General features: G+C 39.0%; 2 protein-coding genes and 1 pseudogene across 2 annotated transcripts; 1 reads left to right on the forward strand and 2 right to left on the reverse strand.

Moving 5' to 3' along the window:
• Window positions 1–9079: 9079 nt before the first annotated feature.
• Window positions 9080–25370, forward strand: LOC148346890 (catechol O-methyltransferase domain-containing protein 1-like). The gene is made up of 7 exons (XM_088324101.1): window positions 9080–9231; window positions 11684–11802; window positions 11897–12002; window positions 14238–14356; window positions 16925–16979; window positions 23680–23813; window positions 25153–25370. Exons 1-7 carry the CDS (start codon window positions 9150–9152, stop codon window positions 25303–25305), a joined length of 768 nt encoding a protein of 255 aa, XP_088180227.1. The 5' UTR covers window positions 9080–9149; the 3' UTR covers window positions 25306–25370.
• Window positions 25371–28638: 3268 nt separating this feature from the next.
• On the reverse strand, window positions 28639–42757 carry LOC148346891 (non-selective voltage-gated ion channel VDAC2-like). The gene is made up of 9 exons (XM_088324100.1): window positions 42615–42757; window positions 39547–39618; window positions 39423–39472; window positions 34947–35099; window positions 34822–34874; window positions 31162–31389; window positions 29521–29671; window positions 29167–29224; window positions 28639–29092 (listed from the first exon to the last, which is right to left on the reverse strand). The coding sequence occupies exons 2-9, from the start codon at window positions 39611–39613 to the stop codon at window positions 29001–29003; spliced, it is 852 nt and encodes a 283-aa protein (XP_088180226.1). The 5' UTR covers window positions 39614–39618; window positions 42615–42757; the 3' UTR covers window positions 28639–29000.
• Window positions 42758–53798: 11041 nt separating this feature from the next.
• LOC148346892 (U2 spliceosomal RNA) lies at window positions 53799–53930 on the reverse strand (annotated as a pseudogene).
• Window positions 53931–72089: the final 18159 nt, after the last annotated feature.

Below are 72089 nucleotides of genomic sequence, written 5' to 3' on the forward strand. Positions count from 1 at the left end.
TAACTCTCAAAACCTGAGACAAGTAGACATATACGACTGTACCTCAAGAATTTTCACACGATAACAGTTAACAGTTCAACAGTATAAAGTCTGTTAACCACTGCAGTGTAAAATAAATAAATCGAACTCTCCCAACCTTAAACACTGGTCATGTAGAAAAAGGAAACTGCACTTCAAATATTTTGTTCACAACAAAAGTCAACGGTAAAGCAATATAAAGTGGCTATCCAATCCCTTTCTAAATATAATGTTATGGGCTTAATAGATTAATAACTACATTACTCATAATGCCACATTGTTACTGAGCATGCGCGGTGTGTCCCATATCGTTTACAGTTGTATTTTATAGTTTACTTGCGAGTGACACGAACGTAAACACTTCTATACATATAGCAAGATTGGTCTTATTTCCTGTGGTTGATATGTTAGATATTATATGCTTAATTTATTTGACCGAGCTTTTTAAGATTGTGCTGCAAAGATGATAAAACTGTCATGAACCAGAACAGGATCAGGACGCAAAAGCGTGACGTTTCTCACACAAACCTTTTATTTTACGGAAAATGGGGAGTCTTGCACGTTAGGCCAGAGGCAGACGAGATTGATACCAATTGCCCGAGTTGATATCGGACAATTGGTGTCGATACCGGACAGGACGGGACAGACAGGATTGATAATGAAACAAAAAATCGAAATAAACAGGACAAACTAGACGGGAACGAAGACTGGAGAGAATAATAAACAGGACAAAAATAGACGGGAACAAAACTGGAAACCAATATTAAACAGGACAAAAATAAACGGGATCAATACTGGACAGGGAATACCAACAAAAGACAAGGACCGAGTCAAAACCCACGTCTTCGTTGACGGACTGACAAAGAAAGAGTGAAAGCCAATCTGTCAATGAGCCACAGCTGGCGCCACACGGGCAGTGCCAAATGGGCCCCATGGCAACCGTGACAAGTATTTTGAAGTGTTTCCATACTAGCATATTTGTTGTCCTTTTTTTAATATCACTTCAGTTGTATTTTATTTAGTATTTCTGTTGTAATATATCTGTTATAGTATTTTTGTATCGTAGTATTACTGTAGTGGTATTTTTGTAGTATCTATATTGTATTTTTTCTTATCAAAATAAGGACAAAATAACAAATTAGCTCCTTGTTATAATCACTTAATTTGATATCCATAATGTTATATTTTTGTGGTATTTCAGTAGTAGTATTTTTGTTGCAGACACACAAAGGGATAATAGGAACTAAGTTGGCGCCAAGAAAAAAAGTTGTTTTTAATTACAGTGGAATCACGGTTTTCGAAAGCCTCTCAGTTCGAACAAATCGGAGTTCGACCAAAAATTTCGAGAAATTCCTGCTTCGCTGTTGGGTCAAAAAAATCGGAGTACGGAGTGAGCAGCATACGGGTGTTTCAGCCTCTTATTATGCTTCCGAAGAAAGTCAGTGCAAGCAGCAAAGTTGCTACAAGTGAAAAAAGAAAAGTATTGCGTACAACTATTGCATTTAAGAAAGAAATAATAGCCAAATATGAAGGAGGTGTGCGAGCGCCTTCTGCTGACCACCACAAAGGTAAGAAATCCTATTCATAAGATTATGATAACGCGAATGTACGATTAGCCTGAGTTAGCTTTAAGTTTACGTTAAACATTCAGGGTGTTGAAACGGAGCCCAACATTGAGGGTGTTGGAACAGAGCCCCCTTTCCAATGAACCACTCACCACTTGTTGTGGAGACCCGGGTGCTAAATGACTTGTAAACGACCTGATTTTTTTATTTTTACACGTTCATGTTAGTGTTATCTTTCGTACGGAAGATTACGATAACGCGAACGTACGATTAGCCTGGGTTAGCTTTATGTTTACGTTAAACATTCAAGGTAAACATTCGGGGTGTTGGAACTGATTAAAACGATTTACATTATTTTTAACTGGAAAAAATGATTTTGGTGATCGAACAAATCGGTTTTCGAAAAGGGTTCTGGAACGGATTATGGTCGAGAACCGAGGTTCCACTGTATATGTATCTCCATTATATTTTTACAATATTTCTTTGGCGGGCCGGATGATGAAGCAAGCCTGTGTTTAGTGGCCCGTGGGCCATGGTTTTTCCCTACCCCGGGTGCTCAGCAACCCCCCAAAACACTAAACCTTAAATCACCCCTGGACCCTGGTCCTCCATAATATAGTTGACATTTTCTGCGCTCACTGATCAGCACTTTAGGCTATTTCAGATTAGACAACACTGCGCTCTTGCGTTTAAAACCCTACACTACATTATACCTCAAACGCTCTTTCATTACTAGTTGTTTAGGTCATATTTCGGTCTTACGTTTAATAAGCAACACTGAATTTACTGTAAGTGGTAAAAGAACCAAAAGGGATGCTGGAATAATTGAGCTGTTTATTTAGTAGATTAAATATTTTTTTTAATCTGTACTTATCTAATTTATCTTCGTTTTTATTCTATATAATCTCTCTGGCTGTGAGTAAACAGGTGCCACATTGTGTTCACAAGGTTTAATCGGGGGAATTGCAATCATTAAAGGTGGGGTGCGAGGTTTGAGGGTGTCCACAAAAAGTTGAAAGTTATATATATTTTCTATTAAGGATGTGTTAACAATGCCTAACTGAGTTCAAAGAGCCTTTATGTTTTATTTTCCATTGTCCCTATCTGCTTTTATTTTACTTTTTCAGGTCTGTTCGGGGCGGAACAAACCCCCAAAAAGATGAATAAAAGAAAGACCGTGTCTCATAAAAAAGGCAAAACGTGTGTTACTTTGCTGCCATCTCCTGGCTTAAAGGCGTGATGGCAAGTTCAAGTTTTCAAATTATGCACTCCACCTTTAACATTGTAGACGTTCGCACGTCCTTGAAGTATTTCTGCCGTAGTATTTTTTTAACTCTGATTTTTTGCAGTATTTCTGCAGTATGATTTTTGAGGTATTTCTTCAGTATTCTTGTAGTATTTCTGCTGTAGTATTTTGTCAAAGTTTTTTATAGTATGTTTTGTAGTATTTCCGTAGTGAGAAGGTATTTCTGTAGTATTAATACAACATCTGTGGTATTTTTGTATTACTATAGTTTTATTTTTGTACTATTTCTGTAGTAAATTTATAGTATCTTTTTTACTGTTTATCTAGTAGAATGTTTGAAGTATTTCTTTAGTATTAAGAATAGAATAGAATAGAATATACCTTTATTGTCATTGTTACAAAATGGGTTAACATATTGTGACAACGAAATTGGGCATGACACTCCAGTTTTATACATTCACAGTGAGGTATGAGCCAAGAAGATAAAGGAACAGAGAAGATAAGGTTATAAAACAAGGGGGATACGGCTATAGTTATAATTTACATGGTATTTACACAAGAAATGTCGGCATGTGGGATGTTACATACAGTGTTGTCGTGATACCGTTGGTATCGTAAGGGTTGTGCAATATTGCATTTGGTGCAAAGTCATCATAGTGCAAAAAAAAAATAGTCAGCATATGCATTGGTGCAAACATAGACATCATAGTGCAGAAAAAAGGAATTTGTCAGACATTGTGCAAGGTGAGCAGTAAACGTAGTGCAGTCGACATGTGCAAGAACATAGACATGAGTACCATTATATTCGTATGAGGTAGTGTTGGCACGAGTTTTCAGTTTTTTTGTGCGGTGTGTTTTAAGCAGTGAACAAACATAGTGCAGACAGCATGTACGTGAGTACCATTTAACATTCGTGTGAGGTAGTTTTTTGCAACAGTTTACAGTTTTTTTGTGCGGTGTCTGTTTAGGGTGGTAATGGCTGTGGGGAAGAAACTGTCTCTGAGTCTGTTTGTTTTTGCTTTGTGTGACCTGTAGCGCTTGCCGGAAGGCAGCAGGTCGAAGAGGTGGTGGCCGGGGTGAGAAAAGTCCTTGATGATGTTTTCTGCTCTGCTGAGGTAGCGAGAGCAGGCAATGTCCTCCAGACTGGGCAGAGAGCAGCCGACGATTCTCTGGGCTGTTTTGATGATCCTCTGGAGCTTTTTCCTGTCTGCTGCTGTGCACCCAGCATACCACACCGTGATGCAGTATGTTAGGATGCTCTCCACTGTGGCTTTGTAGAAGGACACCTGCAGCTGCTGTTTTAGGTTATTTTTCCTGAGCAATCTCAGGAAGTGCAGTCGCTGCTGGGCCTTCCCTACCACCGCTCTGGTGTTTGCAGACCAGGAGAGGTCGTCGGAGATGTGCACACCCAGAAATTTGAAAGAGTGGACTCTCTCTACACAGTCTCCTTTTATGGTGAGTGGTGCTGGATTCCTGCCATTCCTTCTGAAATCCAGAATCAGTTCTTTTGTTTTTGTGGTGTTCAATATGAGGTGGTTTTCCGAGCAACACGTTGAAAGTGACTCCACCTCATCCCTGTATGCCGCCTCGTCCCCTTCAGAGATGAGGCCGATCAAGGTGGTATCGTCAGCGAACTTAATTATAGTGTTTGTGGGGTGGGTCGGTGAGCAGTCGGAGCTGTAGAGGGTGAAAAGCAGGGGGCACGTGAAGCCGCTGCGTATAGTCGCGCCGCCATGTTATTAATATTTGTGAAGCATTTCTGCAGTAGTGTTTTTGTATTATTTCTGCTGTATGATTTTGAGGTATTTCTGAGGTATTCTTGTAGTATTTCTGCTGTAGTATTTTGTCATAGGTTTTTTTATAGTATGACTTGTAGTATTTCCATCGTGGGTTTTTTTAAGGTATTTCTGTCGTATTTGTGTAATATTTCTGCAGTACTATGCGTGTAGTATTATTGTGGTATTTCTGCAATATATTTTTAGTACAACTGTAGTATTATTTTGTAGTATTTCTTTGATATAATATCTGTAGTATGTCTACACTACTACTGTAGTTTTATTTTTGTAGTATTTCTGCAGTAAGAAATTTGTCGTATTTTTGTACTGTTTATCTAGTAGGATGTTTGAATTATTTCTTTTGTATTTGTGTAGCATTTCTGCAGTAGTGTTTTGTAGTATTTCTACAGTAGGATTTTTGCAGTAGGATTTCTGCAGAATTTCTGTAGTATCATTTTTGTATGAATCTTTTGTTACTTCTGCAGTTGTATTCTTGTAGTATTCTTGTAGTATTTCTGTTGTACTATTGTTGTAGTCAGATTGTTTTTAGTATGTTTTGTAATATTATTTGTACTAAGTATTTCTGTGGTATTCATGCATCATTTCTGTAGTATGATTTTTTTTTTTTTTATTTCTACGGAGTTCTGTAGTACTACTGAATAGTATTTTTTGTCGGAATCTTGTAGTATTTCCCCGGAATTATTGTTGTAGTATGATTTTTGTAGTATATCTGTAGTTGGATTTTTGTTGTTTTTCTGTTGTATTTTTGTATAATTTCTGTGATAGTATTTTGGAGTACTGTATTTCTATAGTAGGATTTTTTTTAGTATTTCTATAGTAGTCTTGTAGTATTTCTACAGTAGTATTTTAGTAATATTCTTGTATTACACTTTAGTATGTTTGTAGTAGGATTTTATATTATTTTTTTAGTATTTCATTGATATGATTTCTCAGTATTTCTGTAGTATTCAGGTAGTATTTATCCAGTAGTATGATTGTAGTATTACTGTAGTTTTATGTTTGTAGTATTCCTGGTTTAGGATTTTTCAGCATTTCTGAAGTATGATTTTTCAATTATTTCCGTAGAGTTCAGTAGTACTGATGCTTAGTATTTTTGTTGGAATCTTGTAGAATTTCCGCAGTAGGATTTTTATAGTAGGATTTTACAGTGTATTTTGTAGTATTTCCATACTAGGATTTTTTTTTCTGTATTTCTGTAGTATTCGTTTAGTACTTCTGCAGGGATATTTTTGTATTATTTTTCTCGTATTTTTGTAGAATTCTGTAGTACTGTTGTAGTATTTTTGTAGTAATCTTGTAGTATTTCTAAAGTGTTATTCCTGTAGTATCCATGTAGTATTTCTGCTGTTGTGTTTTTGTAGTATTATTTTATGGTATATTTTTTGTATTTCCTTAGTAATATTCCTGAGGTATTTCTGTGGAATTTATTCCAGTCGTATGATTGTAGTATTAGTGTAGTTTTATGTTTGTAGTTCATCTGCAGTAGTATTTTATAGTACTTCTGCAGTATTTTGTAGTATTTCCTCAGAATTTCTTTTTTCTTTTTTTCTGTAGTATTATACTTGTAGTACCTCTGCAGTGGTATTTTTGTAGGCTTTTTGTAGTATTTCTGCAGTAGTATTACTGTTTCTGTAGTAAAGAACTAAGAAATATGCTGAAAGAAATGTTTGTGGTATTTACTTGGTCAAATTAAAATGTTTACACAAATCAGTTTTATTTTCTTTGTACACGGTCCTTCTTGCTGTGAGTAAACAAAAGGCGGGAATTGGTTAATTATTATGAATGATTGGAACATTTGCAAATATGTATATCCTAAAAAGCTGTGATATTTTAATTGCAGTGTTGTGCAAGAAGCTTTGAGTGTATGCTTTGGAGTAGTCATGTGACAGAGGCATGATTTCATTTTTTTTTAAGCTTGAGTTCAGGGCAGGAATTCATTCGAATAAGTAGGCGTGCAAAATCGGACACGCCTGTCAAGAGAAAGTCAAGTTTCTCCTGTTTTCCTCATTTGTTTCGTAAGTATGCACTGCTTTACACTTCAACTTGCGTCTGTCAGTGGTCGATTAATGATTTTCCGTTTTTATACTTTGCAAAGGCATCATACTATCGTCCCTTTTTTAATGTGATTTAAAGTTTCAAGTTCAGTGGTCGTTCTCACTTAGCACTGTGTTACATTTGGCCCGCTTTTGTCTGTTTAAATTCAATTTAAATCAAAACAGATTTATCACAGTTACGTCACTCAACCGCGCCCACGGTCTGGAGTAATAGAGCGTCGTTTGTAACAGAAACGGCTATATGAGAGGACTCTTTGTAGCGAACGATCTCTCTCTCTCTTTTCCTTCCCTTTCTCTCTCTCTCTCTCTCTCTCTCTCTCTCTCCCTCAGGTGCTTGTTATTGGTCCATGTGTGTGACATCATCTCTGTCTCTCGAGGAGAAAGCGGTTGGAATATTAATAGAAAATGTAGTGTGTATATACGTATCAAATATTGTACTGCTAAAAAAAGAGAAGAAGCTCTGGTCTAAATAAAAGATTTTTAAACTATTTACTGTACCTCCAAGCAGGTCTTCTATCGCACTCGAACAATATGTTCGTATTTCACAATGATTTCCTTCTTTAACGTCACTGTTGACGCTGTTTTCCAATTTCCTTTCTCCTTCCTCTAACTTTCATGGAGACCTATGTTATGAGCAGAAAAAGGAGCTAAAATAAACTAAATCACAAGAAAATGAAATGTGGTCCCTCTCAAATTCCAATTGACTGAACAAGAATATGAGCATTAGCAGGGAATTTTTCCCATCTGATGTCAGAATCAGAATCCCCTCTATTATCATTTATTGCGACAAAGACATTACAGTTGCACTGTAGGTGGCGAAAAGATACAATATAAAGACTCACACATAAAAACATAAAAAGTGTTGTAATATCAGTGTCTGAAACTCATGACAAAAAGTTTGCAGACACCAGGGCAGACAACTCTGAAAAGTTGCCTGAGAGGTTCGTTGACGGACTGACAAATGAAGAATGAGAGCATTGAGCTTAAATAGACGGAAACCCAATCTGTCAATGAGCCGCAGCTGGTGCCACACGGGCGGGGCCAATTGGGCGCCATGGCAACCGTGACGGTTTATTTGTATAGCCCTTAATCACAAGGAGTCTCAAAGGGCTGTGTGTCAAAGTTCTAACCTATAGAGTTAAAGGTTAACTTAAGAATTAATGAGATTTAAATATTTTACTTAAGAATAAAATGAGCATTAAGTTTTAAGTTAATGTAGCGTTAACAATTTAACTCCTCAAGAGTTAAATGCGTTTTGAAGTCTTAGCCTGTAGAGTTAATGAAACTTCAATTGATTGACTTAAGAATTAAAGATTTAAAGCTTTGACTAAAGTTAAATGAGCATTAGGGTTTTAACCTATACAGTTGCTGCACTTAAAGTAAAGGGGCTGAATAATTTTGCACACCCACTTTTTCGTTTTTTATTTGATAAAAAAACTTTAACAGAGTTAATCCTTTAACTCAAGAGTTAAAGCAGCTTTAAAGCTTTGAGTCATAAATTAAATGAGTTTGGAATTGTGATTTATTTGGGGTTTTTTTTGTTTTCTTGTATGATTTTCTTTTCAACATTACGGGCGGGCCACATTTTATTAATTTTATAAAAAAAACTTGATCACGTGCCATAACTGGCCCTCAGGGCGGACTTTAGATATCATTGGCTTAGTATGAACAACTTGAAAGATTCAATTAGGTCAATGCTCCCAGTCGATTGAAACAAGTCTCTCATCTCATCTCATTAGCTGCACCACTTATCCTCAGTAGGGTTGCGGGGGTGCTGGAGCCCATCCCAGTAATCATCGGGCAGTGGGCAGGGGACACTGAACTGGCTGCGAGCCAATCGCAGGGCACACAAGGACAGACAACTCGCTCGCTCATTCACACCTAGGGACAATTTGGACCGGCCAATCCACCTGAAATGCATGTCTTTAGAATGCGGGAGGAAACCGGAGTACCCGGAGGAAACCCACGCAAGCACGGGGAGAACATACAAACTCCGCACAGTAAGTCCAGTAGCTGGATTTGAACCCACACCGGAGGTTCCCAAGACCATAGATCTGTGCCGCACACGCGCTACCGACTGCGCCGCTGTGCTGCCCAATATTGTAAGTATTAAACTTAATTATTCATTAATTAGATGAATACTTTTTCATTATTCCTGATACTTAATAATAATAATAATAATAATAATAATAATAATAATAAAGAAAGCATTTGAAAAGCTGTTTGGGAGCCAAAATAATCGGTTGTTTTGATTGAGCCTGGCTGAAAGAGCCGGATTTCCCATTACTAGTCTGGGGCGCATGCGTAGTGCATTTTTGCGACGTAATGACGTTGACTGTCATACAACACGACGTCTGGTGTCACTGGCCCTGTGACGTCATTAGAAGGTAGGGTCGTCGGACTGGACACGGCGGTCCGAGTCTGTTGTCATTGGTTGTTGACTCCAAAAACCGGAAGTAGAATTCTAGACATGGCTTTTAAGAACATATCAAGAGAAGCTTTTGTAGGCACGCTCACGTTGGGAGTTTTGTTTGTCGCGGGATACTTCCTCGGTAAGAAAGTTCTTTAGTTACTGATTTGTTATTCGGGGGGCATTTACGTTCAGTCAAGAGTGCACTGTATTACTTGTGATTTAAAAAAGAATTACATTCATTTTGCCATTTTTATAAGATTTGTAGTTTTGTATAGTATTAATTTGTTATTGGGTCATTCCGTTTTGCACAAGAACACATTTTACAACTTGTGATTTAGAAGTGATTGCATTAGTGTGAGTTGTCTTATTTTATGTCGTATTGAATTGTATATTCTCTCTCTAATATATATTATATTATATTACATTAAGTTATATGTATATATATATATATATATATATATATATATATATATATATATCTCCTCATCTCATCAGGTGCACCGCTTATCCTCAGTAGGGTCGCGGGGCTGCTGGAGCCCATCCCAGTAATCAGTGGGCAGGGAACACCCTGAACTTGTTGCCAGCCAATCGCAGGGCACACGGGGACAGACAACTCACTCGCTCAGTCACACCTAGGGACAATTTGGACTGGCCAATTCACCTGAAATGCATGTCTTTGGAATGCGGGAGTAAACCGGAGTGCCCGGAGGAAACCCACGCAAGCACGGGGAGAACATACAAACTCCGCACAGTAAGGCCGGGAGCTGGATTTGAACCCACGCAGGAGGTTCCCACGACCTCAGAACTGTGCCGCACACGCGCTAACCACTACAGTGGCTTGCAAAACTATTTGGCCCCATTGAACTTTTTGACCTTTTGCCACATTTCAGACTTCAAACGTCAAGATATAAAACTGTAATTTCTTGTGAACAATAAGTGGGACACACTTTATCGGATATTTTAAACTTTTTTTTAACAAATAAAAAAACGAAAAAGTGGGTGTGCAAAATTATTCAGCCCCTTTACTCTAAGTGCAGCAAACTTCAGTTCAGTGAGGATCTCTGAATGATTTAATGTTGAACAAAATGACTAACGGTGATAAAAGATGTGTGTAATCAAGTCTGTGTATAAATGCACCTGCACTGTGATGGTATCAGAGGTCTGTTAAAAGTGCAGAGAGCATCATGAAGAACGAGTAACGAAATATGATTGTGCAGAAGTTTAAAGCTGGATTTGGATACAAAAAGATTTCCCAGGCTTTAAACATCCCAAGGAGCACTGTGCAAACAATAAGATTGAAATGGAAGACTGCAAATCTACCAAGATCAGGCCGTCCCCCTAAAAGAGCTCATACAAGGAGAAAACTGATCAGAGATGCAGCCAAGAGGCCCATGATCTCTCTGGAGGAACTGCAGAGGTCTACAGCTGAGGTGAGAGAATCTGTCCAAACGACAACAATCAGTCGTATATTGCACAAACCTGGCCTTTATGGAAGAGTGGCAAGAAGGAAGCCATTCCTTAAAGATATCCATAAAAAGTGTCGTTTAAAGTTTGCCACAAACCACCTGGGAGATACCCCAAACATGTGGAACAAGTTGCTCTGGTCAGATGAGACCAAAATCAAACTTTTTGGCAACAATGCGAGATGTTGTGTTTGGCGTAAAAGCAGCACAGCTCATCACCCTCAATGCACCAACCTCACTGTCAAACATGGTGGTGGCAGCATCATGGTTTGAGCCTGGTTTTCGTCAGCAGGGACAGGGAAGATGGATGGAGCCAAATGTAGGACCATTCTGGAAGAAAACCTGACTGAGTCCGCAAAAGACCTGAGACTGGGACGGAGATTTGTCTTCCAACAAGACAATGATCCAAAACATAAAGCAAAAGCTACTATGGAATGGTTCACCAAAAACATATCAAGGTTTTGGAATGGCCAAGTCAAAGTCCAGACCTCAATCCAATTGAGACTCTGTGGAAAGAACTGAAAACTGCTGTTCACAAACGCTTTCCATCCAACCTCACTGAGCTCGAGCCGTTTTGCAAGGATAATGGGCACAAATATCAGTTTCTCGATGTGCAAAACTGATAGACATACCCCAAGCGACTTGCAGCTGTAATCACAGCAAAAGGTGGCGGTACAAAGTATTACCTCAATGGGGCTGAATAATTTTGCACACCCAGTTTCACGTTTTTCATTTGTTAAAGTTCAAGATATCCAATAAAGTGTGTTCCACTTCATGATTGTGTCCCATTTATTGTTGAGTCTTAACAAGAATTTAGTTTTGGATCTTTGAAGTCTGAAATGTGGCAAAATGACACAAAGTTCAAGGGGCCAAATAGTTTTGCAAGCGACTATATATATATATATATATATATATATATATATATATATACTAAAGTCAAATACATTATCCATATCATGTCACTTATCAATAAACATACATAAATGGTACATATGTGTTTTAATATGGAATATAAAGTTGTGTAACTGCTTCACATGGATACAAAGCTTGTGTGCATAGCCCAATTGAGCAGTGTCACTGCACTAACATAAATTTTTTGTCAACCACTGTCCTTTTTTTTCCTCACAGGAAAACGTAAACATTTCAAAATGAATTTCTCCAAGAGTCATGGCGGTGACAACCCGGTGATGGAGTACGTTTTGCGTCACTCCATGAGGGAGCATCCTGCCTTGGCCAAGCTCCGACTGGTACACTCGGACACTTTTTTTCTATAATTAGTTGGAAAAAACAACTAGGAAAAAGGTCCACATTGTCGTACACATGTTTTTATTTTGTTTTCAGAGGACTTTAGATCATGACGGGAACAGCATGATGGTTTCGTGCGAGCAGTCGCAGTTCATGGCTAATTTGGTGCGGCTCATCAAATCCAAGAAGGCCATTGAGATCGGTAAAACACCAGATGGAGCGCAGGATTGCTTTACCTACCGACTGATACTGACTTATGCCTACTTACACACTATCTATACCTTCTTACATAGCTACCCATACCTACCTATAGAGGTAAGATCAGGCCTAAAAAATCCAGCAAACCCGTCCCGCGTGTATAAAAGTCCAAAGCAGCCCGAGCCTGACGGACTAATTTGATTTGAGGGAGCTATCCATCCATCCATCCATTATCTTCCGCTTATCCGGGGTTGGGTCGCGGGGGCAGCAGCCTTAAAAGGGAAGCCCAGACAGAACTCAATAAGTGCTTTTATCTGAATAATTCCACCAGCAACGAGTTTATATCTTAATAAACTCTGACACCTCATGGCCTGGCTCCAGGAGGGGGGCTTGGTAACCTGCGTCCAGGCGAGGGAGATTGTAGACCAACGTTTTTTATCTTCATAAGGGGTCTTCTGAGGGAGCTAATCATATTTTATTTGTGAGGACTTGGGAGGAGGAACGAATTGTGATTTTGGACAACCACGTACCAAAAAATGCATAATTATAAGTCCCACCGGAATATAAGTTGCACCCCGGCCTAACTATGAAAAAAAAACTGACTTTTAGTCCGGAATATAGGGTACTTAATTATCTCCTTACTTGCTTGCCCACCTAACTATATCTACCTACCTAACTATACTTACCCACTTACCTACCTCTCTATACACACCCACTTACCTACCTCTCTATACACACCCACTTATTTTCATATTCTACCTACCTTCTTACTTTCCTACTAACCTACCTACATACAGCTATCTACTTAACTATATCTATAACTACCCATCTTCTACCTATATTACCCAGTGTCTGAAACTCATGACAAAAGGTTAGCGGACACCAGGAAAGACAACTCTGAAAAGTTGCCTGCCTCATTTTTTACAACATGAAACACAATAAGACAACTAATTGCAAAAAAACGCCATTATTGCAAAGTATTAAGGATTGATAATCAGAATATATGACAGAACAACACTTTAAAATCTAATTTATTATAAATCTACTACTATAACATTCATTGCATGTGTATGACATCGCTGTTTTCCATCTACCATCAGTATGTACCTGTATTTACTCATCTTCATTCATGCAATGTTTGCGTTGCGTCGTCTGCTACAAGCCACGTGAGCTCCTCTTTCCATGATGCTTTTAATGTACATTTATGTTTTGTAGCGTCATAAATTTTGTTAGCTTCATTCGAATATTTCTTTTGGGGCTGAGGTTTTGACTGGATTCCTAACCACTTCTCCATTTTTCTTGTGTTCTCTGTGCGTCTACTTTGGAAAATGGTAGGCAAATGCAGGACCTTATAACGCTTGGGAAAGTCCGGAAGCATGAAGTTATTCGACGCAGGCTTCTGATCGGCTGCAGAGTATGCAAATTGCCAAACGAAATTCCGAAATTTCCAAACCGAACGAAGATTTCGAAATCGGAATAAAGCAGACATTTGATTTGAAAAAAAAAAAACGAAAGATTTTTTCATTTTTAGTTTTTTCTTGAAAAGTTGTCGGCCACCCGGACGGAGACGTTTGTAAGTTTTACGCCCGACGTAAAAGATGCACGCCCCGGGCAGACGTTATTTCAGAGACTGATTTACGTACTTAATCCTCCACTTAATTATCTACTTACCTACCTATACTAACCTTACTTTCGGACTCTCCTATCTACTTATACTTACCTACTCATACAAACTTACTTACCTACTTGCTTACCTACCTTCCTACCTATACTTACTCTCTTATTTAGGTACCCACCTATACTTACCTACTTTTACTTTACGACTTACCTACCTACTTACCTACCAACCTATACTTGCCTTCTTTCTTTCTTACTTAACTACCTAGCGGTACCGGTACTTACCTACTTACTTACCTAACTATATAAGCTCAGTAGGTAGAGCGCTCGTCTTTGGATCAAGAGGTCGCAGGTTCGATTCCCAGCTCCTCCGTGTTGTATGTCAAAGTGTCTTTGGGCAAGGCACTGAATCCCTAATGGCCCCAATAAGCAGGTAGGTGCCTTGCATGGCTGACTCCCTATTGGTGTGTGTGAATGGGTAACTGTGAAGTGACTGTAAAGCGCTTTGGGAAGTCTTCATTGACTTGAAAAGTGTTATATGCAGACCATTTACTTACCAACCTACCTATACCTAAAAACTTACTTTATTAACCTTTGTGTTTTTCGGGTGTGGCGGGAGCAGGCGTGTACACAGGTTACAACACACTAAACATGGCACTGGCATTGCCCGAGGACGGCTTGGTGGTGGCGTGCGACATCAATGAGAAATATGCTGCCCTAGGCAAGCCTTTCTGGAAAGAGGTAAGAGGAAAGCTGACTAAGAGCATTCGAGAAACCTTGACTGCAGGGCAACATACCCCCAAAAAAATAACATCTCAATTTTATCAGCCTAAACTTTTTCTTTTTTTAATAAACTATTATCAACTCACAACTTATTATAAAGGTGCTGTTTAAAAATACTATTTGTGTAATCTGATCAGACAAGATTAACTGATTTTTAAATCTTTTTTCACGTAAATCAGGCCATGATAGCGAGTGCTAAAATTGGTACTCGTAGCTTGTGATTAACTCACTGAAAGGCCAAAATTAACCAAAAGTGTTTAAAAATCAGCATCAGCTTTGCGCAATGTTCCCTCTAATTTTCCACGGGTCTGAGCGTTCACACAAAGTCGGTGAGCAACGCTTGAAAGAACAGTGAGCAACAGCAATCCCAAGTGGGCAACTAAGTATCAAACATGTCCAAAACTTGACATCAAGTTACATTTTGCTGAGTTTCCGGCAATGCAAAATTATTTTTCTCTTTTGAATGAATTGACTCATGTACTATTGCAAAGGTTTTATGGCCTACAAAGGTTGTTTGTTCTTAAAATTCTTTCACAAGATAGCCATTTCTTTTTTTTCCTGCTATATTATGTGGCATAATATTAACATTTTTGGGGGCTTATTTATCGGTTGTAAAATACAGAAGTGTACTTAATCACATTTTTAGTGGAAGTACAAGGTTGGCAACAAGATTCGCTTGATATAATTGACAATTATTTGAATGCAACACAAACTTTTTCTTCTTTTTTCCGTGTTTTTTTCTACTTTTTTTTTTTTAATTCCTTTAAAAAAAATCTCATTGTGTTTATTTTTTCCGAGCTGTTGCTTTTTTCTTTTTGTTCTCTATTTACTTTTTTTCCTACATTTCTTTTTCTTTTTTTTCTGGGTTTTTTCAAAATTTTTCCTTCTCTTCCTTTTGTTTCTTTTTTTTCTCAGCTTTGCACTACTTTTTCATTTTGGTATTTTTTCCTTTGTTGTTCTATTCCCCCTTCCTTTAAGTCATTTTGTGCATAATTTTACATAATATTTGGTCATGTTGGGATTAAAAAAGCAAAAACAACCTGGAGAGCCGTTTAGGACCCGAAAGAAGCCGGTTCTCGACAAACGCTAACTTTACTCAACTTCCTTCTACTTCGAATCGACTTCTAAATACCGCATTTAGGACACAACGTCAGGGGAACCTGTGTAACTTTGACTTAAGTCGCTTCTTAATTAGTAATTTTGAGCCCTCATTTTTGTGCGCTGGCTAGATTTTCTTGTGCGCTGAGAATGTGCGAGCAGTGCGCAATTGCGCGCGCGCAGCTTAGAAGGAACACTGGCTTTGAGTAGTTGTAAATGAACTCTTCAAGTAATACCATACATTTCTCATTTACCCAGATTCATTTACATGTAATGAAGACTTAAAAGAGAAAATATAGGATAAAATAAATGTTGGTATAAAGCGGGAAACATATTCACAAGATATTGCTTGGAGACAAGCAATAGGTTTTCATGGAAAATAGTGCATCGTAAAAATAGTGCAATGAAAAGTAGTGCGATAACGTTTAGCACTAATAAAATCTAATCAAATCTATCTAATCTCTATTTGTCTAATCCATATCTAATTGTTGGTGATAGGAATGAGTGGCATGAGGAATGAGTGGAGAGGTGTTGTATAAGGGTAATGGGATGTTGATGGGTTCTAAGGGATGAGCAGGGCACCTGCATGATGCGGCAGGGGTAAATCAGTGAAAGCTGTCGGGCCCTGCTGTTGAACAGAAGAGTGTGTTGTGTCATTCTGACCCGAGCCACATGGCCGCTTTCTTGTGTCCCGCTTTATCTGGAAGGACGAAAGCATGACCGACTTGGGTGCCGAAGTGCTTAACTTGTTTGGGCATTTGGGTTGGCCATGGTCAAATTTTTTTGTGTTTTTTTTGCTATTTTTTTCCCTTTTTTTTCTTTGTTTTTCTGTGTGTTTGTCTTGCTGTCGGTCACCCCTCTCGAGGGATATGACCAGGATAGATAGATAGATATCTAATGTCCATTTGTATGTGAATTCTAGGCTCCTAAACGGATAAACCGATATTCGTGAAAATGTACACAGTAGTAGTTTAGGCCTCTGGGAGTGTCTTTAGCTAGGTTTTGGGTCACGGCACCCCAACAAAATCGATAAACATCTGCTTTCGTGTACAAGCGGCTCCTGGGTTGCATGCTACCATTCAGCTCTTTGGCACTCCCTAGGGGCTCCCTGGCACTTTTTTGACAAACCACGACCCCAACAACCTCGCCCAAGTAGAATGCCCGGCAACACTATTATGCTTGTTCCCAAATAAGTCGGGAAATAAGATACGAATGCCTATTTTTCAATACAACTGTAAGAATCTACTGTTTGTTTTTCAAAATGTAGAGCGCTTGATGCTAAACACAAGAGAAAATTATTCCCTAGTGTAAAGTAGGCTACTTTTAGTTGTGTATTTCTCAGACTCCTATGCAATGAAATCAACTTTTTAGTTTGTTGTGTCATGTTGTCTGTTATGTTGACAAATGTTTTTGAAAATTTCTTGACAGGCAGGAGTGGAGAAGAAAATTGATCTCCGCATTAAGCCAGCACTGGAAACGCTTGGTAAAGTTACACTGCATCATAGTGTGTGCGTGTGTGTGTGTGTGTCCCTTAACCCTTAGGGTTGTTGGGGCACCATTTCCTGTGGTGTGTCTTGGGCAATTACACCCTGCTGGCGGCCATCCCTCTCCAGGCCAACATATGTTTCTACCCGGTCTCAAACCGGGGACCTTCTGCATGTTAGGCGAATGTGCTAACCACTGCACTGCGGAAACGCACTTAATATAGGTGGGGTAATTTGAAATGTTATAGAATTATCTGTTACTGCTAGGTTATTAATGATAGTTGGTATGAATACAGCAGCATGGCGATGCAGTGGTTAGCACTTGTGCGGCGCAATTCTGAGGTTATGAGATCGAACCTCCTGTGTGGAGTTTGCGTGTTCTCCCTGTGTTTGCAGGCACTCCGGTTTCCTCCCACATTCCAAAAACATGCATGTTAGGTTAATTGTCCGGTCCAAATTGTCCCTAGGTGTGAATGAGCGAGGGAGTTGTCTGTCCCTGTGTGCCCTGCGACTGGCTGGCTACCAGTTCAGAGTGCCCCCTGCCCACTGCCCGAAGATAGCTAGGATGGGCTCCAGTACTCCTGCAACCCTACTGAGGATAAGCGGTTCAGATAATTGATGGATGGGTTTAAATACAGTCAACCAATAGAAACATTTTTTTTTACTAGAAAATCACAATTAAACAGCACTGGTGAGCTATTATCAGGACAGGTCCCCTGTTGTAGTTGTCATTTCTTAGTGTTTGTCATAATATTTCTGTATTAGCATTTTGCAGTATTTCTGTCTGAATATAATTTGTAGTAGTATTTTGTATTATTGTATTACTGTAGTAGTACTTTTAGTATTTTGTATAGTATATTTATTTTCAGAATGAAATCAAAGTAATATATTAGATGCCCGTTTTAAGCACTAAATTAGATGATTAGTTTGTAGCACTTTTGTAGAGGTATGTAGTCGTATTTTTGTTGGATACACACAAAAAGGACAATGGGGACAAAGTAGCATAAAAAAACATTTTTTGTTCGTAGTACTTTTTCTACTATTATATATTTTGTCAAGATATTTTGAGCATTTTTATTTGGCGGACCGGATAAAAAAGTCTGACGGGTATTTGGCCCCTTGGCTGTATTTTACCCACCTCTGACACACCCTTTTTAGTTTGGGAGACGAGGCATTCTCATATTATTGCGTTTTTAGTGCAGGGAGCTCATACATAACAAACAACAGTGCACAACAACATTTAAAATAACAAATAACCCTGGCATCCTAGGTAAGCTACTTTGCAATAGTAAAAATAAAACCACACTCTTCATTGTGTGCAAGCAGAATAAAAATAAATCACATCAAACAAATGCTTTCCTTCTCATTGCCACTTTGGCTGTTAGTGCGAAACTTCATGCAAAAACTAATTTTTGGTAGCAAATGTTCAATGATAACTTCATAGGTTAGTAGACACTCAAAATAGGGAGAGAAGGCATCAATTGAATTTTAACTAGCAACGAGAACAAAACAGGACCAAACCCTCAGAAAAGAAATTCTAACCTGTTCTAAAGGCCCTCCCCTGAGCCCTTTCTGTTGTTCAAATATCCTAGGTTACAAAAGCAAATCCCCTCTAACTGATTCGGAAAACAAATATTTAGAAACATAATTTACCAATTTCAATAGCACATAAGTAAGTAAACACCCGATGCCTGTAAGTAAACGCCCGATGTAAATATCTTCTGCCTTTACATGCCCACTTTTTCTTGTGTAAATATTGTGTAAATTAAACACTCATTTTGTTTTAAGCTGGTTAAGCTCTGCTCAAAAATACAGTTACAGCGTACTAGAAGCATTTTATGGTTCCACTGGCAGATCAATTTTGCCCAGTTTAAGCATTTTTCTTAGAAAAACGGGTAAAAAAATATAGTAAAATCGCAAATTACAGCTAAAATATTAACCTAAATATATAAACTATCATCTGAGTCCTAAGCCACCGTGACTTAATACTTTGCAACAACTGTTTTTTTTTTTGTTTTTTTTTTGCGATGAGTCGTCTCTGCTAATAGTCAAAATAACAAACTGGGATCCTATGCAATCTCCTTGCAGATGTCCAATATTAATTGATTTAAATGCTCTGTATTGTCATTGATATCAACATTATGAAACTGTATCCAACAAGATTAGTCATGGCACTCCAGAGTGAACATGTAATAACGACTTTAAAGAGGCAATGAAGAATAGCTGATTGCAATAGTGGTGCAATGAAAATTAACATTAGAAAAAGAATAAACTTATAACATGACTTGAAAAATATTACCGTGAATTCCGGACTATAGAGCGCACTTGATTATAAGCCGCACCCACCACATTTCGGGAGGAAAATCGATTTTGTACATACACAAGCCGCACCTGTATATTAGCCGCATGCGCCCACATTGAAAAACCGCAATACAAACACGAAATCAACCCATACCCGATACATTCCAAAAACCCCGCTGGCAAAATGAACGGATAATGTTACCGGTACTTAACATTTAATGCACACCTGCAGAGTCCGGGTGCCCGTTGAAAGTAATCCAAGGAAAAAAAGTATATTTCCAAAGGTAAGGGTGGAAAAAATATATATCCACTACTGTCGGCCGCGTCCTCAAACACGTCTCACCTTTACTCCACTTCCCGTCAGCCCGCGTTTGCCCCGCCCCTTCTTTCTTATTTGCTCGTTCAAAACATATCAGAATAAGTTTCTAAAATAAATACATTACAAAAATATACAGTTACAAATAAATATTATACATGGTTACACATATTTACAAAGAAAGACGGTACACCGAGAGAGTTTTAAAAGCTTTAATAATAATATTATTATTTTCATCCCAAACCGTGCCTGTGAAGGGTAGCAAAACGCTACGAGCAATACGCTCACAACACAGTAAACAGCTCTGTTAAAAAAAACATACCGTGCTTGTAAAAATCACGGTAAACCATCCTCATCTTCCTCCAAAGTAGTCTTCCCCAATATGAGAAAAAGACTGTCACATAGACGTCGACCCACGCTCTCCCTTATACAAAAACATGCTATCATCACGCTCGCAAAGTAAAGTATACGTGCGGTAGCTCTGTTTCCTTCTATATCGGACTGCTCGATTGCGTTTATCTTGAAGTTGCGTCATGTGCCTTTCTTTTTACAATTTGCAAGATGAGGATATGTCTACGCTAATTTAATTTGTGCACAAGCTAAGAAGTTGCAGTCTAAATGAAATGAAATGATCTGCATTTATATAGTGCTTTTCAAGTCAATGACTTCCCAAAGCGCTTTACAATGTGCTCCACATTTCCCAATAGCGGCCTTGCAGCCATGTAAGGCGCTAACCTGCTTATTGGGGGTATTAGTGGTTCAGTCTTACCCAAGGACACTTCGACATGTAACACGGACGAGCCGGGATTCGAACTGAGATCCCTTGATCCCAAGACGAGCGCTCTACCTCCTGAGCTACTGCCGCCCGATCAATCTTACCTTTTGTACTCGAGCGCCACTGGGGGCCGTTAGAAGAATTACATAAATTGGCCGCATCACTGAATAAGCCACAGGGTTGAAAGTTTGGGAAAGAAGTAGCGGCTTATAGTCCGGAATTTACGGTAAGCTATTGTACAACAATATTACAAGCAGGTAACTTATCATTATTTATATGCTTTCATACAGGATTATTTTAGTCATTACGTGTAAGGCTGTATGTAAACCAATAATGATAAAGTGAAAGGATCGAAAAAAGTAAAAATAAGACACTTGGGGGTAAAGTGAATTGTGATAACATGGTTCGTACGGGTGCTTGAAATCCTTGAAAATGCTTGAATTGACTTTTTGGTGAAGTTATTGTAAATGCTTGAAGTTTTTGCCACTTTTCTCGGCTGTCTGACCACGCATTAAGTATTTATAAAAAAAAAAAAAAGGCTGCTTAAAAATGACTTAAACACGCCTGCTCTGGTGGCTTTACTTAGCCATTAAATATACAGTGACACCTCGGTTTTCGAACGCCTCTCAGTTCGAACAAATCTGAGTCCGACCAAAAATTTTGAGAAATTCTTGCTTCGCTGTTCGGTCAAAAAATCGAGTTCGAACGCCGGTAATGCGGTAGTGCGTACGCTAGGATGCGATGCTGAGCGGCGTACTGGTGTAGATCGTTCTTTTCGTGACCAACTGTTATCCCGTGCAGACGTGCTTCGTTTTGCTCTCGCTTTTAATATAGGTGTACCAAGTGTTATAGCCCCTAATTATGCCTCCGAAGAAAGTCAGTGCAAGCAGCAAAGTTGCTACTGGTGAAAAAATAAAAGTAGTGCGTACAACTATTGCATTTAAGAAAGAAATAATAGCTCCCTTTTTAATAGCCCCCTTTCCAATGAACCGCTCACCACTTGTGCTAAATGATTGTAAACGACCTGATTTTTTTATTTTTACACGTTCATGTTAGCGTAATCTTTCGTACGGAAGATTGCGATAACGCGAACATACGATTAGCCTAGGTTAGCTTCATGTTTACGTTAAACATTCAGGGTGTTGGAACGAAGCCCAACATTCAGGGTGTTGGAACGGAGCCCCCTTTCCAATGAACCGCTCACCACTTGTTGATGAGATCTAGGTGCTAAATGACTTGTAAATGACCTGATTTTTTTATTTTTACACGTTCATGTTGGCGTAATCTTTCGTACGGAAGATTACGATAACGCGAACGTACGATTAGCCTGGGTTAGCTTCATGTTTATGTTAAACATTCAAGGTAAACATTCAGGGTGTTGGAACAGATTAAAACGATTTACATTCTTTTTAATGGGAAAAATGATTTCGGTGATCGAACAAATCGGTTTTCGAACAGGGTTCTGGAACTGATTGTGGTCGAGAACCGAGGTTCCACTGTATTCTTCCCCTGGGATTAAGGGCAGCTGGCATCAGTTTGTATTTGGCATTGACATGATCGGCGTCATTGCCCCCTGTGGGCTGTTTCCAAGACGCGCAAGATGCCGGGAGGCTTACGTTTAATGAACAATGACTAGTGAACGGAAAATACAAACAGTGGCTAAAACGTAGAGAAAATTCCCCCACAGCATGCTGCAAAGTATGCAAAAAGCAGAGATCCATCTATTCACATTGGAAGTCAGTTCTTTCTACTTATATGAAAGATAATTCACAGAGAGGACGAGCTTAACTATAATTGTTTTGCTGTTTGCTACACCTAAACAAGGCACTACGAAATGATGAAATCTGTATTAGTGCAAGAATTGTATATCCAATTATGGAAATTTTAAATTAAAACATTTCGAACATTATAAAATAAAAACAGGACAAAAACAATGACGCAACAACAAAAATAATGTTAACATGACATGTTCGAAAAGGGGTAGTAAGAAGCAGACGCTTATTTACCCTACCCCTTCATGTTCCCTATTAAATACATTCTACAGATAGCTCCTCTTGTGTCTAATATAACAAAGTCTCACAGATATACATATTAAATAGGTCGGATATCAATAGGTATAATAATATTAGTCACATATTTTATACACTAATCATCGTAGTAACCATCTATTAACGTTATAATCAGAGGGTCATTAGCACAGCCCAGAAAATCGTTGGTTGCTCTCTACCCATTTTGTAACAATGACAATAAAGGTATATTCTATTCTATTCTAATCCTACTAGTCACTAAATATCATTGTGACACTAATGATCATAACAACAATAGCAATAAAAACAGTATGATATAATAGTAACAATAACAACAAAGTTTACTATAGTCGTAAACGCAGTATTTCCAATCTAGAGCTCATATGCCATTTTCTTCTGCCAGTAATGTTTTTTTGTCTTTATATTTGAACACATGAATAGTTGGACATTGTTTGATCTCGTCTTGAAAATTGTTCCAACACACAGACACACATACTTTTTCTGGTGGTTCTCACCTTTGGGATTTTGAATTTACTACAGCCCCTTAAGTTATATTTTCCCTTAAGTTATAACTTCCCTCATTACGAGTGAATAATTTTTGGATGTTTTCTGGCACTGTGTTTTTGTTGACCTTAAATAGAAGTTGTGAAGGGAAAAAAATTGTGTGTCATCTGCAAATATTACTATTTTAAAAATATTGTTAATATATAAATTAAATAACTTTGGTCCCAGGATAGAACCCTGTGGTACTCCACAATAGATGTTCAAGTATTCAGATGACAACTCTCCCATTTTTACATATTGCTTCCTCCCAGTCAAATAACTTTGAATACATTTCAAAGCCACGCCCCTGATGCCATATCTTTCCAGTTTTTCCTAATAGTATATTATGATTAATGGTATCAAATGCTTTTTTTTTTTAAAGTCATTAAATACCCCAACAGCGTATCTTTTTTCTATGCTTTGGGTGATTTCTTCTACTGCATCAATAACAGCCATTGTTGCTGATCTGTTTGCTCTAAAACCATATTGACTTTCACATTTATTTTGGGCCATAAAAAAATGGAGGAAGCGTTTTCAGTAGTAAATTATAAAGGAAAAAACTTCTCGCAGTTGAAAATGTAAGCTACATATTACTGTCAGTTTTACCCTTCACCTATATGAGGAGAGGTTTGTCTAAAAATAACTATATAGGCATGGGCTCAGGGCATCATCCCTACACAAGAGAAAAGGGTTGGGACACTTCTAAAAATGTTTTAATTAAAATGCCCTCTTTCCAGATGAGCTTTTGGCTGCCGGGCAGGCGGAAACGTTTGACTTTGTCTTCATCGATGCTGACAAAGGCAATTACGAGCCCTACTACGAAAAGTCTTTGCAGCTCATCAGGAAGGGCGGCATCATCGCCGTTGATAACGTAAGACATCACCTACGCTTGCGTTTCGTGCAATGTCAAGCGCATTGCTGAAAAAATGGCATTTGTTACAGTTACTCAGCAAATTCCGGACTACAGAGTGCACTTGATTAACTCATTCAATGCCATAATGTATAAATACGTTTTTAGAAGCATTGTCCCCGAGTGCCAAAACATAAAAATACGTTTTTGTTTTTTTTTAGTTAAAACAAACTTATATGACGGGTTTGGCACAGCTGAACCATAAGTTTCAAGACTCTAGGAATGGTTGCAGTATGATAAATCACTATTGGATATCTGGAGTCGCTTTGATCAGATCTGAGTCCACACATCAAGGAAGCCCAACCTTCTTGTGTTGCTTCCAGTATACAGCAATTGAGAGTGTGTAGGCCATGTGTCAGGAACCTATGGCTCGTGAGCCATATGTTGCTCTTTTCATGAGTACATATGGCTTAGAGATAAATTTGTATGCATAAAAATCTCTTCTGCAGTGTTCCATAGCAGATAGGCGTGGATCCAAAGCCTACCTGACATAGTACTAGAATTAAATGTGGTACGGTCCAGTATATAAACAGCATGCATTTGACTACAGTTTACAGTAACGGTGTCCCACCAACACACCCCATTTTGGCTGTCCGTCACTAAAGAAGGCCTTATATCAAAGCTCTTTAAACAGTTTAGGTTCACTGTTAAAAGACTTTGATAAAATCCCACAGAAAACTGTAATCTGGCAGAAACACCAGCCAAGCACAGAGCAATTTGATTGAATGAGCGTTAGGGGTGGGCGGCGTTATGCATTCAGCACACTTCTGTCTGCCCCGAAAGTAAATAAGTCAGTCTCCTCGTTTGCATTATTTTGACATGTTTACAAAATATCTAAATTATCTTAAGTAATTGCGTTGGGAGAATAGTTTCAGGTGGTATATTTGTTAATATGGGACACAAGCTTTGGCTTTTTTTTTTTTTTAATAAATTGTATCAAATAATGTAAAATACACGCGTTTCCTTCAACTTTCATATTATGGCGTTGGCCTCAAACTGCGCTTTTGGTTGCTGGAAAACTATGATAGCTTATTGGGAGTTTGAGACTTCTTATCTTATATAAGCCACTAATGCTGAAATATTCCCAGAGTCTTGATACTTGTAAAACAAAAACATTTTTATTTTTTGGCACACAGAACTTATTGTTGTATTGTATCAGCACTGAATGATTTAATAACACGTTAGAGTACTCATTACAGAAAAAGTCATTCCGTTCCAACGTGTTGGTCCAAATGCTTGTTACATGGTGAACATTGCATATGCTATCCAGGCAGCCAATTTGTTGCGTTTGTGTCCCCAGGTGCTGTGGGGCGGCAGGGTCCTAAAACCAGCCGCCGACGATCTCGACACGCTGGCCATCGATAAGTTCAACAAGAAAATGCATCGGGACGCTCGCGTTAACCTGAGCATGCTAACAGTTGGAGACGGGCTCACGCTGGCCATTAAATTGTAGAGAGGATGAATAAGTGCTCTTCCCTTTCCCAAATTGAAGTTCTTTTTGTATTTCCTCAAATAGAAGCCAGGGATGTTTATTTACTAGGGGCAGTTGTAAAACTGAAGAAAAACCGAAATACTTGATAAAGTATCGTCATGGCAAAGCTACCAAATACTTAAATGTGGGTGGGTGAATCCTTGAACCAATTAGGCAAGTACAGCCTAGTGGCGCTAATCCCGCTCCCAGGTCTTGAACCGTGGACCTTTTGCGTCTTAGGCAAATGTGCTAACCACTGCACTATAAAAACACACTTCTTAATATTAAATACTAAAACATATCACGCATTTTATATAAAAACTGAAAATTGATATAAAGTCAAGCAATGTTTCTTTCCCGTTTCAAATTCGTGGCCCCCTGCACATAATTTTATGTGGCCCGCAAGATAATGCTGATAGAAGTGCAAGAGAAAAATTAGCGACTTGCCGTTTTAAATATGTTCACTGTGGATGCAAAAAAAAAAAAATAGCACCTGGATGTCTTAGTAGAAGTTTGAAGAAACTTTAGCTCTTTTTTATAATAGCGAAATTTAGCAGCCAAGTTTCCACATTCGGGTTAACATTTTCTTGAAAATACACAAAACAGAAAGACCTTAAAATCAGGTGTATCAATCTTGCGGCCTGGGGGCCACTTGTTGCCTGCGAGTTGAAAATTTGAGGCCCCCGCCTTAATGTGAAAGTTTAAAGGGATTGTGTCCAATTACGAGCCTAATAATTGACTTAAAAACATATTTAAAAGAAATAAGCGAAATATAATAGCTTTCAAGTTTTAAAATACTTGTACTTTGAGACATTTGCACTTATTTTACATAACATTGGCTAATTGCCCACTATCTTACTGCTAAAAGTATCCCCCCAAAACAAAACATTTTTCTTGTTTATTTTTCTCTTTTTTTTCCCTTTTTCTTTACTCCCTTTTACTATTTTTTTCATTCTTTTCCCCTTTTCCCTTTTTTAAATCAATGGCGACAACACTAACTGCTAAAGCTGAATTTTTTTTCCGGTTCAGGCTGACGACAGGGCAAAATTAAAAAAATAAAGTACTCACAGTAAAAGTATTCCCACTGCTTCTGTATTTCCGACTGATGCTAGCTACCAGTTGCTTTTGAAAGCTTTACAATGTAATCAGTCTTTAACAAAACAGGGCTGTCAAACTATTGTTCTTGAGCCTCATGTAGAAAGAAAATGTGAAAAATGTGTCTAAAAGTTAAAACTACAAAAAATACTGAAGTATTAAAAAAGTACAAAAGGAGTGGAAAAGTATAAAAGGTGATGTAAAGTATGAACCACTCCTGAAAAGTATTGGTGTGAAAAATTACTGGAAATTATTAAAAAATGTAACATTTAAAAGGTAAAAGAATGTAAATGCCCCAAAAAGGTTTGAAAAGTAGTAAAACATATTGGAACGTATTGAAAAGTATGAAAATGCACCGTATTATAAGGAAGAGATACTGAAATGTATGAAACATGTTGGAAAGCACTAAATATTATGGAAAAAGTACAGAAAAGTATGAATTAAAAAGTTTAAAAACCTGTTAAATGTATTAAAAAATTAGAGCAAAATCCTGAAAGGTATGAAAAAATTAAAATTGCAAGAAATTATGAATAGTATGACCATCTACTAAAAAGTAGTAAAAAAGTACTGTAAAGTCCTAAAAAAAATTAACATTTGAAATGTAAAAGAATGAAAAATGCACTGAAAAGTATGAATAAGGACTATATTGTATAAAAAGGTACTGAAAGGTATGACCATGTCCAAAAATACTAAAAATAATGAAAAAATACTGAAATGAACTTAAACACGTATGGAAAAGTATGACAGAATCCAAAAATACTACAAAGGTATGAAAAAGTACTAAAACTGGTATGTAAAAGTATAACATTCAAAAATACTAAAGAGAAAAGTACTTAAACTATGGTATGAAAATATACACAAAAATGAAAGGTATGAAAAAAATAGTATGGTAACGTTTTTATTAGAATTGCAATTTAAAAATCAAAAATATACTGAAATGTATAAAAAAGTATTAGTTATTGGAAAGTACTGAAAAGCTTGAAAAAGAACTGAAATCAATAGAACAACTACTGAAAGGTATTTAAAAAGGAGAGAAAAAATAAAGTATAAAAAATTCTGCAAAGTATGAAAGTCATTGCATATGAAATGCAAGAAAATCACGTCACTCACCTTTAACTTCAAAGTCTGATTCTTCATCAAGTATTGTACATAAAGAGGTGTTTGTTTGCTTCTAAATTCATTTCTATTTTTTTATGATGACTTTCCCCTAGTACTGTATGAAAATAGTGTGATAACGAGGAAAGAAAAAAAATCAAATGTGTTTTTCGAAATAATTTCACTGGCTAATGATCCTATTTTGGCGTTCACTGCCGCGACCCGGGTTTGTCTTCTGTTGCATACCATAAATACGGTAATAGACTTGTCTATAATGCGGGCCCAGACAATGAGTTTTTTTTTTTAGGTTAAAAAAATGCAAGTCATAAATTAATATGGTAGTCTGGATAGGAAATTTAGGTAACAAAAGAAGAGGCTAATATTTGAGGAAATACATTATTCTATTCTATGTACAACAGAGGTGGGTAGTAGAGCTACATTTACTTAAGTTTTTGGACATTTTGTACTTCTTTTTAAATAACTACACTTTTTATACTTTTACTTGAGTAGGTTTGTGAAGAATTTGTCCTCTTACTCTACTACATTGAACCGGTTACTTAAATCCCCCCCTACGTAAGCACAAGTCCGTCTGTCCCACGCATGAGTCATGATTCTTTTAAGATTTGACCAGTGACCCAAACCACCACCAGATGGGAGTTGCAAGCAGGGTTATGAAGCTTTTTTATTTTTACTGTACTGTAATGCGCAGTGAATATAACTCTAGCCTCACTTTTTTTTTTTAATCCACAGGGGGTTCACTCTAACAAAGTGCGTGCACCGACTTGTAATTTATTGTCATTAGATGGACTTTGACTTTTTTTTTTTTTAAATCAATAAATAAGAGGTTGCTAGTTACTAAGTACTTAGTAGTTTTTTTTTTCACCAAGTACCTCTTTACTTTAACTGAAGTAATGATTTGATTACTTTTTAATTCTACTTGAGTCATACTATTCTGAAGTAACAATACTTTTACTTGAGTACAATTTTTGGCTACTCTACCCACCTGTGTTGTCCAATATCATTTTTCGAGTATACATTTGAAATTCTGAAGACAATCTTGAATTGAAATAAAATTTTCTTTGCATGTGTTTCCATGTTATGAAGAACAATAACACTGACACAAGGTACAACAAAAGAAGAGCTTTAATTGATAAAGCTAGTAGTCTTGTGTGCAAAAACTAGCTTATGTGTACATTCTAAATCCCACCTGCTTGGATTGTCAGAAGAGAATCGAATTGAATAGACTTTTAAGCACTGTGAATGACGGCAAACCCTTTTGAGGCGCCATCCATCACAATGATGAAAAACAGGTTTGTTTTGTTTTTATACTAGATGAAAAAATATTTTTTTTCAGGATGGTAGTTTATGACAGGAGCTGCTGTATGTTATAGCAAATGAGAGGAGACTAGAAAGTGTGCTCAGGAATAGGGTCATCCTAGCTCCCCTCAATATCTTTAATGGTTAAAATATGTTCTCTGAAGAAATCCTCATGCCTCCAACTCTAACCCGAGGCCAAGTTTGTGACCACCGGCGTTGATGTTTTTGCCATCCACCAGAGCAGAGAGGACCAATTTCATACCTACAAGCACATTTGTTTTTATTGAGAACTTCAGAAACTGAATTGTGTTCAAAAAATTAAATGCAACTTCTCACCAGGCCTGAGTGTCTGGCTGTATCCAATGCCGATCAAACTGGTGTTGTTCACCTTGGCCTGGACAGATATTATTGATCAAAAAAAGTTTATTTTAAAACATTACTGTAAATTCCAGACTACCAAATTTACACGAGCAAGTCTCGGATTTTCTTCAAATAGTGTGGCGTGCCTTGTGTGTGATGTAAAGTGGCGATCTTAGACTGGCTCGGTGGCGTTATGGGGTTGAATTTGCACATGTGGCTTTTAATCAGGTTGCGCTCTGTAGTCCGGAATTTACGGTAATTTAAACTAGCTCAAAATATAACTAAAAGATAAAAATCTTCAGGGAACGCAAAGAGTGGTAAGAAGCTCACCGATACAGAGGCACTGGAGTCAATTTGGTATTTGGCGGCAATTCCGAAGCGGGTTCCTTTGCTGCCTGCCGCCCATGCCAGATCGACAGCCGTTTCCAGCTGCTCGTTCACTTTCTGATAGATAGAACCTCCAAATTCACAACCGTTGTTTCTGTAATGTCAAGATAAGTCTCATTTGGTCCATCAACAATCATCGAAACATTTCCGGGCCTCTTTCCTTTTCATGACTGTTTCCCATTCATAGAAAGACTCGGGTCAGGGTTTAAAATGGTCCCGCCATAGTCTCATAACCTTATGAGCAAAGAAGTAAGGGCGAAAACTATGTGTCCACCCCTACCAGAAGCAAACAGGAAGTGCAGCGCGATACTGACTTTGTTTAAACTCAAGCAAAGGATGCCAGCTGTAATTTGTGTAAAGTGGTCTGCTACAGCAAAAATTAACACATAAAAACAATGCATCCTGTAGAGAGCAACAAGCTGCAAAGCCTGTAAATCCGTTGTCACTTTGGCAACAGAGCCAATAAAAAACAGTTGACATTTTATATGCATTACTGACTTTAAAATATGAACGATGAAAGCCAATTTATGCAGTATTTGTATTTTGATAACAGCTGCTTTTTGGGTTTGGCTCTAGTTTTTTTGTTCTGAAACAGTTGCAATAGTAATCTTTCTATTAATACTAATTTCAATTAGTTTTGTATACTGTTAAAAGTTTGCAGTTTGTTAAATAGTTAATAAAAAAAAAAAAAGAAACAATTAGTTCCTAAAATCTTTGTGCCGTATTTGTAACCTGACCTGTTAACAGCCATATCGCCCTGAGAATTCCGGATCTCAGGAAGCTAAGCAGGGACGGGCCTGGTTAGCATTTGGATGGGAGACTGTCTGGAATACCAGGTGCTGTACAACGGTCATTTGAGCACACTACTGCGAAAGCACTGACTGTACTACCCCTGTACATTCGTGAATTTTTTTTAATTCAATGATCATGAAATTTCAAAGAAAAAGTATCATTTACTTATACTACCATGTAGTTACTATGATCAAACCAGTATCAATGTTCCCAGAATCGCCCAACCTCCTGTACACCATCGAAACTCAAACTGGCATCCAGTCATGGCAGCAATTACAAAAGCAGCAGTTTTGATATTTAACACTGTAATGTACAAAATACCCGATATGGGTATTAAATTAAATTTAAAGTTTTTAGTCTGTTTCCTTGCCGATACGGGACCTTGAAATAGTACAGATTGGCATTTAAAAATAAAAAACACAAGTTATTTTTAGTCTAATTAGATGACAGGCAAAAATTTTTTGCATTTAACTGCTGTCTCGTTTACCATGTTTTGTGGGTGTGACTTGTATCCTGTATAATTGCCTTTAATAACTAGTGTATTTATATATATATATATATATATATATATATATATATATATATATATATATATACATATACCACAGCCGTATCCCCCTAGTGGGAGGTGGCTAGTGTCATTTCTGACTCTTTTTTGAGAGATTGATTAACCATTCAATAATTTACAGGGGCATATATTCATCATAAATACCTCTATAGACTGTCCACCCACCAAGGTCTCACAAAGTTCAATGGGGAAACATTGAAATCTTAATTTTATAAGTTACATACATGTTGGTGTGCAGCTGGAAATCTCCCGTCTTGTAGCCGATGGCAAAGTTACTTTGTAGCATCCTAGACTTTGCAGTGTCGAAGCTCATCTGGTAGCCGGCTAGCCAACCTTCGTACCCGGCTACGGCTGCGCCATGGAGAGTGGGGCCGGCAAAATCCAGGTCCACGTCCACACCGGCATGAAGATATTCTCGCTTGTAGGCAGTCTTGATCTTGCCACTCTTTTTCCTTTAGGAAATAGAAACTGCTTAGTTTATTCCGTTTTTAATATTGAACAAATGCAAAGGAGATTTCATAGATGCCAGTTCCTTCTTTAGACTATGATTGCGCACTGTTGTTCTGACTTTTACATCATTGTCGATGTTGGGGTTGATTTGTTTTTTTTAACCTTGAAGGTTTAATAAAAAGACAAGACTAAGAAGAGGGCGTCATAACATAGTTAAGTCTTCTTTCCCCGTTCCTCCTTGCAAGTTCAAAACCCATTGATGTCTTCTCTCCTTATTTTTAATGGCTATTAAACCACAAACTTCACAGAAATCATTAAAATCAACAAACAAAAGACCTTGGATTTCAGAAGAAAAATAACACATAGTAAAAACTTACTTTGGTGAGACAAATTAAATAGTTGTAGTGACATGTTCTACACACGACCAGAACCCCTGTGAAAAGTGGAAATCAGCCGTATTTTCCGCACTATAAGGCGTATTTTCCGCACTATAAGGCGCACCTAAAAGCCTTTATTTTTTTCAAAAGCTGACCATGCGCCTTATAATACAGTGCGCCTTATTTATGGGTCAATATTAATTTGCAAAGTCTTGCAACTAACTTGCAGCCGCCGACTAGATTTTCCCCCGAACTCCAAGTAGTCCGCGATGTATGCTGGGATTTATTTACCGGCGTTTCATTGGCTAACCAATGTGTCAATCATCATTTGAATGGATCACTATTGGCTAAAGTTATTCGGAGGTCAAGGGGAGGATCCTTTTTATCATTTACAGGCTGGCATTGGCTTGAACGGCAAAACAAAGCCTGCAATTGGCCAAAAAAGACGTGTCAATCATCAGTTGAATCGATCACTATTGGCTAAAGTTATTCGGAGGTCAAGGGGCAGATCCTTTTTATCATTTACAGGCTGGCATTGGCTTAAACGGCAAAACAAAGCCTGCAATTGGCCGAAAAAGATGAATGCGTATAGCACGTGGTTGACGGCATTGCGTCTTTGCAAGCTTTGGGAATGTTAAGGGGGTAATAAGTTGGACTGAACTATCTGACTGTTTTGCCGACGTTCCCATTGTAGCGCCTTATAATCCGGTGCGTCTTATGTATGTCAAAAATAGGACCAAAAAACTATTTTTGGGGGGTGCGCCTTATAGTGCGGAAAATACGGTAGTTTTTTTTCTGGGAGGCCTTCATTAGAGCAAAATTGCTTATTTACCGACCGAGATAATTGAAAACAGTTTGATTTTGAAGGTAAGCATTTTAAATTAGTCCATGGTTGTTTTTGGGTGGGTGCGCCTTCGTTAAAGTGGAGTCAGAGAGAGAGAGAGAGAGTGAGGAGAGTCAGAACGAGCGAGAGAAAGTGGGGACAAACAGGTTCGATTTTTAATTAGTCAATGTTTTTGGCGCACTGATTAAAATCATGCCAACTGAGAGAGACGACGCGAGAGTGATAAACACTTTTCGCCGAGATGCAGAAAGGAACACAGAAGCGGTGTACGGTCACAGCATAGTGTGATATCAAATGGCATGAATCTTGGCTGTCTGCTACGTTCGTTGGATTTTTTTTTTTATTTTTTTTTTTAAATTCAATAGCAAATAGGGGTCAGCAGTACCCACGAATCCCCACCGTAGGGCGCCATGGACAGCGACCAGGCAGGAAACCAGGATGAACCCATAGAGCAGGGGTGGCGCATGCAGCTCCTGGCCAATAAGAAAGCGGCTCTTGGCCTCATCGTATTTTCTATATATTGCGGCTCTTTGCCTTGTTTCATGTTTAGTTTTTTTGTGTGGATTGAGGGTGGACACTTTCCTTGAAATCAACACACACACTGCTGATTAAAAAAAACTATTGTGTATTGTGCTCAAACCAAAACATTCAAATATCTAGCTACAATTTTTGTGGTGTATTTTATCAAGATACTCATCAAATTAAAAAAAAAAAAACAACAACTTCTGAGCTAGTTCTCTTGTAGTTTGAGTAATTTTATTTATTATTAAATTTAGCGGGGCAGCACGGCATTGCAGTGGTTAGCGCGTGTGCAGCACAGTTCTAAGGTCTTGGGAACCTCCTGTGTGGGTTCTAATCTAGCTACCGGACTTACTGTGCGGAGTTTGTATGTTCTCCCCGTGCTTGCGTGGGTTTCCTCCGGGCACTCCGGTTTCCTCCCACATTCCAAAGACATGCAATTCAGGTGGATTGGCCAGTCCAAATTGTCCCTAGGTGTGAATGAGCGAGCGAGTTGTCAGTCCCTGTGTGCCCTGCGATTGGCTGGCAACCAGTTCAGGGTGTGCCCTGCCCACTGCCCAATGATTGCTGGGATGGAATCCAGCACCCCTGCGACCCTACTGAGGATAAGCAGTGCAGCTGATGAGATGAGACGAGATTAAATTTAGTGCTTTAAAAGGACCTATTATATTAGTTTTGCTTTAATTAAGTGTTTCAAAATGAGTTTGTGAAATTAGTCTATCAAGTATATAATGTACAAACAGATATTTGCATGAATATTTCTTCATAAATGTAAATGAGAAAAAATGGTTACGTCTACATTATTTCTTTTCCCAGTGCAGTGGATTCAAGATCATCAGTATGCAGGGTTGATACACCTTTTTAATGGCCAAATTCTAGCCCTTTTTAGGGACTTTCAAAGCCACTTTTCCAAATTTTGCTGTACGAACAAAATAAAATATCCTTTGTGAATCATTTATGTTGCAGAAGAAATATACCTGCAATTTACATATACAAATTTTATTTCGGGTGTGCATTAATCAGGATGATTTTTATATCTTGAGTAAATCGCAAATATATTTGTTTACGAGACAAAGCTTTCTCTCCCTATATAGGTGTTTGGTAAAAGTTACACGAATATCTGGCTTACGTTTTCAGTTGCAGTAAATTATTTAATAAAATTTACCACTGGGAAACGCTACCTTAAATAAATGTCTATAATTGAGATTTCATTTTTGCCCCAACATATTTCAAAGAGCCCTGTTTAGGTGTAGTACGCACCCGTCCTCTTGGGCGCGACCCCGTAGGGGGAGATGACGCTTCATAGGACAATGCCTCACAAACTAATGGTAACATGGCAACAATTTCAAGAATTTACAAGCCCATCACCCAAATTTCAAGCACTTTTCAATCTTTGAAAGCACAACATTAAAATTCAAGCATTTTCAAGGATTTCAAGCACATGTATGAGCACTCAACAAAGAAAAAAAAAAATCAATCAGTAAATCTATTTTTTCCTCCTGGGCTGGCCTCTGCTGAAATTCTTTTAACCCTATGACGCCAGTGACTCTAAATATTTGCCCACCCATGTGGTTTTCACATATTTCAGGTTGTCTTTCCCAGTTTAAGGCAAACAATCCATCACTAAATATAAAATTTCACAACAAACAAAAATATAGAAGCAGTTTTCAACAATAGGCAAAAACTGTACATACCCACTGTTTGGTGAAAAGGTAGTCTCGAAATTAAGTTTCAGACCGTTAGTGATCTACAGGAGAAATGATGGTTATGAAGTCGATGGAGCAATTTCCTTATTTTAGAGGACGTATTCGATTTGTACCTTATCCTCGATGCAGACTTCTGTGCCAAGCGTGTTTTCAGTAGTCCACTTCTCAGTGAAGGTCAGTCCGTATTCAGGTAACTTGTACTTAGTCTCAAGGGTCCCCGTCACCTTGCTGGTATCCACATTGGACGAGCCGGAGGTTTTAAACTCCTAAAAACAATGCACAATTGTTTTCAAACACTGCCCCGAACCTAGGCAAATGTAATATCACCCATAGTGACTCGGTCAAAAATCTAGAGTGTTATATTTGATCCTAGTCTGTCGTTTCAGTCACCTGTGAAAAATATTACTAGAATAGCTTTCTACCACCTCCATAATATTGCGAAGATTTGCTCGATGCTGTCCCAATCAAATGCAGAGGTTTTAATTCATGCGTTTATTACTTCTCGGCTTGATTACTGTAATGTATTGCTTTCTGGTCTCCCGAAGTCTAGCATTAAAAGTTTGCAGCTGGTTCAGAATGCGGCAGCTAGACCTTTGACTAAGACCAAAAAGTTTGAGCATATTACTTCTGTATTGGCCAACTTGCACTGGCTCCCAGGCCACTTAAGATGTGACTTTAAGGTTATCTTATTAACATATAAATGTTTGCATGGGCTTGCACCCTCTTATCTCTCCGATTTGATTTCCCCCTATGTCCCTGCACGGAGTCTGCGCTCGGAAAATGCCGGTCTACTTGTGACTCCGAGAGCCAAGAAGTTTGAAAGCTTGAGAGCGTTCTCCATCCATGCCCCGGTGCTATGGAATGGTCTACCTCCGGAGATAAGATCTGCAACCTCGATGGAAGTTTTCAAATCAAGGCTTAAGACACACTTCTATTCCAAAGCTTATGATTGATGCCCATCTCATATTCTGTATTGTCCTGTCTTTTTCTGCCTGCCTGCCTGGTGGTGATACAAAGGAGAAGGACGATTTGAGATTAGTCAGCGGACCAGCGTTTGAGGGGCGTCGTTGCTGTCATACACTTTCCGGACAAATCTTCAACATGTTACCTAGTGTTTATTAGGTTTGTGTATTGTAATGCTAAATGTAATTCACCCTGGTCATCCTGAAAAGGGACCTCACAAGTGGTAATCCCCCTCTCAAGGTTTCTCTTTTTCCACGCTGAGGTTTTGAGTTATTCCTTGCCCGCATGTTGGTTTAAGATCAGGTAATTGTGTCATTGTAATCCTGTGCAGTCCTTTGAGACATTTTTGTGATTAAGGGCTATATAAATAAATGTGACTTGACTTGAAATTCCCCGCTCTACAGACTCACCCAAAAGAACGAATAGTAGAGGTCGACTGATATCTGGCGGGCCGATTATCGTCACCAATAATTATCTATTTATTAAATGGGACAGTAAAGCATGTGTGTGATTAAGAGATAGCATAAAAATTGTAGTTAAATTAGCTATTATCAAGCGTGTGGGTGTGCGGTTCAGAGAGACTATGAAAAGCATGTTGAATTAGAAGGCTGAGTGATAAGCTGATACCATAACTTTAGTCAGTCAATCTTGATCTAAAACAGGAGTGCCCACACTTTAATTCGCAAGCTCCGTTATAATTTCGATGCACTTTTTGTCTTAAGTTAATGTATGTCATATTGGTTGTATTGACATTTTTATTTTTTATCATTGTGGAAAATTCAGGGAGCAACTGAAGGATATACAAGTTGCTGCTAAGCCTAATTTTATTTCCTGCACTGTTAGTTTTTGGTTGAAGAGAAAGATTAACAATGTTAGTTGTGTTAAAAATCCATTCATTTACTTCAAAAGGTTTCAGAAAGCTATTAAAGTTTTATTTGAATTCATGAAAAATATTATTTGTTTCGATCTGCGATATTGAAAAATTCTTACGCCATTGTTAAGCTTTTACAGCAAATGAGCATCTGCTTCAAATATCAGTTATCGACCCACTCCAACACAAATAATGGATATCGGTCCTTAAAAACGTACATCGGTCAATAAATATTTACTAGTCCCCATTATTCCTTTAGTATAATATCTTGTAGCAACTGAACATATTTCCACAAATCGTACATACTGCATATCTAAGCAGCAGCAAGGCATCCGTCTGTAATGTAGACCTATAATATTCTAGTTCTGTATTTTCTAATCTTATTTTCTTTGACCCATATTAGAGGACCCAGTGACCTCTGCAGAGATACCAAACATTGAAAATCATTTTTTTTGGACTTGATAAAGAATTTTCTGATCTTAATCATTTATTCCGTAGCGGCATTTAAGTGTGAAGTGTGCCATTTTTAAGTCGAAAGTAGTTCTTAGAGCGGGGGGGGGCGGCTGAATTTTGGAGTCAAAGTTAAAAAATTAGCCAAGAGGCCGATCCTAGAGACCCATCACATGTTTTCATTTATGAATAAATATACATGCAGACATCAACTTGTTTTAATTTTTTAAATAAATAACGTACATATAATTGGTTTTGAAGCGCTCAGAATTTAAACAAAATATATTGGGTCCCTGTCTCCAGCAATGAATTTGATACGTAGTTAATTTTGAGAAAATATTGTAGTATTTCCGTAGCATTACTGTAGTTGTATTTTTTGCAATATTATAGTAGTAGTATTTTGTAGAATAACTGCGGTAGTATTGCTGTAGTACAATTCTTGTGTAGTCGTATTTTGTTGTATTACTTTCGAAATATTACTGTAGTAGAATTTCAGTAAAAGTATTTTTGTAGTATTTATTTTCCTTTTTTAGAATTGAAGCAACATAATCTATTAGACACCCATTATTAAAGCCCCAGTTTGTAATATTTGACCACTAGATGGAAAGGAAAACCAGTGCCAAGAGAAGCAGCAGGATGCCGGACAAACATAGTGGCGACTTTTACATAGGGATTCCTTTATGTAAAAAAAAAAAAATCTCTACCTATGATTTTTTTTTAGATAAAAATTACCGTATTTTCAGGAGCATCAGGCGCGCATAAAAGTAAGATTTTCTACAAATTGTGTGCTGCGCCCTATGATGCAGCGCGCAGTGTGTGTCATGTGAGGCGGCGCTAAATAAATTATTGCTGGTTCACTCCTTTTGAAGTTCAAAAAAAAAAAGTAATCAATGAAAAAAAAGATAGGATAAACAATAAGTTCTCAACGGTGAAATGTGAGCATCACTGCTAAAAGGTGAGATGTTGGCTTGTATATAAAGGCTAGGTTCACACTGCAGAGCTTAATGCTCAATTCTGATTTTCGGGTGAAATCCTATGTTTTAATGAGATGGTTCACAATTCCACATAAATGCAACTATTATATCCCTGTGACTTCTATGAGTCTCCTGTGTGAACGCGCATGCATCCTGCTTGTATAGAAGGTTTCATGACGTCACATGCAATGAATCCAATGTTTGTGGGAGTACTCTTGGATGCTAACGCTCTAGCAAATCTAGCAATTTAAAATTGATTGTGCTACTGGAGGCTGAACAGAGTTGTCCTTTAAAATATTAATCAAATCCAAAAACTCACTTTCCTTACATTAAAAGCTTTTCAGTGTCTTCATTCGCCATGGTGTGTTGATTTCTACGCAAGTGGAGAAAGCTAAAAAACAAACTCAATTAAGTTTTTGTCCACGTGTTTTACTTTGTAGTCAATACTTAAATCACAACTCGCTGTATTTTTAAATACGCACACTTGTCTGTTCTCTTGTAAGGCAGTCACAGCAGAGGGCCTGTTGTGCAGTGCGCCCTATGTATGTGTTAAATACAGAAATAGAACCAGTTTCAGAGACTGTGCCTTTTAACACCGTGCGCCCTATGGTCGTGAAAAAAAGGTAAAATTGGTATGATAGTTGATGTATTTTTAGCCTAGTATTCAAATCGAAGCTTTTTTTTGTACTGAATGAAAGTTTTTTTTTGTATCACTTAAGGAGGCTTAATATTACACACTGTCCCTTTAAGCACAAAATTTTCTCATAGCATCCATTAGATGCAAGACCAGGCTTAAAAAAAAATCCAGCTCGACCCGACCCGGGCCTGCTGGCTTTACAACCCCACCCAGACTGAGCCCGACCACTGAACTTCATTTGAACGAGTGGGGAACGAGTACAAAGCAAACGCGAATTTTCATGTTTGTGAGGGCTTGGTAGGAAGAGGGATGATTTTGGCTGAATGAATAAAAATTTACATCGTCAAAACCAGCATGAGGATTTCCTGATTTTTTTTTTTTCACTTTTTTAGTTTTCATACAAAACACGCAAATTGTAATTTGCTAAAAAAAAAAAAAACTACAGAAGATTCATAGTATATGGTAGCAATGGTTATACAATAATTATTTAAACCGAACAAAATTATTTAATCTAAATAGGTGTATCGACATTTCGTTCTGTGTACATTGTTACAAAGAATGACAATACAAAGGAAATTATTATTATTATTATTATTAAATTGTTTTTTAAACTACATACTAGCACATACATGTCATGCACACACACAAACCTAGGAACTATACTATTGTTTTCCAACTAGAATTCTCTACTAACCACTCCATTTGATGACTTAGTCTTGACATCAAGCTTAACCAGTCCAAAACCTGTATGCAAGATGGAAATGGTGTTGATTAAAATTAGTTTTTAAAAATAAACAATCATTAAAAACGAGAATTACCATATCCCTTGTTGAAAATGTCTTTTGCTGACTTTCCTAAGTCTGCATAGGCTGGAGGGACTGTCATCGTGCCTGCACAGATACAAATCAACATGAGAACATATGGATCCCATTTTGAAGTTTCATTGATATTTTATTCATTTTTGTCCACAAAATATAAGACTTTATTGAAAATAAAAGTTTCAATTACACTCTGTCTGGAATGAAACAAAATTAAAGCAGAAAGTATTTCAGAACGTCCTATTTTAGGTTGATTTGTTGAACGCAAACTGAAATTTAAGTTGATGCTGATGGGGTAAAAATAAAATAAATAAAACATATTTGAATAATAAAAATATTATTAATAAGAAAATGTTTTGGGCCAAACTTGTTTAAGTCACATATTTTTGTACTTCTTGACAAACTAAATGTTGCTGTATCTGGTCGTACAACCGAAAATGAGTGCTAAAAAACACAAGGAAGAATACAAACTACGGAGACTCAAACTGTCCAAGCTGCAACCTTTGTCTATTTTTTCTGGCCAGCCATTTTGAATTGTTTTGCTACCTGTGGCAGCAAGATGGCCGACAACTATTCCAGCTCCTTCTAGGTAAGGTTTTCGACATGTAAAATAGCAAATTTCTCAACCAACCAGGATTTGTAAAAATGCATAGTATGCATCAATAGTTGCTTATTATTTGAATATATATGTTTTTTACTAGTAGATGTTACAGTGTCTCCCATTAAAAACAAGACAAGCAATGGACCACACCTAAACAGAGTTGTCCCCCTCGAATATGAATTAAATCCAAAAGCTTACTTTCCCTCTATTGAATGCTTTTCGTGTTTTTACCCACCGTCTAATGTTGATTTATGCACCACGCGGAAGAACATGGAAACAGAGCTGCCGCGCGAGAATTTGAGATTAATGAATTGAAGGTTTGCAAATTGGAGGAAGCTTAAAAACAAACTCCGAAAAGTGTTTACCCTTGTTTTATTTTGTTTTTATCAATACTTAAGTAAACCACAACCATACTCAGTTTTGCTCCCGCTACTTTTTTGTTTTTGTTTTAAATGCTTGCTTGTATGCTTGTCTGTGTGGTTGTAAGATGGTACTGCGGCCCAATGACTCGGTACGCTGTATGATTTGATTAATAGAGAAATAGAACCAGCTCCGGAGAGTGCACCTTATGACATGGTCCGCCGTATGGGTGTGAAAATACAATTACCGTATTTTCCGCACTATAAGGCGCACCTAAAAGTCTTAATTTTTTTCAAAAGCTGACCATGCGCCTTATAATACAGTGCGCCTTATATATGGCTCAATATTAAATCGCAAGGTCTCGCAATTTACGCAACAGCCGCCGAGTCGATTTCCCCCCCGAACGTGGAGTAGTCCGCGGTGTATGCTGGGATTTATATACCGGCGTTTCATTGGCTAACCAATGTGTCAATCATCATTCATTTGAATCGATCGCTATTGGCTAAAGTCATTCGAAGCCTCGGATAGGCTAGAGGGCCGAAACAAACCCTGCAATTGGCCGAAAAAGATGTGTCAATCATCAGTTAAATCAATCGTTATTGGCTGAAGTTATTCGAAGCCTCGGATAGGCTAGAGGGCCAAAACAAACCATGCAATTGGCCGAAAAAGATGTGTCAATCAGTTAAATCGATCGCTATTGGTTGAAGTTATTCGGAGCCTCGGATAGGCTAGAGGGCCAAAACAAACCCTGCAATTGGCCGAAAAAGATGTGTCAATCATCAGTAAAATATATCGCTATTGGCTGAAGTTATTCGGAGCCTCGGATAGGCTAGAGGGCCAACTTTTTTGTTTGAATTTATTTTATAGTGTGATCTCAAAATTAATTATAGAAGGCTTTTATTTCAGGGAGGGACTCCAGGCATTTTATGTTTTCTTAGTCTGATATGGCTTTTTCAACATTTACAGTTGCTGACCCCTGCACTACATCATACAGCAGTGGTGTCAAACATGCGGCCCATGGGCCGGATCAGGCCCGCCAAAGGTTTGATCTGGCCTGCTAGAGAAAAATGAGCTGTAGTTTTAAATGGGTCCACTTGATCTCACCAAAGCCATGCGCCACTCACAATACAACTGGAACTGTATATCCTCCTCCAAGTATCGATTTATGTCTTATTGCTGTCCCTCTCAAGATAACCTCCTCTTCTCTATCTCTCCCAGTTTTCTTTGTTCACTCTCTCTCTACTTTTGAGCAGGTAACATGTTTATTTTGCATTTTTCTACTCAAATCGCTCGTATTAAAACTGTTATGCACTCTACCATAAAGCTTATTTCAAAATAATAAGCTTTATGGTAGAGTGCATAACAGTTCTCAAAAGTGATTTATATACGGTGTGCATTACCGTTCATTACATTTACAACAAATACAAAGACGGAATGGTTTAAGTTGTATTACATTCCCAACAAATGCAAGACGAAGTGGATTTTGTCATATGTTCGCCATTACATTCCCGAAAAGTGATATAAAAGTGAGATAAAACAAGGTAAAAGTGGTTATAGTAGCTAGGGGATGCAAATATCGGCAGGGATGCATTTCTCGGTATAACACCGGCCCGCGTGACAATATTTTTTTTTTCTACCAGGAAACCCCTGAGCAAGTTTGACACGCCTTAACATACAGCAACATCTAGTGTTCAAATATACACTCTCCATGTAAAGATTACATTTTCATAGGCTGTCTTATTAGCTCCAATATTTATTAAACCGTATTAACGATTCAGTATTAACAATTTCATAGGTGTGATACCGTTTATAACTGTTAATGTAAAAACTGTGTCCAATATCAAATGCAGTACGATTCATTTTACGACTCAAAAAAGGGGTTTTGAAGGCCATAATACCGTACAAATGAATACGCGTCAACTTTAATCATTAAGCATTCGTTGATATTGTACTTGATGTAAAACGTTTAAAGAACTGGTTTTGATTGAAGAAATATGGAAGGGGTAGCGAGAGCGTACACTCGCTAGCAAATAGGGTGCTCGAGATTTGTTTTTACAAACTTGTCACAACAGAGTGAAACAACTATACTAACAAGAAAATAACTCACCTTTTCTTTATGTATTTTTTAGGCCGTGGAATCACCTTAATAGTCGGAAATGTCTTGAAAATGCCGGCCGGTATTGGTTTAGGCCGTTTGCGGCTTTGGAGGAGACACGGCTGACCTCGGCGGCTTAAGGCCCTTGAAACTGGCTTACGTCATGCCTGACTAAAATATGTTTTAGAATGCTTTGGAAAATCTATTATAGATAACGTATTTGGTTCACATATACGTTTTTTAAAAATTAAAATAGTAAAAGGTATTTTTAGTCGATAATTCCCTAATTAAAATGCAAATTTACTACACATTTGTTACCGGCATATCAAACGGTCTATAAATTATTTTGGTGATGGGCAACAAGTCAGAATTTTTTTTTCTAGTTAAAAGTACAAAAAATGTGATAAAACGTTTTTGATGGGCGCACCCGAGACCTATCTGAAGCATGTTTTATCAACACACGGGAAAGTGTGTATCATTGAATGCCTCCAAGTGATGAAAAAGAACATAATTCATTCAGAAAAATATTGATTGGAATCCATCCAATCCATTATTTGCACCGCCTATCCTCACTAGGGTCGCGGGGCTGCTGGAGCCCATCCCAACTATCTTCAGTCAGTGGGCAGGAGACACTCTGAACTGGTTACCAGCTAGTCGCAGGGTTCACAGATAACCAACAACCATCACTCTTTCGTTACTAGGGACAATGTTGAGTCACTGAATAACTGTAGAGCTAATAATAATAATAATTTGATATTATTATTATAACTATATTCATGACTATTTTTTAAGTTGTTATTATCATTATCCAATACTTGACTATTCATATTGTTATTGTTGAATGGTGTTATTGTTATTTTTTGCTGTCACCATTTGTGCGGCACAGTTCTAAGGTCTTGGGAACCTCCTGTGTGGGTTCAAATCCAGCTACCAGACTTCCTGTGCGGAGTTTGTATGTTTTTCCCATGCTTGCGTGGGTTTCCTCCGGGCACTCCGGTTTCCTCCCACATTCCAAAGACATGCATTTCAGGTGGATTGGCCGGTCCAAATTGTCCCTAGGTGTCAATGAGCGAGCGAATTGTCTGTCCCTGTGTGCCCTGCGATTGGCTGGCAACCAGTTCAGGCTGTCCCCTGCCCACTGCCCGATGATTGCTGGGATGGGCTCCAGCACCCCCGCAACCCTACTGAGGATAAGCGGTGCAGCTAATGAGATGAGATATAAATATATATATATATATATACACATGTATAACTGTGGTGTACCTGTCCACAGATCCACATTCACGCTGGACTGGATGATGAGGTTTTTATTAGAGTTGCTGCAAAATAATGAGTCACAACACAACACTTGGTAAGCTTCTCTGCTGGCTTTGATCTCATTGACAGCTCTTTGTAGACTGCCAGCAAAAACATATCAAAGAGCTTTCTTTTAAGTTTACATAAAATACATTTTAGAATATCAACCATCACAATACATGTTTACATCCATTTTAACAGGATACTTTTACAAGAGATTGTATAGTGGCTTTTTAATGTTTACAATGAATTCAACATATTTTTCTTAAGTCTGAATTTCAACCAACATCATCCTTTTTATGTATACGAGAAAATAGAAATAATAACAATAATGAGTATAAAAACGGGTACAATTTACCTGCAAATGAATGAGTCACAACACAACACGTGGTAACCTTCTCTGCTGGCTTTGATCTCTATAAGGGTAATTAACATTTTAGCACAATATGCAACGTACGGCAAAACTAACATAAAAGGCGACAGAAACAAAACAAAAATAAATCCAAACAGCTTGACAACATCAATTCCATTACTGTGCATGTTGAGAGATTTGTCAGCTGTGGTTTTAATGTTTAAAATTAACTTTTTTGCAGAGCACCAAAAGATTGTGTCTTACCGTTGGCAGCTCTTTGCAGACTGCCAAAAACCCTCCCCTTCCTGTCGCAAAGTCTAAAGCCAAACCAAACCTTACCACATACCAGCAGGTGGCACTGTTGGACTCATCATTGCAGTACACTTATACAGAAACTACAGTAATCCCTCGGTTATCGCGGTTAATGGGGACCAAAACAACCCACGAAAAGTGAAAATCCGCGAAGTGGCAATGCCCCTTCGAAAACACTTAAAGAAAAAAGAATAATTATTTTTATTTTATTTTATTATTATTATTTTTTAGACCTGCGAAGCTCTGAACCCGCGAACGTGGAACCACGAAGTAGCGACGCCCCTTCAAAAATGCTTAAAAAAAACAAAAATAACATTTTTTTAATTATCTTATTTTGTTATTATTATTTTTTAGACCCGCAAAGCTCTGAACCCGCGAACGTGGAACCGCGAAGTAGCGAGGTCCCACTGTATACAACATATTTCAGCAGGAATTTCACAAAAACAAAAGTTACCATTACACCCGTTACACATGTATATAAACTAAACATACCAAAACAAATGTAGATACAATCACATAGAGATAATGTTTAATAAGATCACAAACCAGATATCCTGCACAAGTCATAGCTAGGGCAGACAAGTGGGAGCTTTGATGCTGGAACCTCGTCACCTCTGGCTCAAGGTCAGATGTTTTGTCTTTTTAATGCACAGACCAGAATACTTAGCAAAGGGTGGTCCTGCTGCCCACTCTAGCAACAGGTTCAAAGATACTTTTTTTATAATGGTCAACACACACCACAAAACTGTCAGGTGTCACCATGAGCACCAATGACAATAATTGTTATTGTTATATATATTCTTATTATATAGTGAGGTGAAATTGTATGGAAACAACAATGATGATGAAAATAGTGATGGTGATGATGATGGTGATAAAGTGACTGTGCATCCAGAAGATAAAATGCAATTTAGGGGGTGGGACCAACTAAGCATAAACCTATGTAAATATGTATATTCGCGAGGTGTTTGTGATATGTAAATGGAGAAGGGTCTGGCTGTGAGACACAATTATTAAGGAAATCGAAGGGGTAGGATTAAATAAGGACATGCTTCTTCCCATTTCTTTTCGGACACGATACGTTAACATAGTTTTTGTTTTTTAAACGATTGTTTTGTTTTTCTTATGTTCGAAATTCACTCATTCATTCAAACAGCCACGCATGTTTTGGGAAGGTGAGAGGAAACCATAGTGCCCGGAGGAAAGCAAACACAACACATGAAGGGCTGTTAGCTGGATTTGAACCCATGAACTCGGAACTGTGCCGTAGACAGCTTAATCACTCATTCACTGTGCTGATATTGATCAAAATCAAACACAAAAATACGAAATCAGGTTAACATGATTTTTTTAAAAGGGACAGAGTGTGATATTTAGTGCCTCCTAGTAGTACAAAAAACCTTTCAATGAGTAAAATAAAAACATTGATTTGAATACTAGGCAATAATACATTAACTATCATTACACAATTTTGTCATATAGTGGTCAAATATTAGGCTTTAAATAAGACATCATGGCGGCGCATACAATGGATGCTGCGGCTCGATGCTCTCCAGCAAATCTTCTATTTACTACCGTTCTCTTGTCTTTTTTGCTTTCTTTTTTGGACACATGCGTGGCCAAAAAATACTTACAGTAGGGACGAACTTATTCGATTGGGTGGGCGTCTAAATTTCGACTTTTCAGGCACTTTTTACACCGCCTATGATATCCCGAACGAGCTACAAAGAAATCCAACGTCTCTCTGGACAACAACTCCTTTGAAACGACGACACAGGCGCCGTAGAGACAGAAAACAGAAGCGTGGTTGCCGTGCGGGTAAATGTGTGAAGCGTGCGAACTCGAAGGAGCAAGAAGGACGCGAAGATGTGATTAATTCCACTCCATCTGTTTTTGGAATGTGTGCCCAGAGGAAAACCACGCAAGCACGAGGAGAACATGCAAACTCCACACAGGAGGGTCGCACACGCACTAACCACTGTTCCACCGTGCTGCCCGGTTTATCGAGTATTGGTACAGATATTTGTGAATTTGACAGATATCGGTATCGGCATTATTATTTATTTGACGGGCCAATTAAATACATTTAAAACTGCGTTATTGAAGCTCAATGCTGCCGAGCGTCTCTACTGCCATCTGTCTCTGACGCTACACACCCCGATCCTTCTGGTTGGCTAAGTCACTGAAGCAGGAAGATTGATGTGAGAGCGAAGTTAATTTCAGCATCTCTACTAAATCCGGATTGTTTTCAGATAAGTGAAGTCATGTTGGTTGTATTGACATTTGTATTTATTTATTGTAAAAAAAAAATAGTAATCAAGGAGCGTTTGAAGTTTTTACGCACCTTTCTACGAGTTGCTGCGAAGCCTGATTTTATTTCCTGTACGGTTAGGTTTTGGTTTGAAGGGACAGTGTGTAATATATAGTGCCTTCAAATGGTACAAAATAACTTTCATTCATTACAAGAAAACATTGATTTAAACACTAGGCAAATAAATGAAGTATCACACCAAGATAAAAAAATTAAATTAAAAACGTAAATTCCGGACTATAAGCCACTACTTTTTTCCCAAATTTTCAACCCCGCGGCTTATTCAGAGATGCGGCAAATTTATGTAATTTTTCTAACGGGCCGCCGGCAGCGCTCGAGTATGAGAGGTAAGATTTAGACCAGTGAAATATATGTGCCGAGGAAGATCACAACTTATGAGCGTAAACATACCCTCGTCGTGCAAATTGCACAAAATGGGCTCATGACGCAGCCACTATGTCAAAGGCAAACGGGCATATCATTGGCATGTATTGAAGTAAGTAGCGTGGAACGACATCATTATGACAGAATTCCTTCCGGCATTGAGAAAGACAACTTAGATGTCTTTACCAATAAGGAAGAAGCGGGTAGTCTGGCGTTTTTTTTTGGTTTGAACATATTTATTGACACTAATAACAGCAAACAAACAATGTGAGGTTTTAACAACCCTTCTCGACAATCTTAACATATCACAATTTCGTTATATAACATCTTTGATAGTGTCAATAGATCCGTCCAATTTGAACAAATTCAATGACACTAATAACAGCAAACAAACAATGTGAGGTTTGAACAACCCTTCTCGATAATCTTAACAGCAATCAAGCATATTCACAATTTCGTTATATAACATCCGTCCAGGCAGCACGGCGGCGCAGTGGTTAGCGCTTATGCGGCACAGTTCATGTCATGGGAACCTGTCGTGGGTTCATATCCAGCTCCAGACTTCCTGTGTGGAGTTTGTATGTTCTCCTCGTGCTTGCGTGGGTTTCCTCCGGGCACTCCGGTTTCCTCCCACGTTCCAAAAACATGCATTTCAGGTGAATTGGCCGGTCCAAATTGTCCCTAGGTGTGAATGAGCGAATGAGTTGTCTGTCCCTGTGTGCCCTGTGATTGGCTGGCAACCAGTTCAGGGTGTCCCTTGCCCACTGCCCGCAGACGGCTGGGATGGGCTCCAGCCCCCCCGCGACCCTAATGAGGATAAGTGGTACGGCTAATGAGAGATGAGAGACATCCGTCCAGTCCAAAATCGATTGTTTTTTAGGTCTGAACAAATCCACCGACACCAACAGCAGCAAACAAACATGACAATCTCAACATCAAACAAGCATATTCACAATTTTGTTATATCTGACAATATGACGTGACAATATGACGTGACAATATGACGTTTTAACATTTTTTCCTGACATTTTCAACATCAATTAAACAATTTCAGAGTTATTATCTTTTAACAGTAGTTAACCAACGTGTAAAGGGCAATACTATTGTGCAAGGGCATAGCTCTGCCATCCCACCCTCCCAAGCAGCATCCTCCAGTCCTCTGTGTGGGTCTCTCCCTTCTCACTTCTACTTTCCACAACCAGGCCGTTACTAACGGGACCCCCACAGTGTAGCTCCGGTTCCCCCCTCCGGGTGGGCGTAGACGATTCTTCTTTATGGCTGCGTCCTAGGCCCGCCGCTTGCAGATTGTATGGTGTCTGCAGTCATTTGGAGCACAGCCACGGGGGGGATCTGCCTGCACCTCAATACCAGCAGGTTTCTGGAGGTCCAGATGGCGTCCTTGATGGCGTTCAAAGTGAGCCAGTCCCTGGCAAAGTCGTTCTGTGACCTCCTTGACCGACTCAACCCGTAAAGCACGTACTGTGCGTCAGGGACCTCCCCTGCTGGCAAGTCCGGGAATTTTCCTAGTTGGTCGGCCATTGTCCACAGGTCTTCGGCAGCGCTGCACTCACAGAAAAGGTGCCACAGCCAGGTCGAGGGCACGTTGAAGTCGCTGACATTCCTCGGTGGTGCATTACGGCTCTAACTGGGAGAACCTCATGAGCCACCATCCATGACAAGTCTCGTAGTCTGTTTGAGAGGGCAGGATGATTGACGTTGCTCCAAACCGTTGTAGGTTCGCCAAACGCAAGTCCCGGCATACGACTTACTGTTGCTCGCTTTTGCACAATAGCAATAAGGGGCCTGTGGTTTTGTAAAGTGTGATTTTCTTGTGTGTCCAGATCAAATTTCTTTAAAAAGACCCTAATAAAGAGATGTGTTGGTGGCAAGTTAAAGGAAACTGGAATCAAATGATTGTTTGGTACAAGCTTTAGCGTCAGCAAGTACGAGCCCATCCAGAACCGGGTCATCGCTTGACCCCTCGGGTTGTTGGGTGGGCCCATAGCCTTTTGGAAGTGGAGGGAGACATATTTGCTTCCCAGGAAAAGCTGGAGATCAGGCACTCCTTTCCCCCCTTTTTCCTTTTTCTTTTTCATTGTATCTCTTTTTATCCTTTCCCACTTTGAGCCCCAGATAAAGTGAAATATGGCTCGGTCCAGTTGTAGCAGCACATTTCTTTTTGGCATAAAAATTAAACTGATTGATAAAAGCAGTGGGAGGCTGATCGCTTTGATGATTAGGACCTTCCCTTCTATTGTCAGTTTTCTTAGTGTCCAAAAAACAAGACTTTGTTTAACTTTCCTTGTCACATCGTCCCAGTTGGTCTCGCCTCCTCCATCCGCTTGAATTTTATCCCTAGAGTTTTCTGGTCTGTCTTTAATACCGTCAGTGGGAGTCCTGCCTTTAATACCGTCAGTGGGAGTCCTGCCTTTTCTGTCTCTGACCACTGTCCATAAAACTTCACTTGTGATTTTTCTCTATTTAGCCTCGACCCAGACGCCCTCCCAAACAGGTCAGTCAAGTCAAGGGCTCTTCTAACGGATACGAGGTCTGTACATAAAATATTAAAATCATCCATGTACAAAACACACTTGGTAATTTGTCCCCCACTTCCTGGGATATTGATCCCTTCCACAAATCTATCTTTTCTAAACATTTGTGCCAAAGGTTAAATGCAAAGGACATAGAGAAGGGGAGACATAGGGCAACCTTGACGTACACCGCAGTTGATCTCGATTTCTTCCGATAAATTCCCGTTAATCATGAATTTGCTGTAGATGTCTCAGTATAGCAGTCCCACCCACTTGATGTATTTTTGGGGAAAACCACATTTTTGCAATACCCTGAAGAGGTATTGGTGCGAGACTCGATCAAAGGCTTTCTCAAAGTCTAGGTTTAGGACCGCTAGTCGCATGTTTCTGTCTCTCGCATAACAAATGGTATCACGGATCAACATGAGACTGTCGCTGATCTTCCTTCCCACGATGGCACAGGTTTGGTCCAGATCAACCAAGTCTCCCAAGACTACAGACATTCATGTTGCTAAGAGCTTGCTGAAGATTTTACAGTCCACGTTTAAAAGTGTTATGGGTCGCCAGTTTTTTAAGTCAGTTTTGTCTCCTTTTTTGTGCAATAGAGTAACTATCCCTATTCTGAAACTGTCTGGCATGTTGTCTCGACTGGAAAATTTGTTAAAAACAAATCAGATCTGGTGCTAAAATATCCCAAAAAGTCCGGTAAAATTCGAGGTTGAGCCCGTCCTCCCTGGGTGATTTGCCTTTTTTCATAGTCTTTATGCAATCATTCAGTTGGTCTTGGGTAAAGTCCGATGTTAAAAAGGGGTCTTGACGCACTGATCTTGAAATATGATCTAATACATGCCCTATTTCATTCTCATGTGTTTCTTTCTTTTCATATAATTTTTTGTAGTAGTCTTCGACTAATTTGGTTATTTCACTACTTTCCTTTGTTATTTGCCCGTTTTCGTTTTGAAGTTTAAAAAGCCCCTCACTTTTGCGCATATTTTTTTTTAAAAAGTAGCGTGTACATTTTTCCCCTTCTTCTATTTCTCTTTCTATGCTTCTTATTATGATGCCTTTGCTCTTTATTTCCGCCAAAGCGTTTAGTTCTTGTTTGGTCTCTCTAATTTCATCATTAAAGTCCATCCCCTTTTCTGTAAGGATGAAATAGCGTTGGAGTCTTCTTTGTAGTCCCGACATGCGTTTCATCTCTTTAAGTTTCATGTTTTTCCCTGCATTTTTTAAAAAGGTCTGTGTTCGTTTCTTTGTCATCTCCCACCATTGTGCTCGTGAATCATACGAGTCTTGAAGGGTCTGCCAGTCATTGTACAGCTCCCTGTATTGTGCGGCTAGAGCCTCATCCTCCAGCATGGAGCAGTTCAACTTCCACAGACCCTTCCCAACAGTCATACCTGAAGGAAATGAGAGAGAGCAGGACAGTAGCAAGTGATCCGAAAAAAAAAAACAGGAATTAAGCTTGCATCACTCAGTGCTAAACCCCTTGTAAATATGTAGTCTATTCGAGAGGCTCAGGCATTGTCACTACTGAACCAGGTGAAGCCCTCCTCTCTTGGATGTATGGATTTGAAACAGTCCTCCTGTTTAAATGTCCGGCACATGTCTTGTAATAAAGTTGATGTTTTATCTCCTTTAATCTCCTCATCGGTCCTCTTTCTATCCTTCCTACTTGGGATGCAATTAAAATCCCCTCCGACGATTAGTGGTTGTTGGCCTAGCATGTGCGACTGGATGTTCTCTAAGAGTTCGTACCTGAGTTGTATGTCGGGATGGCCGTATATGTTAATGAGGTTAAAATCGTTCCCTATATATGAAAGTCTTGCTAAGATTGCGCGTCCGTCTCTCATCACAGTACTCCCTTTTATGATGAGTTGAGGGTTGTTTATTAAAATGGCTACCCCATCGTTACGGTTTTCATTAAAGCCACTCCATAATGACGGATATGGCCAAATCTCTTCCCACTGTTTATAATTTTTTAGAAAGGGGATGCAGTATTCTTGTAGTAAAAACACATCCGTTCTGACAGTTTTTAAGAACGATAAAACGCTGTGAGCCTTAACCTTTGATCTCACACTTCTCACATTGATAGTAGAGAATATAATGTTCATAAGTGTTGTTAAAGTATTTAAACTACTTAGACAAAACCGGGGGATCCGAGTCCATTCTTTGGTGATCATCGAGAGTGTCACCTGTGTCAGACTCACCACTTGAGAGCAGTACCTCATTTGGAGACTCACCGGGGAAAACTCTGGAATCCTGTCTCTCTGTCTGTGGTTCCAGGTCTTCCCCTTTTTTTTGGGGTTAGGGGGTGAGCCAGAGGGACTTATCGAGGGGTCTCTTACTTCCCTGCCCACAAAGGGTCAGATTTTTTCCCTCCCCGACTTCCTCCGGCTCAACTTCATACAGTTCCCTTGTGGGCTTTTTCATCGGCAAAAGGCTTTCTTCAAAATCCCTTCTCTTTGTTTCCGGTGTTTTCACCACCCCCAATTTTGTCTTACTTTTACCCCTCTTTCCAGTGCCCGTATGGGTTTTTGGAGAGTCATTCGCCTTTTCGATTTGTTTGTCTTTTCCAAATCCCGGTAGTGGCATAGCAAACAATTTTGCTATTTTGGACTCTCTTCCAGGCCCTTCCTGATTAATATGTGTTTTTGGAGTGGCAGTTGCCTTTTCTATTTGTTTGTCTTGTCCAAATTCAGGTATTGTATGAAAAATCGAATTAGAATTTCCAGGTCCTTCCTGACTCAAATTTGATTCTTTGGTCTCTCCTCCAGGGGTTTTGGGAAGGACATCTGTATTTTCAATTTGTTTGTCTTGTCCATTTTCTTTGTGCATTTCTTGTTCATCTTCATTCGGTATTTCCATAACTTTATTCAATACCTGTTCATTCTCATTGGGTATTTCCATAGCTTTATTAATTTCTTGTTCATTTTCATTTGGTATTTCCATAACTTTATTCATTTCATTGTCTTTGTTATCTTCATTCATTTCATTGTCTTTGTTATCTTTATTCATTTCATTGTCTTTGTTACATTTATTCATTTCATAATCTGTGTTGTCAGACATCATTTCATTGTCTTTGTTGCCTTTGTTAACTGCCTTCCAAGCTTTCAACTTGTTAGCAAACGATTTCGGGCAGTTCCTATAGAGGTGGTTTGTTTCTCCACAGAGATTGCATTTTCTGCTGTTGGTACATTCCTCAAAGGAATGTCCAATTGTCCTGCACTTTCCACAAAAAATTTTGATCACATACCTCAGCCAGATGCCCATGCTCACCACATTTGCGACAGAGTTTCGGTTGTCCTTGATAGTGGATAAAGCCACGGTTTTCCCCCAGGACTATCATCGACGGGAGATGTTTCAGGCCCTGAAAGCCCTGAGGATCTTGCCATTGCTGGATGGGTATCCTCCAGGCACAAGTCCAAACGTTTTTCTCATCCCTCACCTTCATAGCCTGGCCTTTTGTCAAGCAATATCTACTCAACCAATAACAGATGTCATCAGCATTCACCACTTCATTAAACATCCTGACAATGACTATCTTGCTAGCATTATCAGTCAGCTTCTCCACTGTAAATCCAGAAAACTGGGGCCTCACCCCCTCAAAGCGATTCCAAAACTCTTAATAAAGAGCCGCCGTTACAAAACTTACATCAAAGCCTTTGCCAGAAGGCAAGCTTATGACGCAATGTAACTCCTCCGGTTTAAACTTCAGAATTTTTTCAAGAAACTTGTTCATAAATTCAAGTCTTGACATTCCTACATCTTTGAACAAGAATCGTACGCAGTTATGTCTCCGCCCGCCGGCATAATGCCCCGCCATGGCAGGACACGGCTGCTTTACTTCTAGCTCTGCAATCAAGATAAGTGGGGGATTTTTTAAGGGTTGTTCTATCTTCTTTATTCATTATCCATTATCCGTTACCGTTCAGTTCATAATACGCTACAAAGCCTAGGAGCCAAAAGGCCAAGTTAAGGTCCTAGCCCTAAAGCCTTGCTGCAATCATTGCGAATGCACCGATTCCGGAGGTACTGCAATACCGGGCCGATGCGTGGAGTGGACAGAGCAAGCTCTTATTCCATCTCCGGATTGCAAAAATCAATGATCAATGATCAAAGGCACATGCCCATAAATGGAATCGGCTTTCGCTTCAAAGCTTATTCCATCTCCGGCCTATGGTATCTTCCCTGCTTCTTTCGATTACGGCTTTGATTTCCCTTACACACTGATTAACAGTAATGCGAGCGTCTTTTTAATAGCGTGAGGCTACCTCCTCCCAAAGGCACGGTTTAGGATGAAAGTTATATTATTATTATTAAAGCTTTGTAAACTCTCTCGATGTACCGTCTTTCTTTGTAAATATGTGTAATATGTATTTGCAACTGTATATTTTTATAATGTATTTATTTGTATTTATTTGAGAAACTTATTTTGCACGAGCAAATTAAAAAGGAGGGGCGGAGCAAACGCCAACGCTGATGGGAAAGTGGGGACCGGTAAAAGTGAGTTTTTGTGGACACGGCGGACAATAATGGATATATATTTTTCCCACCCTTACCTTTGGAAATATACACTTTTTTCCTTGGATTACTATCAACAGGCACTCAGAATCTGCAGGTCTGCAACAAATTTTAAGTACCTATATCATTTTGCATTCATTTTGGCAGCTATGAATTTTGGACTGTGTGCTTCCATGAAGGATATTTACCTCCAGGAACGGTGCATTTGCAATGATCGAGGCAAGGCTTTAAGGCTAGGGCCTTAGCTTGGCCTTTTGGCTGAGAGTAAGAATCCCCCACTTCCTGGGATATTGCAACCTCAGTGGAACTGTTTAAATCTTCTAAGTTTTGTAGCGTATTATGAACTGACCGATAACGGATAACAGATAATGAATTAAGAAGATAGAACAATAACCCTTAAAAAATCCCATTTAGTTTCGATCGCAGGACTAGAAGTTTGGCTTTGATTAATCTCGTATTTGTTTAGTGTGGGTTCGTGCGGCTTGTATACAGGTGCGGTTTGTGTATGGACAAAATCGGGTTTCCCCTTAAAATGTGATGGGTGCGAATTTACGGTAGGTCTAAACATTTGTATTTATTTTACACAGTGGAATCCCCACTTAAATCGCCGCCAAGTTTGTCCGGTGTCCAGCCGCCACACTGTGCTCTGTGGCACTGGCAACACAGTCCCATCTAATGGTCAAATATTACACACTGGGGTATTAAGTAAATGTTTAGTCATGTTAAAATTGTTTTTATTGTAAAGGTTTCAAAGACATATTTAAGTGTTTTTGAAGTCATCAATATTTTTTTGTATTGAATTATTTTTAGGCCAATTCTTAGGCTTTTACAGTCAATGAATGTTGGCTCCAAATATTTGTTATCTGCTTCCTCTTAATACTAATAATTGGTTTTGCATCGGCTCTGAAAAACCTACATTAGTCAATCCTTAATAATAAACAGAAAAATTGCCATTTGTATGTTAACATTCAAAACACAATTTCACAAATCTTTCTCATTAATGTTTCAAATGCCATGGCTGGATTTTCTTTTAATCACACAGAAGTACAAACAAGAGAAACAGTACACTCACACACAAAAATAGCAACTGTAAACATAATTCCCTGACGTGTGCATGTTGCTTTTGAAGAAAAAAAACAAGCTTGAATAAATTAACATGCATTTTAGAGATATCTCTTAAAATATCTGAAGAATATTGAGCAAAATACTGGGTTTGGGGTGGGAAACCTGCGGCACGTGGACTACATATGGCTCAATGACAAAATATTTGGTCCACGTGTTTCCTAAAGACAAAAAATATACATACATTTTCCTTTTTACTCCCTACGCATTTCTTCTCATTTTACATAAAAAACGGAGTTAAATTGAATTAGATTAGTTTCCAAGTAGATGTTGCATGTGCTGTGGTAACTCTTTGTACATATCATTTTAGGGGGTTAAAGGCTCTGTGCCATGAAGCTGAATAGAGTGGTACCTTTGAATACTATGTTTACATCACAGACTACTCTCACAACTGGATGGACCACAAATGTAGAAATACCAACAAATATATGCCATATAAATCAAAGAACAAATAAATAAATCACCTAGATATATGACAAAGGCAATGTATTCATAATTTTGTGCATTTTATCATTTTTTTTGTCATTTATTTATTTCAGTATTTATTTTGTTGTGTGTTTTGTCAAGTGACACGTTCTTATTCAAATGAGATGGCAGGTCAAACTGGCTGAGCTTTTCATCTATATGTGGTAAAGGCATTGCAGTGGAAAGGTGAGCCCGTTGATCAACTAATAGGTGAAAAGCTCAGCGATTTTCACCCGCCCCCTTGTATGAATAACATTTTCTTGTGACAAAATCTATGAGAAAATGCACGACAAAATAAACAAACGCAAGAAAAAGACAAAATGCACAAATAAATGAATTACATTTATGTTATATCAAGGTATTACATAATTTATTCATATGCAATATGTTTGTAGGTATTTATCTATACATTTCTACATATGGAAGGATTGGTTCTCCATGAAATAAATCTAGACGCCATTTGTTTGCGCCAATCCCTCTCCCAAAAGTGTTTTTTCATACAACATAACAACAAAGTAATTGTTGAGCATTACATCGCTTGTGCATAACAAGTAATCATATATGGTTCCTTGAAATGCGGGACTTGGCCCCAAATGGCAGAATAATACAATCAGGCCTAATGTTTAAGACCATCACGAAAGATAAATAAAATATAGCGTATTTTCCTGACAACAAGGCGCACCTAAAAAACAAACAAAAAATGCAAGAAATTTGAAAATGCACCTTATAATCTGGTATATTATATAATATACCAGAACATATAAAGACAAAGTCTGATTTCTAGTCATATACACCAAAGTCTTGTTTCCCTCACCGTGCTTTTTTTTGCATTTATATCTTTCAGGACATATTTTTGTTTCCTCCATTCTCAAACATTTGTTTCTAGCACCCTGAACAAAAATAGTGTGATGAGGAAATAGAACTGATTTTTGCCTTTTTGTATGTCATCTTTATCAATAGGGTTCTAAGTGGATAAGTTTCAGCACTCTCACCGCTGCGACCTCATCTCTATTCCCCTTGCATACAATGTTTAACAACCGATCAATCCTAGCACTAATATGTACCATAATAAATATGGTGAAACGACATCTGAGCCCTTTAATGTTACCTGCGGTGTTCCGCAGGGTTCAGTGCTCGGCCCCCTACTTTTCAACATTTACATGCTTCCGTTAGGTGATATTATTCGCAAGTACAATATCAGCTTCCATTGCTATGCAGACGACACTCAACTATATCTTCCGTTGGAGGAATCTTCCACACTAAACTGTGGAAATTTGGAGGCCTGTCTCACTGAGATAAAAGAGTGGATGTCACTCAACTTCTTGCGTCTTAACTCTGAAAAGACTGAAATGTTAGTCATTGGTCCTTCTAAATGCCGGGACTTATTCTCAAAAACTGCTGTGAACATTGACAAATGTCACATCACACAGAGTGACTCAGTTAAAAATTTAGGTGTCATATTTGACCCTGAACTATCCTTTGAGATGCATGTAAAACAAATTACTAGAACTGCCTTCTTCCATCTTCGCAACATTGCTAAAATCCGTTCAATACTGTCTCAGTCTGATGCGGAAACATTAATTCATGCATTTGTTACCTCCCGTCTCGATTACTGCAATGCACTACTCTCCGGTCTCCCGAAGTCCAGAATCAAGTCTCTTCAGCTAGTACAAAATGCCGCAGCGAGGCTCTTAACCAGGACAAAAAAGTACGATCACATAACACCGATTTTGGCTAACCTGCATTGGCTCCCAGTTAGCCAAAGATGTGACTTCAAAGTTCTCTTAGTATTGTACAAAATCATACATGGACTTGCTCCCTCTTATCTTTCAGATCTGATCTGCCACTATGTCCCGGGCCGAAGCCTACGATCTGAGAGTGCTGGTCTTCTGATGATCCCGAGAGCAAAGAAGTCTTCTGCTGGTTCGAGAGCGTTCTCCATCCGGGCACCGGTGCTGTGGAATGCTCTTCCCCCTGAGATTCGATCTGCAACCTCAGTGGAAATGTTTAAATCTAAACTTAAAACTCACTTCTACTCCATTGCATACGAATAACCTACTCCTCTTGTCGGTTGAAAATAGTTTGTGTAATATAGTGTAACAATCTGTGAAGCCCTTTGAGACTCTTCGTGATTTAGGGCTATACAAATAAAAATGACTTGACTTGACTTGACTAAAAAAAACTTGTACACCAGCAAATATGACAGCTCTTACTGTAGTTTCCACTCCATTCAACTTAAAGTCTAGTGCACTTTATACATAAAAATGTATATCGACCCTTTCATTGCCTACGTCACAAGTGACGTCACAGTCGCAGCTGGAGTCAAAAGAGTACTTGCGCTGGTTAGGAGACAGAAAAAGAACACTGTTGTAGCTGCTAGTTGTATTCATGTTGGGTCTTTGTGTGCCAGAATCGGAGAAGAAACACAAGTGATCGTAAATTTAAGTTTTACAGGATCCCAGCGGACACTCCTGATCAAAGAAGAAGAGAGTTGTGGATTTAGGCAAAAAGATTAGACCGAGGCTAGACCAATGCTTGAGTTTGCAGTGCACACTTCAAATCAGGAAAGAGAAATTAAACGTTTATGATTGTTGTTATAAAGTCCATACCTGTATTACTTATCACATTGGCAAACTATCTTGTTATTTTCTTATCTTCAGCTAACTGTTAGCGTGTAGCCTAAATGCCAGCGGTAGCCTTGTAAACACTGGGTGGGTCGAAAGTTAAAACAGGCACGCATTACAAACACTCTCATCTTCATCTTCTCACCAGCGCAAGTACTCTTTTTCTCCAGGCTAAGCCCTACTCACTGGATACGCCACAATGTGTACAAACAAATGAAAGGGACCATCAGAAAATACTTTTCGGGGGGTGCGGTGCGCCTTTTAATCCGGTGCGCCCTACAGCATGGAAAATACAGTACATGAATGAGTTTTGCCAGTCTTCGAGTCAATACTTGATTTGGTAGCCATTTTATGACATTTTCCATTATGTTTTAGATTAAGTGCTTATGAGCCCTATGTATTAGCTTCAGCTAGTCCACGAGTTAAAGTGCATTCACTGACACCATAAAAGTCGAGGCTGAGTACTCACATTTCAAGGCACCACTAAACGACCCAACAAACTTTGGCCCCTGTGATTTTCTTTTTCCATCGTTGACATTTCTACACATATAAACCTATTGCAAAGCGCAATGTAATTGGCAGATGTATTCACACTTAAGACAAAAGACAATTTTGGCTGATTCTTACTTTCATTCAAACAAATCTTACAAGTCAAAGGCAGTTTGTGTAAAGTCACTGATGGACATATGGACGGCGCACCTTAACCGATGATAAGTTTGAAGACGGCGGGACGCAAAAAGGGCCAGCAGTATTCATTGGGCACAGGCCCATTGACGTTGCACTCAAAGAAGGAGAACATGGGGAACCAGATACGCGCCCGGCGGCTCTGCTGGTAGGCGCGCGTATTAGCCAGTGTATGGTAGTATAGGAAGAGGCGAGTAGTGATGTAGAAGGCGATGAAGACGTCGATTGAGTAGTGCTCATGCGCCGCCAGGATGAAAAAGATGCCGAAGAGGTTGAGCACCCACGACAGCGTGTGGATGAAGTGCCAGCTGCGAGGTGTGTCTGCTCAAAACACACCACCTCACCTTTAGATCCAACATTGATGCACCACTCACAATACTTGCATTTTCTAATGTACAACCCCTAGCAAAAAGTATGGAATCACCAGTCTTGGGCAAGCCCTTACTCAGAAATTGTATTCTGTAGAAAAACACAGATCACAAAGATGAAAAAACTATAAGGTCAATTTCAATGTGCAACATATTGGCATTCAAAAACATAAAAAGGAATTGAGAAAAAACATTCTAATGGCCAGTAAATATTACTTTTATAGAGCAAGCGCAGGGAAATAGGGAATTTATCAATTCTGAAGAAAAAAATATGGAATCATGAGAAACGGACAAAGAAATAATAATCAAAACATATCACTAGTATTGAGATGCACCACCTTTGTCTTTTATGACAGCTTGAAGTCTCTGAAGCATGGACATGATGAGTGACAAACAGTATTCTTCATCAATCTGGTGCCAGCTCTTTTTGATTGCAGTTACCAGATCATCTTTGCAGGTCAGAGACTTGCTGTGGAATTTTTTTTTAATTTTCACCACAGGTCTTCAATTAGTTTGAGATCTGAGCTATTTGCAGGCCATGACATCGACTGGATGCATCTTTCTCCAAGGAATGCTTTCACAGTTTTTGCTCTGTGCCATGACGCATTGTCATCTTGGGAAACGGGTTCATCATCCCCAAACATTTTTTCAATTGAAGGAAGAAGAAAGCTGACCAAAATGTCAATGTAAACTTGTGCATTTACTGCAGATTTGAGCACAGCCATCTGCCCAGTGCCTTTGCCTGACATGCAACCCCATATCATTAAGGACAGTGGGAATTTTGATGTTTTCGTCAGGCAGTCTTCTGTGTAATTCTGACCGGAACGTCACCAAACAAAAGTTCAAGCATCATCACCGTGTCCAATGCAGATTCGTGACTCATCACTGAAAATGACCTTCATCCAGACATCCACAGTCAATGATTGCCTCTTCTTAGCCCACTGCAGTCTTGTTCTCTTGTATTTAAGCGTCAATGATAGTTTCCTTTTAGCTTCCCTAAAGCAAAAATACCATTTCCTTTAGGCGATTTTGCAGTTCAGTCACATATATTGACCCTAATTTCCTTACAATTTATCTTCATTATTCTTGTTCAGGATTTTCTGTTTCTCAGAAATATGGCCGTTATTTATTAACCTTGATGCCTATATGTCTAATTTGGCCTACCAGTACACTTGACTTTAACGACCTTACCATGCTGTTTGTACTTTGCCCAAATCTTTGATACAGCTGATTGAATAGCCCATCTCTCTTGTTAGAGCCATGATTCTTGCCAATCCACTTAGTCCAGGAAACCTCCTAGGTGTAATAACTGCACTGTTTTAACTGCTGACTAAGGAGCAGACTTAATCTAAGCCAGGTGCCCAATTAAGGAAAGAAAATTGACTATCCCCTATGTTCTGGTCAGGAGCCTTCACTGTGAATATGCTGGTCTGCAGTGATCCCAAGAGCCAAGAAGAGATCCACAGGTTTGAGAGCGTTCTGCATTCCGGCCCTGGTGCTATGGAATGCTATGCCCACTGAGATTCGATCTGCAACCTCAGTGGAACTGTTTAAATCTAGGCTTAAAACACACTTATCTTCGATAGCTTATGAATGACCTATATTTCGTGTTGACAATATCTGTGTATTGTTTGATATTGCAACATCCGTTGCAGCCTGGTCCTCCTGGAGGTGGGATTACCTCGCTTGCGGTCCCTTCTCAAGGTTTCTTCATTTTCCTCATGTTGATGTTTTTGGAGTTTTTCCTTGCGCTCATGTAGGTTTTAGATCAGGGGATGGTGTAATAATAGTCTGTAGTTTGCAATAATCTCTGGTCTGTGCAGCCCGTTGACTCCATGTGATTAAGAGTTATACAAATAAACATGACTTGATTTGACTGGGTGTGTCCGTATTCTCTACTCACAATGCACTGATTCTAGAATTCTCCGGATTGAGTGATTCCATATTTATTTCTCTGCACTTGCTCTATACAAGTAACATTTACTGACCATTGCAATATTCTTTCTCATTTCAACTGAAGTGTTTCTGAATGCCAATATGTTGCACTTTGAAATGACCTAACGATTGTTTGTTTGTGATCGGAGTTTTTTTCTACAGAATAAAATGTCGGAGTGGGGCCTTGCCCAAGACTGGTGATTCCATACTTCTTGCCAGCGGTTGTATACAAATGATGACTCAATTTGTGCAATCCCTTGCCGTATAGCCGTCTCAATACTTTGCAGATTGTATCCTGATTGACTTAACAGTCACTCTGACCCTTTTCTGATTGTGCATCAACAAAGTTGCGGTCTGAGTTATAGAAGCATGAAAACACCTTGACCAACCGACGCGCAAATCTTTTTAAAATTTGAGTTTCTCTAGAAGCCATCATGTCAAAAAATATGTCTTCAAAAGAAGAGAAAATTCAATGAAGTGTTTATGGAAAGGATTTACCCCGAGCATCATTCCCAAAACTCTTGAGTGTCCCCGTTTAACAAAATATTGTAAAAGAAAGTGATCGACTCACATTCGGTGACAAAGAAATTGAGCAACGTGATGACGACGGTGTGCCCGCTGAACATGTAGTCGCCGCATGTGTGCACGCCCGTCAAGGTCATGCCGAAGCCGCTCCAGATGGCTGCAGCCCGCCGCAGCTTTGCCCAGGTGTCTCCGTAGATCTGCCCTCAGCAACAACAAACATATTTAGTACTTAACTTATGACTCATGTCCGTCTCGTCCATCACAATGCAGTGTTTCACTTACCATATAAAGTCCCTGGCGATTTTCGCGGGTCTAATTGGTCTCGCCAGAGTCTCATTAGTTTGTATGATTAAAAAATATAACAATATTTTAAAATATGTATAAATGCGGAATACATTAAAAATAAAAAATAGATTTCATTTAAAATGAGCAGCATATTGAGCACAGGAACGGGTTGAGAGGAAAAAATGAGTCCAAGCAGGATAATATTCCTAATTTGGACTAATTTTAATTACATTAATGTCCCTAAAGCATATTGTTCCTAAATGCTTATGTTCAGAGGTGACTGGTGATATATTCTTGTTTTACACATTGTAAATTATATTTTTGCGTTTTTAAGAGGTTCTGTGTTGTTTCAGCCTACATTGGTTATAGGTTGAATAGTAAATAGTTAAAAGTTCTTGTATCTAATGTTTTTTTATAGCGTTGAAGAGTTAATGTTTTTGATTTGTATTTGGTTGTGTAGTTCATCAATGTTACTGCTGCTGGATCTCAGCGCTGCTTTTGATACTGTCGACCACAACATATTATTGGTTCGTCTATAACGCATTGGTATCTCAGGAAATGTACTCTCGTGGTTTAGGTCCTACCTGTCAGACAGAATGCAATGTGTTAACTATGGCAATCTGACCTCTAAACAATCTAATGTCCCCTGTGGTGTTCCTCAAGGCTCTGTACTTTGCCCCCTTCTTTTTAGTATTTATATGATCCCGCTTGGTGACATTATCCGCAAGTATAATATTAGTTTCCATTGCTATGCAGATAACACTCAACTGTATGTGCCACTGGAAAAAAATGGACATTTAAGTTGTAGAAATCTGGAGGCTTGCCTTACTGAGATTCAAAGATGGATGTCACTTAATTTTTTACGCCTTAACCCAGAAAAAACTGAAATGTTGATTATTGGTCCAGCTCACTGTCGTCAGTTGTTTTCAAACACTACCCTGAACCTAGAAAATTGTAATATCACCCATTGTGACTCGGTCAAAAATCTAGGTGTTATATTTGATCCTAATTTGTCGTTTCAGTTACACGTGAAAAATATTACTAGAATAGCTTTCTACCACCTCCGTAATATTGCGAAGATTCGTTCGATGCTGTCCCAATCAGATGCAGAGGTTTTAATTCATGCATTTATTACTTCTCGGCTTGATTACTGTAATGTATTGCTTTCTGGTCTCCCGATGTCTAGCATTAAAAGTTTGCAGCTGGTTCAGAATGCGGCAGCTAGACTTTTGACGAAGACCAAAAAGTTTGAGCATATTACTTCTGTATTGGCCAACTTGCACTGGCTTCCAGGCCACTTAAGATGTGACTTTAAGGTTATCTTATTAACGTATAAATGTTTGCATGGGCTTGCACCCTCTTATCTCTCCGATTTGATTTCCCCCTATGTCCCTGCACGGAGTCTGCGCTCGGAAAATGCCGGTCTACTTGTGACTCCGAGAGCCAAGAAGTCTGCAGGCTCAAGAGCGTTCTCTATCCGGGCCCCGGTGTTATGGAATACCCTGCCTCTGGAGATAAGATCTGCAACCTCAACGGAAGTTTTTAAATCAAGGCTTAAGACACACTTCTATTCCAAAGCGTATGATTGATGCCCACCTCATATTCTGTTTTGTCCTGTCTTTTTCCAACGCCTGCCTGGCTGATACGATGGAGAAGGATGATTTGAGATGAGTCAGCGGACCAGCGTCTGACCTGCAGCATGTCAACCCCTGCATTTACCAGCTGGCAGAGATGGGAAGCAGCGTCGTGGCCGTCATAGACTTTCTGGACTAGTTTACAGGCTGGGGGCATCGTTGGTGTCATGCTCTTTCCGGACATCTTCAACATCTTACCTAATGTTTACTATTATGTGTACAGTAATGCTAATTGTATATCACCCCGGTCAATCCTGGAAGGGGGATTACCACATGTGAGGCCCTTTCTCAAGGTTTCTCTTTTTTACTCACACTGAGGTTTTTGAGTTGTTCCTTGCCCGCATGCTGGTTTAAGATCAGGTAATTTTGTTATTCTGTAATTGTAATCTTGTGCAGTCCTTTGAGACATTTTTGTGATTAAGGGCTATATAAATAAATGTGACTTGACTTCTGTGTTGCTTGACTTTAAAGTTGCTTAGTAGACGCAAGTTTAAATGAATTAAGTTCACTGTAAACAAAAAAATAAAGGATAGCATAATATAGGAGTATATCCATCCATCCATTATCTGCACCGCTTATCCTAAGTAGGGTCGCGAGGGTGCTGGAGCCCATCCCAGGTATCTTCGGGCAGTGGGCAGAAGACACCCGGAACTGGACTCGAACCCTGAACCTCGGCACCGTGGGACTGCACACTAACCACAAAAACGGCGTGCCGCTCCTGTCGTCGTATAATACATTTTTATTCATTCATGTCATCAATAAAGTTACATTATTATTGGTAATACATCAGTTATTCAATAATTTACCAAGGCACACATAGATGTGGCTTCTTGATTTTGCTCTAAAAATGCACCAGAGTAATGTGTTTGAATTCTTATTTAAATGTTTCCTCCCTGGGGTGGCGCGGTGTCAGCCTAAACTGTCCATTCCATAGAAAACACTGTCATTTCAACATAGAGTGCAAAGCAGACTTTCAGTGAGGCACTGAACAGGCATATGTTACCTTTCCGGAACACTGCAGGTGTTGCCCGGGCACTGACAAGGAGGTGACAAACATGGTGATGCAGCGCAACATGAAGACCGTGCCCATGAGGCTGAACATGCGCCGTAGAAGGATGGACCTGAAGGATAAGGATGAGGAGTTTATTGCATTCAGATAATTTGGATATGTGAGTCTACACAAAGTTACCCCCACCTACAATTTTAAATGCAATTGCATTTTAGTTTTGGTTTAATGTACCGATGTTTGTGTAGCAGAAGAACCAGCAGCCAGATGATACACAGGATGACGCCACATGCCTCAGCCATGGCAAAGGCCCAAGGGATTCGAGGCACACTGTGGACAAAAAAATAAATAAGCTGTTTTGTATTAACAGTGTTATTGAGAAACCAAAACATTAAGTGGAGCCCCTATTTCCCACCTTTAGCTAAGTTATTGCAATATAATTACAAAAGAAAATTGCACTTAAAATTTAGGCGAATCTCCAAGCAATACCAAAGAAATATTTTTTCCGATTTATACTGACAAGTTTATTTTGTTAATCCTGAAGTGCCATGACTAGTCCTGTTGCAAACAATGCTCACTACTTTAAAGACAATTCTGGTGTATTTTGTACATGTTTTGGATTTTATTTAAATATATTTTTAAAAGTGACATTAAAACGTAAGAAAATGCACCAAAACACAGTTGAAATCAAAGCCAACCTTTTCACTTTCTATTGGATGCAATGTGATCAAATTAAACATTTCATCACTGGCATGTTTTCTGTTTAATGTAGCTCCCGGAACCCTGACCTCAACTTTCGCGAATAATGTACTGCTGGACACAGCTATGCCATTCTGGTACAAATAAATACTCAATTTTAGTGGCTGAAGTGCTCTTGCTTGTTTTTTTTTCACAATAAATCAAAATGTGGTTAAACCCTGGTAAGGGCAATTATCATATCATGGTTAGATTCCAGGTGAATAAGTCATCTAGGCTGGGCACAAAATAGGATTAATAACATGTGAGTCAAAGCGCGACAGCAAAAAAAAAAAAAAAAAAAAAAAAAAAAAAAGAAAGTGTTTTTTGTTCTTTTCTTCAAAAAAGTATTTTATTATTACACTGTCTCAGAAATCATATGGCAGACAGCTTGGAAAGATGTTTTTCACCCTCCTAGGGGTCCGTGCACCCCACTTTAGAAATCCTAGACTGTCCACCCACCGGAGTCTGACAAGTTTTAGTCGTATTCCAAAAAGAGAAACCTCATAACAAACCTACCTGTCCAGGAAGATGTCAGGAAGCGGCGGATAGGTGGCCATGTCGGGGACCCTCTCGTGCACAATGACCATGACGAAGGATGTGAACCCAAACACAAATACCACATAGACAGAACTCAGCACCGTCTTCCAGCACTCTGGGTCAAGACGCCGTGTTTGCTGCTTAAACTTTCCGTTAGTATACTTCTGGTACTCCTCGCCAACCGGCGCTGTGTCAGCACCATCGCAGACTCGTGACGCCTCCCCATTGCACAACCAGTCGCCCGAGCCAGTGGGTGAGTGGCCGTCAAAGGGAAGGCCCAGCTCCTCCAGCGTGTCCAGGTTCTGCTTCTGCAGTTTGCGGATGGAGGCCATGAGGCGCTTGATGTCGCCTAGCACCTTCAGCTCCAATGGGGGCGAACGAAGGTCGTACTCGCTGAGGGCCAGCAAGCTGATGCCGTCTAGACGATGCTTGTGGCACAGCAAGTCCACATAGTCACAGAAGCCTTCGTCCTTCAGCCATTTGGCCACGTGCTTGGGGGTCCAACGGCGGACGCTCGACGGGATCATTTCACAGGCGTGGAAGCCTGGAAAAATGGCAACAACACAAAAAATAAAGAATGGGCTTGTAATTAATATTCATGCACAGATATACCTATAACACAGGGGTCAGGAAGCTTTTTGACTCAAAGAGCTGTGTAAGCAAAATATTGATTTTTGAGAGAGGCATTTAATCCATTTTTAAATTCAACGGTCACAAAACTCGCTCTCCAGACAAAAGCACATAATTCACTGCATACTTTTTTACTGTGTTAAGTTTGCTTATTTGATAAAATTTATTAAATAATGAACCTGAGGCTGCGTTGTATATCAAAATAAATAAACCCTTTAAAATGTGTCTCCCTCCTGCAGGTATTGAGTATTGAGGCTCATTTTGAGCGCCTTTGTCCTAAATATGTTTTTCAAACCAAGCTACGGGCAAAGTTCTTTTGTAAAAATGTCACACAATACTGAAAAACAAGAAGGAAACCAACACAATTTACCTTTGGTGCAGACGAGAAAGTGCAGGGAGTCCCTGAGCTATGTGACAGAGCTCCACCCATCCCTACTGCCCCTAATCAAATTGCTCTGGGTGCTTTGCTAGACTTTTAGGGTGTTTACATATTGGTCTGTAAGTTTTCTTCATTAAGTGTTTCAACAGTAAATATACATTGTTTACGGAGCTTCCAAGTAAAGGATTCCTTAGCGACGTACAGCCAAAACTGGGTCTGTTGTTGTGACACTGTGAGTGTACACTGTAGTTGTGTCCTATTAGCTACGGAGGTAGCGTGCTCGTCTTGGGATCAAGAGGTTGCAGATTCGAATCCCAGCTCCTCCGTATTATATATCGAAGTGTCCTTGGGCAAGACACAGAATCCCTAATGCCCCCGATAGCAGGTAGTTGCCTTGCATGGCTGACCCTGCTATCGGTTAGTAAAAGGGAAAAGTGTGAAGCACATTGTAAAGAGCTTTGGGAGGTCCTTCTTGACTTGAAAAGCGCTACATAAATGCAGACCATTGTATACTGGATTGAACCCTCTTTACTTAATCAGCTTTGCATGAATTAATGTTGACTTTGAAAACAGAAACATGCAATGACACAGAAAAGATCCACATTTTATCTCCGAACAGATGTACTCATGAAAAGAGCCATAGGTTCCTGAACCCCTGCTCTGAAAGAATTAAGAAGCGTGAAAAACATGTTTTTTCAGGCAAATTAGGTAAGAGGTTGATAGAATAAGATTACCCAAAAATATTTAGAATTGTCTTTAGTGTTATTGTTAACAATGTAGTGAACGTTGTTTACAACGAGATTGGAACTCTAAGATAAACATGTGCAGGACGAGATTGTACGTACGTTTTCGTGCACTTGTTCATGGAGTTTCCGTGCGCGCATTTCCGGATGTTTTGGTGCGTGTCTACCTATGTTTTTCTTGTGTGTTTAGGGTATATTTGTGCGTATGTAAGTAAAACCTGATTGATATCATATATTAATGTTTACTGTTTATTTTTGTTGCCCTTCAAGTGTAGCATAAATTTGTTGCTGGTGAGGTGCAATAAATATTACAAGGTTCAATAATACAATTACCTGTCTGCTCTTCTCTATTCAACTGACGCAAATAAGGTTCAGAAAATTTCTACTTCTTATTACAAAAAATACTTTTAAAAATAACGCAAAGTGAAGGTCCACTTCTCAAGGTTTCTTCACTTTCCTCATTCTGGGGTTGAGTTTTTCCTTGCCCTCATTTAGGTTTTAGATGGTGTAATAAAAGTCTGTAGTCCGTAATAGTCTGGAGCCCTAAAAGCCCTTTGAGACTTTTTGTGATTAAGGGGTATACAAATAAACACGACTAGTAGCGTTTTGAATTATAGTGTTATGAAGCTGTATTTTTGTAGTATTTCTGTAGAATTATTTTTGATACATTTCCAAGGCATTATTTTGGTAATATATTAGAATCTTTGTCGTATTTCCTCAGGTTTTTTTGTCATATTTCTTTAGTATGTTTGTAATATTACTGGAGTTGTATTTTGGAAGTAATTCTGTGGTAATATTTCGGTAGTTGTATTTTGTGTTACAGTATTACTGTAGTATTTCAATACTTTCTTTCCATAATGAAAGCAAAATAATATATGGGGCCCCTGTTGAAGAACTTCATAAGATAGTTTCATAATTATTTTGTAGTACATTTGTTGATGTAGATTTGTTGTAGACAAACAAAGGTACAATGGGGACAAAGTTTTTTTTCGAATAATTTTATTGACACTTTTAACAGCAGTTGGCACTAAATAAAGTTAAGCGCCATCTGGGGCCGCATAGTGGTCGCAGGGCCCTAAGCAGTCGCCTTGCTCGCTTATGCCTTGGGACGGCTCTGTATGACAATTTAATTGTGGTCCTTGTTCCATGTAACGTCACTGTCAAATGGTCAGTTAGCTTCTGAATTACACATTCCGTACGTCTCATGTGAGCTAAGAAGAGTGAGTTCATGACATGAACAAATTGGAAAATTCCAAAGTAAACATTTAACGAATTATTCCAACGCCAGAGGCCAAATAGAAAAAAATAAGCCATCCTTATAGTAGCTTTGCGTTTGAGGAGAGCTAGCTACACTAGCCCATCTTTGATGTTTTTGAGGAGAGGGCTTACACTTACCCGATCTGAGCTCAACACAAGGACGTTCGGATTCCGAATGTCGGCCAAGCAGGAGGTTCACCTCGAGGGCAATTCATATTATGAATCTACTTGCTTCTAACATTGATAAACATCGCGCCGCTCCGCCATGCTCGTAAGGGGGCAATCTGGTCCTGCAGTTTGGCATATTGATGACGTCAAATGTCATGTGGTAATCTCCACAATAAAAGCGCAAGCAAAAACCTAATGGAAGCGTGATTTGTTCTACGCGTCAAAAACATTTTTAATCAGGCCTACATGGGGCCCTAAGCAAAATTAGATTTCAGGGGCCCTTCCATCCATCCATCCATTATCTGCACCGCTTATCCTCAGTAGGGTCGTGGGGGTGCTGGAGCCCATCCCAGCTATCTTCGGGCAGTGGGCAGGGGACACCCTGAACTGGTTGCCAGCCAGTTGCAGGGCACACAGGGACAGACAATTCACTCGCTCATTCACACCTAGGGACAATTTGGACCGGCCAAATAACCTAACATTCATGTTTTTTGGAATGTGGGAGGAAACCGGAGTGCCCGGAGGAAACCCATGCAAGCATGGGGAGAAAATGCAAACTCCACACAGGAAGGCTGGTAGCTGGATTTGAACCCATGATTCAGGGGGCCCTTATTACTTGATAATTTGCTTATTATTATATTCCATCCCATTTTCTAATCTTTCATTACTAATACACTTAAAATACTAGATGTGAGATGTTTTTCTTTTAGTTAGATTGAAATCCACAGTGAGTAATGCCAAATTTCAACTAATTTTAATGGGTAAACTAATTATTTACATAATATACTTTATAATTTATGTTTGAAATTAACTACAACAAAAAATGAATTTCAAATACTTGAATAAATACATAAATGCACTGAGGTATATAAGACGAGCAATAAGAAAATATTTTAATACACTAGATGTGAGATGTTTTGTTGCAGTTTTTGTCCACAGCGAGTAATGCCAAATTTCAACTAATTTCAGGTGACAGTAGCTAGTCTTGGAACCAAGAGGTTGAAGGTTCAATTCCCGGCTCTACCATGTTAAATGTCAAAGTATCCATGGACATGACACTGACCCCGAATGTCCCAAAAAGCAGGTAGTTGCCTTGCATGGGTGACACCATTATTGTTGTTGTGTGTGTGTGTGCGTGTGAATGTGTAAGTATGAAGCATATTGTAAAGCGCTTCATGTGTGTGTGTGTGTGTGTGTGAGTGAGTGAATGGGTAAGTGTGAAGCACATTGTAAAGCGCTTTGAGGAGTCTTCCGTGAAATGAAGAGCGCTATAAAGATGTACCATTTGGGGAAGTTGCTCACTTCTGATGGCCAAGCAAAACCTCAAAGGCATCTTTTACCTATGGTTTAGATTATGAAATGGTACAAAATTTACACTTAATATTAATATATATAATATACAATTTCTGGCTTGAGTCTGAAACCACAGGCTGAAAACATCCTAGCCGAAAAACAGGCATATTTCAAGGAGGGAAGGAGCACCACAGAACAGATTTTTAATCTTCATATCCAATGCGAGAAGTTTCAACAACACCCGAGAAACCTTTATCACATTATTGTGGATTTCAAGTAGGTGTTTGGTAGAGGATTGCAAGCCGCCTTGTGGGCAACTATGCGAAAGTAAAACATGGACCAGAAACCGGTTTAGAGCATGGAACAGCTTTACTGCAATGCCAAAATCGTGGTGCTTATAGATCAGGGGTAGCTAACTCGGTCCTGTAGAGCCGCACGTCCTCCATGTTTTGGAGGTTTCTCTCCTCCAACACAGGTGACGCCAATTTTCATTTTGTTAGCAAGCTTTGTGAGAGCTTGATAACGATCCAGGTGATTGGAACCACCTGTATTGGAGCAAAGAAACCTCCAAAATATGCAGGACATGCGGCTCTCCAGGACCAGGTTAGCCACCACTGTTATAGATGGTACATTGGGTCGTGGTTTCAAACAACAGTTGGAGAGAGACACGGTTGCATTCTGTCTACAACTTTATTTAACATCTCCCTAAGGGGGAACATTACTCAAACCCCGCACCAACATGAAGGTACATTCAGCATTGGGGCCATAACCACTAACCTCCGTTTTGCCAAGCTCTTCCCGGCTTCATTCTGAATACTGATGAATTTTGCCTGTTTTGTTTGTGTGAGGTATTTTATCATATGGAAGCAATTGTTAGTGATAAGGCACTCCTCTAACTATGTGCATTGATCCTCGATACATTTCTTCTTTGCTTATCTTATGCGCGTACTTATTTTCCTGTTGGTTGCTATAAACTTGGCTGCTCCTTCAGGGTTGCTTCTTTTTATCTTGAGTTTTTACCTTGTGTCGCACTCTTGGAGAATTTCATTTGTGACCCACATCATCATCTTCCTGTGTTTTCCTACTTTTTCGTAAGGTTTTCAACATCTTCGTCCAAGGCGAGCAGAGGAGCAAACTTCCAAATAAAGGCTTGGAAGCTATCAACCATTTTTGGGTCTTTCAGTTGCACAACGTAGAACTTGATTAGTGCGTTCTGCAGCTTCTTGATCCACTGAATGCGAACGCTGAAGTTCATCATGACTAGGACTTTGACCTCTGCTGTTGCCTTTGAGAGATCAGTTCCTGAATGCTATCAACACACTTAACCACAGTCGCCATAGATCTCGAGACAGATTAATTTTCAAAGTAGACGGTTTACCCTTAG

Source organism: Urocampus carinirostris, chromosome 19 (assembly GCF_059441175.1).
Source record: "Urocampus carinirostris isolate Australia breed hairy pipefish chromosome 19, RoL_Ucar_1.0, whole genome shotgun sequence".
NCBI lineage: Eukaryota > Metazoa > Chordata > Actinopteri > Syngnathiformes > Syngnathidae > Urocampus > Urocampus carinirostris.

What these genes read in the sequence shown, in the direction of transcription:
- LOC148346890 (XM_088324101.1), top strand. Translation starts at nt 9,150, where the DNA reads ATGGCTTTTAAGAACATATCAAGAGAAGCTTTTGTAGGCACGCTCACG. An exon ending in TGTCGCGGGATACTTCCTCG is followed by an intron (nt 9,232 to 11,683) that starts GTAAGAAAGTTC and finishes TTTTCCTCACAG; the next exon opens with GAAAACGTAAACATTTCAAA. An exon ending in CAAGAAGGCCATTGAGATCG is followed by an intron (nt 12,003 to 14,237) that starts GTAAAACACCAG and finishes TGGCGGGAGCAG; the next exon opens with GCGTGTACACAGGTTACAAC.
- LOC148346891 (XM_088324100.1), bottom strand. Translation starts at nt 39,613, where the DNA reads ATGACAGTCCCTCCAGCCTATGCAGACTTAGGAAAGTCAGCAAAAGAC. An exon ending in CATTTTCAACAAGGGATATG is followed by an intron (nt 39,473 to 39,546) that starts GTAATTCTCGTT and finishes TCTTGCATACAG; the next exon opens with GTTTTGGACTGGTTAAGCTT. An exon ending in TTCCAGCTGCACACCAACAT is followed by an intron (nt 29,672 to 31,161) that starts GTATGTAACTTA and finishes TTGACATTACAG; the next exon opens with AAACAACGGTTGTGAATTTG.